General features: G+C 46.8%; 2 protein-coding genes across 6 annotated transcripts; one reads left to right on the plus strand and one right to left on the minus strand.

The window, feature by feature from the left end:
* Window positions 1-1,795: 1,795 nt before the first annotated feature.
* On the minus strand, window positions 1,796-9,910 carry LOC149335613 (uncharacterized). Of its 2 annotated transcripts, none has more exons than XM_089552191.1 (2): window positions 9,802-9,910; window positions 1,796-4,382 (listed from the first exon to the last, which is right to left on the minus strand). In XM_089552191.1, the coding sequence occupies exon 2, from the start codon at window positions 4,368-4,370 to the stop codon at window positions 2,313-2,315; it is 2,058 nt and encodes a 685-aa protein (XP_089408317.1). In that variant the 5' UTR covers window positions 4,371-4,382; window positions 9,802-9,910; the 3' UTR covers window positions 1,796-2,312. The 2 variants fall into 2 exon arrangements, with proteins under 2 accessions (XP_089408317.1, XP_089408318.1); XM_089552192.1 differs by lacking the exon at window positions 9,802-9,910 and adding an exon at window positions 4,482-9,791.
* Window positions 9,911-17,194: 7,284 nt separating this feature from the next.
* On the plus strand, window positions 17,195-43,697 carry LOC149335614 (uncharacterized). Of its 4 annotated transcripts, XM_089552194.1 has the most exons (9): window positions 17,195-17,368; window positions 18,788-18,931; window positions 20,349-20,579; window positions 38,005-38,223; window positions 38,645-38,707; window positions 38,768-38,830; window positions 38,891-38,953; window positions 39,014-43,527; window positions 43,588-43,697. In XM_089552194.1, exons 4-8 carry the CDS (start codon window positions 38,057-38,059, stop codon window positions 39,063-39,065), a joined length of 408 nt encoding a protein of 135 aa, XP_089408320.1. In that variant the 5' UTR covers window positions 17,195-17,368; window positions 18,788-18,931; window positions 20,349-20,579; window positions 38,005-38,056; the 3' UTR covers window positions 39,066-43,527; window positions 43,588-43,697. The 4 variants fall into 4 exon arrangements, with proteins under 4 accessions (XP_089408320.1, XP_089408322.1, XP_089408319.1 ...); XM_089552196.1 differs by lacking the exon at window positions 18,788-18,931; XM_089552193.1 differs by lacking the exons at window positions 17,195-17,368; window positions 18,788-18,931 and adding an exon at window positions 19,737-19,936.
* Window positions 43,698-71,795: the final 28,098 nt, after the last annotated feature.

Consider the following 71,795-nt stretch of genomic DNA (forward strand, 5'->3'; position numbering starts at 1 on the left):
GGTTAGAATTTGTCTTTGGAAATTTCATTTGGTTGCAAGTGAATTCTGAAAATTGGTTCCAATTGTGCCTTTAATCAGTTTACATATTATTAAGGTGCGAAAGGAAAACCGTTTTGTGAGGATTGCAGGGTGGTGCTCAGCCTGGTGCCAACATATAAACAGGAGAATTGACATATGCTGTCATGAAAATCGAGACACGCACACACGAAACACACAGTCGGACACTAATAATATTAGGTCAGTGTACTGTACGCATCCACAGAATGCACTGCTGCTATTACGTATGTACTCCACTTCCGAGACTTGTGCTGGGGTCAATGGTGCTTGCCCATTGAACACAGTTACTTCATAGAATTTAGACTGCAATGATTGTACAAATAATGAATATAATTTAGTAGGTTAAGCTGCCAACAGCTCTTTTCATAGGAATCTTATTAAATCTGACTTGCTTGTCGAATATTGAATTAATGTTCACATGGATCGCACCATGGTGAGCCACCACAATAAGTGAAAGCGAAAGTTCCTTCCCACAGACAAGCGCCTTTGCCGAATGCCGGACTGTTTCATTCGAACAAGAAAGCTGGGATGACGCGGAGACAACGCGGCAAACAGCAATAACTGGAAGCAACTGAGCATCTCGCACAAATAATTCCGAGGTCTCCTGTACATGAACAGCGGCCAGAAACCAAACGCCACTCGCACTGAAGGCTCTTTAGGACAGCTCCTTCAATGGGTTTGAAACGCGCGCGCAGAGAAAAGTAAACAAGAGCACGCCCGGACAACACGGCGCCGAGCTCGTTTACGGCTTCAAAAAATGTCTCGTGATGGCCTCCTCCCTAGCTCAATCTTGTCCGCAAAAAGTGTCCGCACGATGATGTCACTCCAGATTACTGAATGTGTAAAAGTTGAATGATAATGGAGAATAAATAAATGAAGAATGGCGTAATGTGCCATGATGAAGAATGACGATGTCGCACCATTAATTAGTAAATGTAGTCAGGTAAATTAGTGTAATTAAGAGAAAAGTTTATTAGTAAAGCTGAAAATTGCAAAATGAACAGTGATGATGTCATCACTAATTAGTGTGACTGTGAGTCACGTGACAAGATGAGTTGCAAAAAATGTCACGTGTCAGGTGATGTCATACAAATGTCACGTGACAAGATGATGCAAAAAAAATAAGTCGCGTGTCAAGGTAATGACGTCACAGCAAAGTCACATGACAGGATGGCTCAAAATTTAGACAGTGATGACATCACACCCGAGCCGAGACACAATTGCAGCCACGTGCAAACAGGAGAAATAGTGGAAAGAGACACGGCGCAAAACTGCATCCGCCGAAGCGACAATGTTGGTTTCAGCAACAGATATTGTAGGTGCAGACGAAATCGCAGAGATGTTATGACTGGTTGACCTCAATGTGGCAGCAGTATTTTGGAAAAGCAAGCTAATGAGAGTAAAGAAGTTGGTTGGCATACTGAAAGCACACAGCTTACATCTTTACTGGGTGCTTGCAAGAGCGGCGACAGAAGACTGCTAGGTGACACAACTTTGCCACAAATATTCGACCTTAATTATCTAAGTATCCCCACGGTAGTGTTACGCAAGGCTGGTCTTGCTTTTACATTGCTACAATGTCAGCTACAATGTCAGTAGAAAATGCGATATAACTCCATGGGTCACAAGACAGTCCCCTTCTTGCGATAACTTTATTTATTTATACAATAGTTGAGACCTTGGTGTGGCCCAAGCAGGAGGGGCACACAAATATTAATACAGAATAATGAGAGTAGCATACACGAAAGATGGATTTATTAACAGTGCATAGAATGCCAACGCAGTCCACTAGCTGCGAGAACAAAACAGGAAATATTCTCTCTGGTAATGATGCAATGCCCAAAACAATGAAAGCACAGCGAAATCGCAGAGAGCACTTCTCACTGCTCTCAAAAACACTTTTCTTTCTTTATCATTTAGCTTTGTCAAGCTATGCGTCTCTGTGGTGGGCTCTAAATTTGATCAAATTTTGCTTTGTCAGCCAAATGAAGAGAAGGGAGTTGTATTATATCCTTTTCCAACCCATACACATAAAGTGCCCGTGAGCCCCCATGCCAGATGTCAAGACGACCATTAACTATATTTCTCGCCAATTTTTACTATAAGCTAGGATGCTAAGTTTTGGTAGCAGGACCTCGGAAGTCCATGTTGGAGCTGTAAGCGTAACCTTTCCACTACTCCTGGTACTCAAGCCTTATTAAAATCTCTCATATATTTTTACTTCCAGAGGTGTACTTAAATATACAGTATGGCTTTCACATGTCTGTCCTTGAATCGAAGCGCCGCAGCGATTCTCGTACTAGGAGTTCACACTCTTTACGTGACTTGCCCAAAACCATGGCGACTGAATCGACAAGCGAGTCGCATGTGGACAGACGTCTCAGAGCTTGCAGCGATTCGACGTCACTCAAGTCCTTTACCACACACTCTGTGGCGCGATTTAGAAGGGAATGGTTCCTGCTGACAGCGCTGAGAACGGGAGAAATGTCACCTCCGTAAGTGACAAAACAGAAGTCAAGAGCAAGAAGAACAAAGTTATCCTCAAGTGCCCGCGCCAGTGAACACAAAGCATTGTCCTCCAAGTAATATGTCCGGAACTTGAGACGCTGCAAAGTTCTGTTTTCACGCAGCAGAAAGGCTAGGGCCTTGACACATCCGTCGTTCCTAAGAGAGTACGCAAGCTGCGCCTCTCGAACAGTCTTGTTAAGGGCAAGGCCCCTTAAAACCTCGGTCACAAAAAGCGGCGACTTGTCGACGTCTTTGAGAACCAGCTTCCTCAATGTCGTCGTGGTCCGCAAAAACAAAGCAACCGCTTCGGCACAGGAAGGTCTAACATTACCGGGAAAGTCAATAGTGAGCTCTGTAATGGACGAGGGGTCCAACGCCGAGAAAAACCCCCCGACAGCAGAGGATGCCGCAGTTTTCATCCACGAAACCCACAACACATCAAAGGGGTGTTTTTCTTGTCGTAGACAGGCAGCCCACTCCTCCAATCCACGTGTGTTCCAGGTAACCTGCAAACGGGCACAAATGCCCATTGTCAGAGGCGAAGACAGTACCCAGTCCTCGGGAATGTCAATCACCCCTAGACGCACGCATTCAGCCGTGCTGTTCCGTGCAAGAGCTTTGGAAAATCTTGACAGGGAATCCGCAGACAGACCACAGCCAGAGAGGTCTAGATGGCGTAGGGAAAAATTGTGCGGCAGGGCTTCAGCCAAAGTACCCGCCCCTGTATCAGTGAAGTCATTTGCAGAAAGACACAACTCTTCGATTGACTGGTTTTTGAGTAAGACGTCCGCGATGAGTGTTGCAGCCCTGTCGGGTAACCACACTTTGGAAAGCGTCAAGCTCCTCAGTCGCTTATTTCTGTAAAGTGCTTCAATGCCGTTGCAGAGTAAAGAAAACGATGAAAAGCCTGCCTCACTCAGTGAAAGCACCTCGAGGCTGTCGTTGTAATCCAAGGCGCCCAGGATGACTCCAACCACATCTTCTTCCAAACAATCTATGCTGAGTTTCCGAAGCGTTTTGCTGTATATCAAAGCATCGGCTAAATAAAATGCGTGGCACATGGAGAACTCCTCGAGGCCACCAAACTGGAGAGAGGTCAGGTTAGAGGAAGCGCTAATGGCAATGAACAATTTTAGCACAAGCTTTGTTGACATGCCATTGTAGAGGAAGAGGTGACGCAGCTTCCCTCCGTGTACTGCTTTGGCAATGCTGGTCGTGGCCTCTTTATCTAAGATAAGGTTAGTTGCATCCAATGACTCAAGCCGAAGAGAAAGCTTCGCGACAGCTTTCGACACGAGGGTAGAAATGTGTGGGGAGCGAAACACAACTTGCTCGTAACCATAGCCAATATGAGCCTCTGTCAGACCGGTGTTACCTTCCAGAGCTTTGCTCAGCAATGAGGGAAAGCTGAGGACCATCACTGCTTTAGTTCCAAGTTCAAGCCGCGTGATACAGCTGTGCCGCTTGAGCAGCAAGTATGCCAGAATAGCACCCTCCAGAAGCACATTGTCCGGGCGCAGCTGGTTTACTGTAATACCGCGGATGGCGCTCAGCGTGAAAGAGCCAGGAGTGTGTTCCGTGATGTGCATTCGGGCCTGCCACAGGACCTCGTTCATTTCGGGTAAGTGCCACGCTATCCAGCATGTCATTTTGGAGCCCGTAACGTGTCTGCATGGCGTGAGGAGGTCAGCACCACAGCCTTGAAACTTCTCCACCAAACTTCTGAGCCTAGTCAAAAGACACACACTGTTCACAGTACGAAGTTCTTTCTCAACGGCCTCCAACGTGCTGGATTTGGGCTTCATTTTCTTGCATTTCTGGAATAAAGAAGACAACAGCATTTCCGCATAAATTTCTACGCAGTCTCAGGTGAAAAAGAGGTGGATTAAACTGGACACCGCGCACTGCAACATTACCCTGAGCAAAAAGGAAATGAAATGAGGCGACTGCTGGCAGACGTAGTATTTGTGCACCTAGATCGCTTTGGAACGCATCTCTGAGGTTTTGTACCTTGATGGCTAGTCTGGAATAAAGAATGAGAGCAAGTATTTATGCAATGCATGTCTCTGACTTTGTGTGAATGCTGCGCTTACAAATGGCTTACGGTACCGTTTAGGACAAGTGAACAGTCCACATTGCCACAACAGCGGCTCAATCGAAACAGTGCACGAGTGCACTTACTGTATTCACATGGTATGAAGTAGCTTACCGAAGTGCATCCGACAGTAGACTGAGTATCAGGTCTCTTAGCCTGCCTTACACAGCAAAAACATGCAATGAACTTTTTATGCACCTATTTACACGAGGTTGGTCAACTACACAAACTCTAAAACCTCCTTGTATCCCGTCATTACGTGCACTTAACGCAGTGCACTTTGTCAGCCCATTTGTTGGACAATGCACTTCCTCATTTGCTATCTTCTAGCATTACTCTTTGATGCATTGGAGCCCAAATTCAATGCCTAGTACTTTCATTTAAATCACTACTGCTTCGACATTTTTTGCACCCCTCTTCCGTCTTTCCCAAATTTTTTTCCCCACGCAGAGTAACAGGTCAGCGATTTTTAAACGCCAGCTAAATTACCTGCTTTCCATTAAAAGGCTCCCTCTCTCTCTCGGACCGACCATATTAACCGAAATTCATGGCATTTAATCTCATTTTATTCATGGATTTTACAGCGAAAAGCTATTATAGGGAGCTCGTCAGCAATGGTCTTCATGCACTATAAACAAGGATATACCTATATGGGAGTCGAAAAGGGAGTAAGCTGTTCTCTAGTTTTGCTCCCTTTTTAGTCCTTTAGTGTTCAGAGTGTAAGCTCTCCCCAGCACAGCTGACAGCATCTGCAGGGGGTCAGCACAAGTTCTTGACCTTGGGCTTTAAAGGTATCTTGCACTGTTCGACTTAGTCAATAATTTTATACAATGTCTTGAATACAGCGTCACCAAATGCTGTCCATGCACCCTTTCAGTTACAGGGAGCTCATCCGCGACAATCTCCAGTAAGCAGTCACAACTCACAGCTGGCATGCCATCAGAGCAAAGCGTAGCTAGGTTAGAGCCAAGGAACAGCAGGTGGTAATACCCAGTGAGAAAAAGTAGATAAAGAATAACGTGGAAATAAAAGGAAGATAAATTAAAACGTATAAAAATTAAAAAGAAGTAAACAGAAATAATGACAAAAACCAGAGCCAAGGATGGCAGCAGCATGGTTTTTTCGCTGGAAATACTGTGTTAAGCAGCAGCCGTAGACAAAATTTTTTTTAAGTTTTCAAGATGCTGTTGAACTTGTGGGAGCGGTCTTGCTGAGAATAACACGAGAAAGAAGCTTGCACAAGCAATGGGATAAGTCTTCTCCTTGCACTGAGAAGGCATAACAGCATCATACAAGTTCAAGTAACAAATGAGACACGGTGACCGAGATACGTATCATGCGATCACTAATATGCCTGTTGTCCCCAGGGCAGTATCAGATATTATTTTACTCATGAGAATAATTAAAGTGTTCATACTGCAGTGCTTGCAAATGACAGGAGGGTTATGGCATCCATGTGCATTCCATTTACTTCAGCTAAATCTTTTGCTATCAGTATTCACAGGTCGTCGCTGCACATTACTCCCGCTGCTGTTTATCCGCCCATAAAGCTGGATGGTAAAGCTGGATTCTTGCAGAAAAACTAAATGATTTTTGTTTTCCTGAGGGCTCTATATGATCACTGGATATGTGAACATTCTCCTACTGAGGAATGAAAGGCAATGTTGTAAATATTTCAGTGAAATAGCTACTATTTGCATTGAGGCAATGATAAACCTTCCATTTCATGCACTGGGCTGTCAAGGAATAGTAGACCACACTAATGCTGAGATGATGATAATAATAATCCAGCAAAAAATGCATGGTCAAATTTTTGTTGCCCATTTTACACTACTTAAATGATTAGGAAGAAAAACAAAAAGGAGAAAAGACGCTCCAGTAACATTTAAATAATTCTTGAAGTAGCCATGAAAAATTATGCCTGGAACTTGCTGCCGGTAAGGCATTCAAGCATATTGCCTGTACGATCATTTTGTTTCTAAGTTTGCATGCAGCTTGATATTTTGCTTGAAATAAAAAAGAACACTGGGGGAACATGGACCGATGAAACAGAACTGGCATGGGCACAATGTTAGCGCTCACCCAAGAACAGCCCCTTACGGACACTTTACAGAACACCTTGCAAAAGGGTCAATGCTCTACTTTGAGCCAAAAAAATGAAAATATTTCTGTAACAAATTTCTGCAGGGAAAGCAAATCTACCCACCACAATAACGTTTGTAAATCAATCAAGAGGCAGCACTTTTAAAGGCACAGTGAGATAGCTGCTAAAATTTTTGTGCCGCATTTTTTTAAAAACTCTTCCTTTTCTGCTTCAGTTCAGCAGGGTCCGCATACATTCTGTTTGCAATTGCTGTTCGTACCACCTCACATTGATGATGCCATCCATTGTATCCTTTCAAGTTTGAAATGGAAAAGGGGACCCAGTTTCAATGGCCTGTCTATTCAGATTCTTTGGACACACTTTAAGATACTAAAAGTTGTTTTCCTCATTGATGTTGACAGCATAGTTGTCACACAAACTGTAGATGCTGGGCTAAAAACAAAGGTGATATAATCAGTCTAAAAAAGTGGGTAAAGAAAATAAGGTTAAGAATTACCGAGCAATATTGTTGCTCCAAACTCTAGCCATATTCAAAAAAATATATATATCATGGCATGACCTCCTAACTGGTTAGTTCTCATAGCATAAGGTCGGCCAATCAGTTTAGATTTATCAGTGGTCGAGGAATATTAAAGGCACGTGAGGAATTATTATACTAATCATCCAGAATTCACCTGTGCCCTTGGTACTTCTTATGCTTTTCATTGTGTTAATTATGCTGTTCTGCATAACAGGTTACACACACACTAATTTTGTGGGCTGTATCTGGATCTAATTATCTAACTAACAGCTGCCGTGATGACCCAAAATAAAAAAAGTGCACCGATTATGTTAACATAAATGGCGTTGCACAGGGTTCTATCTTAGCGACTCCTCTGTTAGAATAATGGGAGCAAATGAAGTTGCTATATAGATCAGTGAATTACAACCTTCCAAAGACAAAAACATTAGTTTCACTAAAATTGCTGTGTTTCTAAGCTATAAAAGAACAAAAAATGAAATAGGCATTGGCACCTAATATTGTGATCTGCTGCTTTATGTTCTAGTAGTCTTGTATTATTCTCATATATTTCCTAATCATTCTTTATATCGAGTTTTTATGCCAGTATTAGCACTATTTCTTCTGGCGACGAAAATGATTAATTTTTATGGCTAGTCAAAGAGCGCCATAGCAAAAGGTGTTTTTGTCTTTACAAGTTGGGGTCAAAGACCCATTTTCCAAGCATTTCACCACAGATAAGCTGAGCAACGGACCTGGGGAAAGCTTGTACTCGTATCATCCTGCGTATACTGCACGGCTTGTATTCATTCTTTTCCCTTCCAAAGTGTGCCAACACGAAGGTTTTTGTATATTACTATTACAAAATAGGCACTGCAAATTTCCTTACTGAACTCCCTCGTAACTAAGAATGGCGCTAGAATTTAAGCAGCAGGCCACAATAAAGTGAAACACTGTGGGCTTGATAAATCAGCACATCCTTTTCGCCACTTGCGTTCCCTTTGAAAATGCCTCTACAAGCGAAATCATGACTCCTATATTTCTTCTTTGCAGAAGAGAGCCTCAAATCGTCCTACTGAGTTCTGGCGTTCCAATACGGTCACAAGATAGATACAAAGAGGGGGGGAAAGGCAAGGATGTTAACCAGAAAGGTTTCCGGTTGGTCACAAGCGTTCCAATAAAGGCGATGGGCGTGTTCGCTTATAGAGTCTCACGGAATTTAAATTTGGGAGACTGCTGACAGTTTTACCCACCACTTTTCCTCTGTGTACAAGCCTGCACATTGTGATTCAGTTGGTGCACCCAATTCCCTTCTTTTTACAGGATGATAACAGAGAGTCTTAAGCATCTGAAACCACCTCTGTCCACTTGCCCTGATGGGATTCCAGCTGCCATAAAAAAAAAAAACTTTTAGTAGTACCTGTCTTAGCCACAATATTTAGCAACTGCTTGTAAAGCCTTGCCTTTTAATGCATGTAGAAAAATGACACTTGTTTTCTCTGTGGTCAAATTTGGCAACATATCTGAAGTTTCCAGCTAGTATTCCAGTTCTCTTGCGTCTATACCCTCTAAGATTTTGAATTAGCTTAGCGCAAGGCACAGTGTTCTTTCCTTCCATCATAAACATGCCATTATACTTAATCAGCATGGCTTCATATTGTGTCGTTCTGCTACAACCAACCTAGTAGTTAAATACTGACTGATTACTAATATCATTATTATTGCACACGTGCTTCATGTGCGGGTACAAACACAAATCAAAAATAAGTCGCATGAGCGACTATTACAAAATGATAACATCGTAGCAATTGTGAAAGAAAGAAAGCCCACAATCAAAACAGCCGTATTGGTGGCAATATGTGCGGAAAGATCACTGATACTGAAGCATACATTGCGTACGAGCAATTTACAGAAAATTATTCGCATGAGATGGTTTTTCTTTGGTTTTTATATTATTAATTAAGTTTACAACAGAAGTTTGTTATGAGGAATGGTTTGACTGCAATTCGACAGGACAATCTGCTGAAGGCCCGTAATTTTTATCACCGCCTTCCTTTGAATTGCTACCGTTCCCGCGCAAACTCCGTTTCATCAAAGGAGCAAGAGAAACTAAAATCCCTCAACGATTGCATGGAACTAGTTGAAATTTTACGCCAAATATAATTCACTACATTCGGTTCATGCGCTTGTCTGTAGGCGCCAGACTTGTCATCCGGAACCCGACGCGGCGGCCGCGTTTCGATGGGGGCGGAACGCAAAAGGCGCGTTTGCTACGCGATGTCAGCGCAACGATAAAGATCCCCAGGTGGTCGAAATTATTCCGCAGCCCTCCACTACGGCACCTCTTTCTCTTTCACTCCCATTCCTCCCTTCCCGAAGATACTCCGAATACGCACTAGGTGTCCAAAAGCAAGGACCCGAAGCGTACAATTCGAGTGTAGGCGCTCAGCTCTGCAACTAACACAAGATAAGCACCACAAACTCGTGACACACTCAACACGTGCGAACCCACGTTAGCAGCCATACCCACGTGCTCACCTCAAACACGCCTTCTCGCAACTGTTTATCATGCTTGCACAGGCACGCACCACCGCTACCGCCGCTGCACTCAATCCGAGCGTGAGGACGCTTGTTCTTGTTGTGCTTGTTGACAAGCGGAGCTCTGATAATACCAGTCGTGACACTTCGCCCATTCCGCTTCCAAATGTGGCTAGTGCAACTGATCTCCACTAGGGGGCTGAATGGCGCATTGAGCGCCCGAAAGTGAAGCCACCGAAAGTAAGCGGCCTTGTCGCTGAAGTCAGCCTTTGGCTGCGCACGAAATCGGACCTCAGCATGGTTTTTCAGTTCCAGTTTTGTTTTCCCACTTAGCATTTCGTCTTTTCGCCGTTCTCGTCTTTTTACATGACAGTGCCTACCTGTTGGGCCGTCAACTGAGCGAGGAGACCAGCGAAACGTCTCAAAAATAAGGGTCCATTGCATCGCAATGGGACGACACTAGTAGACGACAGGACGTCGCTAAACACAGCAAGTATGGAACCTCGTCTGCTCAGCTCTGTGTCGTCCCGTTGCGCTAGCGTCTCCAACTCTTCTCTTTACTGTGATGCACGTTCCAGCGCTCAAGCCCAAGTTATGCTATAAATGTGGGATAAATATAAGAAAGAATAGGTGGAAACCTTCACCAGGTCGCTGACCTTGCAGTGACCATTTTACCGAATTATATGTTCAGACCGAACCGGAGCGAGGGCTAGGCTACTGTCTGGTGAGGTTTCGACGGTGTTCGGTTGGCTCGCATTAGCGCCTCCAAAAAGTATGGTACTGCTTTTACGACGCAGCGTGTCATTTACTGTTTCGTATTGTAGCAAGTTCAGCCTGAATGGGCTTTTTATTCGTGGTGCTTGGTGCAGTTGACTTCTAACAGCGCATCTCACGCGCACTGCAGCATTCGTCTTTCGGTCGTTCCTCTCGCGCTGTGCCTTTTTTTTTTATGCGAAGTATACTACTTTAGCTACCACTTCAGCCCTTCACCGTGGTTATGCGCATCCAAATCAAGTGATACATGACGTCACACCACGTGACACGATGACGTCACGACAGTGGAGAAACGGGGGCCCACCTCGCGCCGTCGCTGTGGTTGTGCGCCTCCAAATCACGTGATACATGACGTCACACCACGTGACACGATGACGTCACGACAGTGGAGAAACGGGGGCCCACCTCGCGCCGTCGCTGTGGTTGTGCGCCTCCAAATCACGTGATACATGACGTCACACCACGTGACACGATGACGTCACGACAGTGGAGAAACGGGGGCCCACCTCGCGCCTTCGCTGTGGTTGTGCGCCTCCAAATTACGCGACACGATGATGCTTCGCATTCTCCAGGCTTAACCAAGTTAAGCCTCAGCCATTTTTTTTGCTACACGAAAATTCGGTTTTAAGATGACCTAGCCTCATCGTCATTCCGCTACTTCTCCTTCACGCTCGGAAGACAAGAACACGACAAAAACATAGTGTTTAGTGCACGTACTCCTTTGCCGCGGCATGGTGAGACCTGCATGCCTGTTTTCTTCGGTTTCTCAGAAATTACAGGGTTCTGCACACAATGCTCACATTTCTCGCGTTCAGCTTGCTTGTTCCTTTTATATAACAGCAGACGTTAAACGAGAACAACGCAATAAACTGAGAACGAATGGGCGAAAGACGCGACTTTTTGCATTGAAATACACAGCAGACACTCGACTTCCGGGACAAGTTGTCCAACTTCCGGTGGCCTCACTCGCGCTCGTCTCGGAAAGCGGAAATGCGGCATCCAGCCACATGAAAAAAAAAATTTTTTTTTGATGTTCAGTTACCTAGTGGAGATCAGTGCATTTTACAAGTGATGTAGTGACGCTGGTGGCGCTGCCTTTTTATGCGAAGCATATTACTAGAGCTACACTACAGCCCGTCGAGCGCGGAGGGTGGAGCTACCATTGACGACGTGACGTTTAGCGTGACCACGTGACACCACGTGACAACATGACGTCACAGCAGAGGAGAGATGGGCTGACGGCTCGCGCGGTCGGCCGCGGCGGTGGAGACTCCACATCAGAGGCGCTGCAGCTGACCACGTGACGCTACAGCAGCGGCATAAAGCTGAGCTTGCCTCGCTCTCCGGGCACTTACGAGGCGGCCAGGTGTTGGGATGCCGCCTAGAAGCAGGGCTGATTTGAACGAGAAGCGAAAGCTTCAGCGTGCCACAGAGACCGATGAAGAGCGGGATGAACATCTGGCTAAGCGGCGTGCTCAATATGCGGCTCGGCGACAACGTTCTACAACAACTGAAGAACAAAGCGAGGAACTTTATCAAGCCTAGCCATCAATATGCTTCGCATCTGACTAGGCTTAACCTTAGCTAAGCCTCAGCCATTTTTTCCTTCCTCCATGCGAGCAGCTCAGATATTCTACAACTGGCACCCCGGAACAAAACCAAGCTCATCAACCATGGAGGAGAGGCCGTCACATGACACTAGGGTCCCTAGAAATCAACGTTACTAGAACCAACGAGTTTGTTCTAGTAACGTTGCTAGAAATACCAGAAGTCTATCTAGGGACCCTAATGACACATTTTTTGAAGATGGAAACGAGCTCGGCGCCATGTTGTTCGGGCGCGCTCTTGTTCATTTCTGCGCGCATTTCAAACCCAGCGAAGGAGCTGGCCCAAAGAGACTCCAGTGCGATAGAGTCTAAGTGCGAGTGGCGCTTGGTTTCTGACTGTTGTTCGTGAACTGGAGACATCGGAAATATTCGTACAAGACATTCGGCTACTTCCAGGTATTGCTCTTTGCCGCGTCGTCTCCGCGTCATTGCTGCTCTCTTGTTCGAACGAAACAGTCCTGTGCATGATCATAATCGAGTAGCATTCGGCGAACGCGCTTATCGCGACAGCGGTAAGCCCGGGAAGGAAATTTCGCTTATTAGGGTGGCCCACGTTGGTACGCAGTGTCTTTCGCCGCTTTTGCCTGCGTCGTTTTGCCACGGCGGAGATACGTGCCACTGGGTTCCTTGCAAGCTGCACTTGGCAAAATACAGGGTGTTTCACGCAATTTGAACCAAGGATTAAAAAAAAAAGCGGTAAACCGCAGCCCACTGAAACCAACGGCACATTGTTTGCCATCATGCGGCGCTCCTCAAGAATATTTCTTTTATTGCGCTTAATTAACTAAGATGAATTATACAAATTTTCACGTATTCATTTTAGTGCCAAGACCGTTAGTTAGGCTGTAGAGCAGGTTTATAAAAAACCGATCCAGTTTATTGTAGCATCGTATCTCCTACGGGGTCCTTTTTCCGGCACCTAAAGAAAGCCCGCGAAATATGAAAAAATACCACGTGACTACGCTCGTGCGCTGGTCAGCACTTTTCGCAGCGGCGCGGCGACCGTTCACTTCGTCACGGTCAGCGGGCTCGCTCCGTTTGCTCGAAACGCCGCTGAGAGCGCTGAAATTTGGTAGCGCACGAGCGTAGTCACGTGGTATTTTTTCATATTTCGGGGGTTTTCTTTAGATGCCGGAAAAAAGGACCCCGTAGGAGATACGATGCTACAATAAACTGGCATGGCATGGCACAGAAACACGTGGCCAGTCACTTCGTCATCTGATAAACAATAACATTAAACACAAAAGAGTGCACGGAACATAGGTGTCAGTACACAAGTATTCTATGAATTGACACTTGTTGTACTCGAGTCATTCACCTTCGAGATGGAAAAGGAGAAAAACAAGCCTGCTGAAACACACTAAACAGTACTGCATGAATAGCGCAGAAAGGCACAACAAACGACAACCATCAACACGTGTTGCGTTCGTCGTGTCGCTATACAATGTAGTTGTTTGATGTTAGTCACACCGGTTGTCGAAAAAGTGCTCTGCGTTAAATGCAAGAGCAAGCTTTAAAGACGATCATTTCTGTGAACAGAATAGAGGGTTTACAAAAGTAGGTCTGGCAACAGTGACAGGCACGCTGACCTCGCCTGACCCCGAGGTGGCGGCCATCTTTGGATCGCTTCGTCCGTCCGCTCCGTGTCCGGCCGTCAGTGCCTGCCGTTGTGTCCGTGCTTGTAGCGTTGTCGCCAAGTGCACTGTGCGTGGAACGGGTTTTCAATGTCAAGCGAAGTCCTTTCCTGGTCTAGGGACCTCTCTTTTGTCCCTGACGGTTTCTGCCAGCGACGGCTAGAGGCATATTTTGAGAGCCGAGGCGTGGTGTGATGCGTTATAGTGAAGTCTTTCCCCACATCTCTGCGTATTGCAATAATCCACTTCTTTCTCAAAGCCGGGTTGCTTGGGAAACCATGGAAGGAGACCTGCACAAATAATAAACAGGTTTTGTCAACAAGCACCACATTATAGCTGTGGATGCTATACTTTATAGCAATACTGGAAAATCTGATCACACGAACTCTTGCGCGAAGCAGGCATGGCGCGGTGATAGCTGATTTTTAAAATTCCTTATCATTTCAGCACAGTTCCCTTTTCCCGAGGCCGCCCATTTCAGCTCTTGCATATGAGGTTGAAGCTTGAAATGTCTACTAAAAGAGGAAATAAACAAGAAATCGTCATCTTTACAAAACCAACACTTTTCGGGTGGCTGTCAACTAAGAAACCATCATGGGATTCGAAAAAACCCACTAGAGTGAAACGCAAGCTTCGTTATTTTGTGGATCGCGCTGGCAAGTATTCATAGGCACAGACTACAAACCTGAGCTGCGCGCTCTGGACGCGTACCGGACTTCGCACGCGTCATCAGGCGATAACATCTTTTGAAACGGGCTGGATGTGAGCATGACGCTACACGTGTGATGCCTCATCTTTTCCTGCTTTACAGGACGCCGCGGCTTTGGCAGGCGCTTTGTAGCGTGAAACAGGCAGCTTGGGCGCCCTAGGCAACCTTTTTGCCATCTGCACAATGCACGGCCATTTCACACAATGGTTTGAAAACTAGCTTCGGTAATAATGCCCTTGTAATAAGTCAAATAGAGAATGGCTAATGCAATCCACGTACAAAGGGCTCCAACGGATCTATTCGAGCTTTAGCGTTCGTTACACATGTATTGCTCCTTCTCAAGTGTCATTTTCCATCTCAGCACAAGCTTTCGTGAAGTTCACAAGGCTCCATTGCACGCAAAACAACCTCGCTGTTTCAGGTGATCGCGATCGCGTTCTATGAGCTATCTGCCAGTCAGAGGTACATGCCGTAATGCCTGACATGCTGCAAGTGACACTTGTAAAGCCGATCAAGAATGCAAACGAACGGTCGTATACACACCTTGTTTCCGTGCGCGTCTACGACGCTGCGCTGGCTGCAGAAAGGCACGCAGCAACATGCTGGCATTCCGAATAGAGCTTGGTGCTAGCACCGACTGTTATGATGCCAACAAATGACGCAAGCACTTGCGGGAATTCCAATGAAGCTCGCTGTGCGTGCACGAGTTCCACGAGGGCTCACGTTGGCGCGTACTCTCCGGGTACAGTGAACTGTCCTCCGAGTACTCCGGGCGGCGCGGACGGACTGAACCAAACATGGCCGCCGTGCGCTGTTCATGTTTTTCTCACTAGATGGCGCTAACTTTTGTAAAGGGTCTATTATCGCTAATTTCTGGACTTTCCCAGTCTGGATTTGAAAATCTACAGACGGTCTCCAGACACTGCACGAATCGTCTCGCTGCCCCATGGTAAAACTAAGGGCAGCAGTGAAACAAAGTGGGCCATTGAAACGCAGAATTTTACATTGTACAGCAACATGGGGAAAGTTTCCCTGATGTGATTATATATTTTCAGTGTCAAAAATATCATGAAATAAGCTATCACCCAGTTAACCACAAACCTCCATCCGACCTACCAGATAGATCCAAATGTCTATGTCTAAATATAACGTCCACTGAACGTTACCAGTATGTGTCACTTCATGGCAGACATCCATGGTATGTAGCATATGCCATGATGTTGTACATCTTCCGCACATGCACGAACCACGAGCATGGGATGTGCAATGTCTGGCTACTCGTGGCCGACCAAACTTGCCACACAACGCACGATATATGCCTCCTCAATATCACACATATATATACATCTCTGCTCAGCTCAGCGCTACGCATTATCCAGATAACAACCGAACCCGACTGGAACCACAGACTGATTACAAAGCCGACGCTTTTGGATACCTTCTTCACGGTAGATCGAGTTTGGGCAAGAAACGCGCTTTTGAACCTTCTTGCGAGCCACTTTTCGCAGATCGCCATCGTATGAGTCATTTCATGTCTACATGAAAAAAAAAAATCTTCTTTAATGGAGAAATCATATCACTGTCTGCGGAAACCTTGGAGGCACAAAGCACTAAGAGCACATTGCACTACGCTAGTTCACTGTAACGCTGTCCACGCAAAAGGGGGAAAGGGGCAACGCCCTGCATGCATGCATGCATGCACGCAACTGAGAATTATTAAATTGGTTTCAGTTACGTTTTTTTATTGGTCATGCTTTTATTTTTGCATTTGCTTTTTTGTTGTTTTTGTAATTAAAGTTTTCATTGAGAAAATTTTCGTTAATTTGTTCTTTTATACCTTGAATTTTTTTGTATACTAAAGCTTTGCGCCTATGTACTGTGCGATGTCCATGCACCTTAATGAACTCTGGCCGGATGTTCGAAATCATCAGGAGCCATCCACAGCGGCGGCCTCATATTAACTCTATGGCCTCATAGCCAATTAGTAGCCGACCCTGTAAAACCAAAAATGTCCGTGCAGCGCCTCGAGCGCCTCCGCCAACTTTCTCGTAAGCTTTCCAGTTTAAAAACACGTCAGTGTAAGTGAAACAAAGTGCGGGTTTTACTGAATGTCGTGCCACCTTTGGTCAATATTGTGAACTGTATTCAAGTTTCAAGCACGGTTGCAAGTGCGGGAGAAAAACCGTGGTTGCGAGACTGAGATTTTTGATAGCGCTCCCGCCTTTTTCATTTAATTTTAAATACTAAGAAGTATTAGAAAGTAAGGTACTTGAGAAAATTTTTGTGTACGTGACGCATTGCGGCCGCGCCTCCCGCGCCGCCGCGCTATGGTTCATAGCCGCGCTGGCGCCGCAGCAGACGACAACCGCGGCCGCGCAAGCGAAAGAGAAACGGGAACTACGTGCGTAAAAGTCGTGACGGGCCACAGGCTTGGCTGGGCTTGGCCTTGGCTATGTTGTCAGTCAAACAACGTGCTCTGCGTGGCTACTTGAACCAACGTTACTAGGTTCTAGTAACGTTGACTTGAACTACAGCCACTGTACTTGAACTGTCGCTTAAGCAGCTGCAAGGTAAGTCATAGAGAAAGATAATGGTAAAGAGCGGACACTCGGCGAAACCTGGCTCCAGGAAATGACGCACAATCCTCCTCCTCCAATAGATACTCTGCCGCCTTGGGGATGGCGCCACCAGTCTTTAAACGCGTGGCCATCCGAACAGCAGACGACGGAGCATCGTGGGGGCAGTTTTGCGCGCGTGGAAGCGTGCGGCGTATTTGTTCGTGCGGGCAGACCGCAATTTTTTTCGTCTCTCTTGCCCTTCGACGCAGAACTGACGGCGGCAAGGTGAGAAATGTTTATTTGTGGAAGTACGCTGCATTGCAAGCAATTTAGGCGGCCGCGCCGGCCGCCGGTGCCTGTCTGCAGTTCGTGAAGCGGCGCGCTCGCTCTGTGGCCAGCCGGCTGTTGTTCACGGCATTCTTACAGCTTGTGACAACGTCAAGGAAGGAATGTTTTGTTTTTGCAAAAGTGCGCTACATTTCAAGCACTTTATGCAAAATTACGCTGCATTTCAAGCACTCTAGCTTAGTACGCCGGCGCAGGTGTGAAGGGCGCGCGCACGCTGTGTCATGCTACGCCGTGGGCGGGAGCGCCGGGAGGAATGATGCTGCATGATGCAGCCTCGCCGGTCGGTGCGTAGAAAAAAACCTGCCCACGGCCTGTGGCCCGACGCGCTGTGCCTAGCGGTTAGTTTTGCTTGCACTGAGTTTCTCGGGACGCGACGTTTTTGTATGGCCCCCGACAATATGTAACTTCTTTTGGGTACCATTTGTCGGTGTAAGGTTAAAATGTACTTTTTTGAAAGTGGGCGAACGGCGAAGACGACCGTTCCCGCGCAGCAAGTACGGGACCGTAGTTTTCAAGACTGGTGGAAAAGAAAAAAGAACACACGAAAAGCTCAAAAACCTTACTCTTGTACAGTACGGTCCATTGTTAAAGGGAACATGCGATCGCGTGGCCTCCGCGCTTCGCGATGCCCTGTTGCCTAGATGCGGCGAGAATGGGCGGCATCAGGCGGATGCGCGGTAAGACCAGCCGCCATGCTTACTGTGCATGCATCTTGTGCCGTTCTGGGCGGCAGCGCTTCGCAAAGCGCGGAAGCCACACGATTGCATGTTCCCTTTAACAGTGGACCGTACTGTACGTATGCATGTATACGTGTGAAAGACTTCGTTATCTGCGCTCCTGGAAACTCACATTTCACCCGTGCGTCGACAACACAGGAAAGCGCTTTTGAAAACCGGCAAAAAAAGGCAACGCGTCCGCCTTTCTAAACTCTAAAGAGCTTGAAAACCAAGAACTGTGCCGATAGTTTAATTTTCTATGCTTCTTAAAACATACGTTGCACCCGTGTATTTCTCACTGCTCCTAACATTGTGTACTTCTGGTTCGTAGTCCGTGTTGTGGCCGTGTGTACGAAATATTTTTCTCGAACGAAACGCGTACTCTGCTGTCCACCTAGGCTTTAGAAGGTAGACAAAAATGTCGAGGAATGTAGAAATGCTTGCAAAAAGTTGATTGGTATCTGCCGTGCAGTAGGGTATGTGTATTGTACTTCGCGCAACGACGTTCAGCACGCGAGGTTCGCAAAAACATGTTGACTCCGTTCGTAATTTCAATCCCTCGCCGCTTTCGCACCTTTTCACTGTTTACAGAGTTACGATATAAGGAAACTGAGAATGACCATACTTGCGAAATTTTCAGGTGATGCCACCCGTCGGCAACGCCTGCTGTGTTGTTTTACCCGCCCCGTCAACAAAATGTGTACGGAGAACGGCGGCATCGTCAAAAAGCGCGGCTGCTGCCCATGACAAAGCAAAACGGCATGCCAGCTTCCGTGTGTAAAAGGTGTCAGTGAAATTCAATTTCATTTAATCTTTTAAATCATAAATTTACAAGTGGACTGTTGTTCGCATGTTCCGATTTCTATGTTTCTTTATTGCACTGACCTCTTGAAGACATGAACTGTTTGAACCAGAGTATAATGGCAGTGAAAACAACGCCGCAGCCAGGAAGCAACCGCGACTGCGCCGTGAAAGGCTATCTCATTTGACAAGTTTAGGCAAACCACTTCTTAATTATCACCGCGACTCTACTAAACTGCTGAAGCGCGTCAAACGTCATGAGTACGAAGGAAGACTGGCAGTTTTCTAATTTCCAAAATTTACTGCCTTGACGGCCATAATTCCAGGTTTCGTCGCCGCCGAAAACACGCTCTTATGAAAAAGATCGCCGCACGTGGCGAAACTTGCGCGTCTGAAGAAACATCTTGGCATCGCTTCATCGCGAGCATTTCGCACCAGACCAGAGACAGACGGTCGCCTAACAAAAAACAAAAACAAAAAAAAATCAGGCCGTTGGAAAAGCGGCGAGCATGGCCCGCATGCATCCAAGAAGCGGCACCGGTGCATCGTCATGGCTGCTGCCTGTGCACGTGTGGACCTCTTATCGAAGATCGCCCGGGCTTTAATTGAAGCGCGGAAAAAAGGGAGGGGGGGGGGGGGGGTCGTGGAAAAAGAAAGATAAGAACAAAACGCGTTCGGTGTCTGATCGCAGATAACTCCAACCTTCGAGAAGGTTCTGCAAGCGTCAGCAGCGCATGCGCGGCGGGGCAGCCAGGCTCAGACGAAGCTATTTTGCCTTCCTAGCTGTCAGTGCTGAAAGAGAACCCGCGGGGAGCCGGTGAGGACGCTTCGCAGGGTGGCACGTGCTTCTTGTCGTGACTTTGTGCCCGTAGGCAGCTTGTTGCTGTGGTCTTCGCTATTCCCCGGAGGCGCCCGAAAGCCCTTACGCTCGTGACCAGCCGAGGAGTGCAGGCAGAATTTCCTTCGAGCCAGGCGTCCGGCAACGAAGGTGAGAGCAGGCTAAGCCTCGCGGCAGGGGTGTCCTGTGTTCGGGAAACGAGCTATCGGCTATTGGCATACGAATACTCGCATTTCCGTTACCAGCAGGTCGAATAACTGTGTAGTACAATTAATACGAGGCTTGTAAAGTGGTTTCACAAACCGCCGCCATCGAGTCTTTTTCCGTGACGGAAGCGCAGCGGGCTAGTATTCACGGCGCACATGGTAGCTAGGCTTAGCTGACACTAGGCAGGGCAGCTAGCTGCAGGCATTGAGTCAGCGAGGCATTGTGATGTATGCCTCGCGTTGCTCGCTGCCTCTGCATGCGCTTCTCCACACGGCACTTGTATCTGTTCGAACGCTCCAAGAGTGAACTCCCGACTTCTCTATGCCTGCACTTACAGCTGTTTTTATTTCCGCAGGTGCACAGACTTTGGCACTGCCTTTCTGCCTTCCTGGCTGTCAGCGCTGATGGAGCAGCGATGAGGACGCTTCGCAGGGTGGCACGTGCTTCTTGCCGCGACTTTGTGCCCGTTGCCAGCTTGTTGCTGTGGTCTTCGCCATTCCCCGGAGGCGCCCGGAAGCCCTTACGCTCGTGACCTGCCGAGGAGTGCAGGCAGAATTTCCTTCGAGCCAGGCGTCCGGCAACGAAGGTGAGAGCGGGCTAAGTCTCGTGGCGGGGGTGGCCTGTGTTCGGGAAACGAGCTATCGGCTATTGGCATATGAATACTCGCATTTCATTACCAGCAGGTCTGGATATCTTGTAAAGTGGTTTCACGAACCGCCGCCGTCGAGTCTTTTTCCGTGACGGAAGCGCAACGGGCTAGTATTCGCGGCGCACATTGTAGGCTTAGCTGACACTACTGTAAAAAATATTCATTGAAAAAAAAATTTTCTGGCAGCTGCCCCATAAAGATATTGGTAAAGAGCGGACACTCCCATAGGGCCCAGAGGCCTATTTGACTGCAGCGCACCAAGCGGGTGGAGTCTCATAACGTCCGGTTTCGGTTTCAGGCTCGCGCAGTTTGAATGCCTGCATGCGCTGCGCCTCGCTGCCTGGGGTAACTTCCGGTTCCGGTTTCAGGGGCGCGCGGTTTGAATGTTAGCATACGCCGCACCCAGCTGCGCCGTTGGCAGCGTATAATTAGATTTCGAGTGCTTTTGGCCAGCCATGAACGCAACTGCATCACAGCCTTTGCCAAATATTAGCACTCCACAAAAGACACCAGGTGTTGTGTGAAATGAGAACATTTATTTTGTGCAACATAAACAAAGCCAATACAATGAATTTTACCATTTGGTGCATCATGTGGAGACTCCTGTTGCGGCACCATTGTAACTATGTAAACAGTGAAAAGGTGCGAAAGCGGCGAGGGAATGAAATTACGAGCGCAGTCATGTTTTTGCGAACCTCGCGTGCTGAACGTCGTTGCGCAAAGTACAATACACATACCCTACTACACGGCAGATACCAATCAACTTTTTACAAGCATTTCTGCATTCCCCGATGTTATTGTCTACATTCTAAAACCTAGGTGGACAGCAGAGTACGCGTTTTGTTCGAGAAAAATATTTCGTACACAGACGGCCACAACACGGACTACGAACCAGAAGTACACAATGTTAGGAGCACTGAGAAATACACGGGTGCAACATGTTTTAAGAAGCATAGAAAATTAAACTATCGGCGCAACAGTTCTTGGTTTTCAAGCTCTTTATAGTTTAGAAAGGCTGACGCGTTGCCTTTTTCTGCTGGTTTTCAAAAGCTCATTCCCGTGTTGTCAATGCACGGCTGAAATGTGCGTTTCCACGAGCGCAGATAACGGAGTCTTTCACACGTACTACATACATACATACAAGAGTAAGGTTTTTGAGCTTTTCGTGCATCATCTTTTTTTTTTTTTCACCAGTCTTGAAAACTACGGTCCCGTAATGGCTGCGCGGGAACGGTCGTCTTCGCCGTTCGCCGACTTTCAAAAAAGTACATTTTAACCGTACACCGACAGATGTCACCCAAAAGAAGTTCCATATTGTCGGGGGCCATACAAAAACGTCACATCCCGAGAAACTCAACGCGAAACCAAGGAAAACTAACTGCTAGGCACAGCGCGTCGGGCTACTGGCCGTGGGCAGGTTTTTTTCTACGCACCGACCGGCGAGGCTGCATCATGCAGCATCATTCCTCCCGCCGCTCCCGCCCACGGCGTAGCATGACACAGCGTGCGCGCGCCCTTCACAACTGCGCTGGCGTACTAAGCTATAGTGCTTGAAATGCAGCGTAATTTTGCATAAATTGCTTGAAATGTAGTGTACTTTTGCAAAAACGAAACATTCCTTCCTTGACTTTGTCACAAACTGCAAGAATGCCATGAACCATCGGGGACAAAATTTTGCGGGACGTCGGAGCGGCGTTTTCATGCTGCCTCTGCGCCACTAGGCGGCGCAGTGGCCGCGTCGAGGCTGTGATTGCCGATGATTAGGCGCATGCGCGTCCTATATTCTTCCGCTTGCCTGTCTGATAGCTCGTTTCGCGTGAGTAGCTGGTTTTTCTGAGCTTGGCCGCGGGCGGCCGCTTTTCGCCGCTTGCGCTCGTCAGCCGCCACATGGCCGCCGTACTCGGCGCGCTTCCCGGCGACAGCGGTTACGGTGCGCATTCACGGCGCCCGTCGCATTAATGTAACTTTTTTCTTATGGAGAGAAATAAAGCGCTGTTTTTTCCTTCATTTAAGGAATCGTTTGTAACTTCGTGCCTACGTTGGCGGACGGGTTTGTTCTGCTGCGTGTTAGAACCACTTTCTGACGCACCTTAACGGCGAGCGTGCATCGTAACCACTTCATAAATATTCTGCCCCTGTAAAGTGCAAAGGTGAGAATTCTTTCACAACAAATTTATTGCCACAAATGAAAAAAATTTGACTCAAACAAAACCGCAATCCAGGAGTCCATCGCAGAAGTCACGCTTATGAAACGCCGCAGCATCTATTTGTATAAAGATCTGTAAAGCACGAAGCCTTTCCTACTGTCTTGATGGCCGCCTGTTAATTATCCGCGTTGGTTGGCATTCCCAAAGTGCGACCCCAAATGGTAAGCTTTTATTAAGCCCCATGCATTTTCTATGGTGTCCGTCTGGCCTTCCGGTGACCCCCCCCCCCCCCCCCCCCCTCCCGATGCTCCGTCGTCTGCTGTTCGGATGGCCACGCGTTTAAAGACTGGTGGCGTCGTCCCCTAGGTGGCAGATTATCTATTGGAGGAGGAGGAGGATTGCGCGTCATTTCCTGGGGCCAGATTTCGCCGAGTGTCCGCTCTTTGCCAATATCTTTCTCTATGGCTGCCCTGCCAGAAATTTTTGGTTTGTACTTTTTCTGTCATTTTACAGATGTTTTGTTTTAGATGAACAGGATTTCTGTTAAGACAATAGACGTTTTCTGTTATTGTATGTTTTGTTTTTACTTTTTCTGCCATTTCACCGTGTTTTTGTTTGCAGTTAACAGAAAATGTCTGAGGATGACAAAAATTTTGTTTTTACTTTTTTCTGTCATTTCACAGGCATTTTTCGGTTTGCTGCTAACAGATAAATTCTGTTATGTTCCATTTTCTCTTTCTGTCATTTTCTGTCATTTAACAGCTTTTTTTTTTCATGACTCACAGAAATTTTCTGTGAAGCTCCATGTTCTGTCATTTCACATACTTTATTCTTTCACATCATCTTTTAATGACTGACATAAGATACAGAACATTAGGACTGCTGCCACATTTCAATAGAATAAAATATTTCACCGCTTTTAAACAATCACAAGCAAAGGCAAGTTAGTATTCAAGAATATTGTAGAATATGCAGTGTTAAACAATGAAATCATGGCTGGTATTTTACTATACAGTAATATCTTTCAGCATCACTGTATTAAGGTAAACTGTAGGTGGGTGGCCGAAGAAAAAAAAACTTGCATTGCCCTGCCTGCACCACAGGCATACAGTAAAAGCATGCAAAATATGCAGTAATGGCAAGTAAAGTAGAAACGAAACCTGTGTCTTTCTGTCATAAAGAATGGCATGATTCACTCTAAAATAGTAATACAGTACAATGAATACGATACAAAGTAATACCTGAACAATGAACACAACCAGTCACTAAACTAATGGCAAGCATACGCAAAAGGAGAGTATTGGAAAAATATGCTTTGCTCATGATGAAAGCAACAGGACATAAGGCATGTCACGGGCTGTTTGCCTTATCACAGTGACTGCAACATTTTTTCACTCCAGTTAGTATCTTGAGATTACAATAACTTTAAAATGAAAAAATTACCGACGATTACGTTACTTCCTAATGCGAAATTTGAGCGCAGCAAATAAGCTGTTTCACCTTTTCGATAGATTGAGGCAAAGAAATCGAGCAACACATGTATGCGCTATCACAGAATTTTTTTTTAGCAGACGGAGGACTTCCATCGGTTGTCTCGCTCATGGCTCAGAAAGAACTGGCAGATAATTTCGCAGTGGCGAACGGCAGCGGCAATTTCGGCTCGGGCGGTGCACATATACAGATCCGCCGCCACCGATCTGGCTCTCTGATTGCCACCGCACAGGGGTTGCATTGGAGGAGGAGCGAAGAAAGGAATTAAGTTCGAGCCGGCGCTTTGACAACCGGAGACTCGTAGGAAGAGGGGGGAGGGGGGCGGCGTGTACACCCAGCGGCAAACGATGGGGGCAGAAGCGCGCGCAGCAAGCGGACAACACGATAAAGGGAGGAGGGAAGAGATAGCAGCGACTGACTGATGCCGCTGACGCCGATAGTGAGTCAACCCCAGCTGCGGATGAAAGGGGGGCGGAGCTGGTTACGAGGCCGACGCCGACGACAACGCCGCCGACGACGACGCGAAACCCAGGAACGGACGCCAAAGAGCTGCGCTCTAAAAAGTAACAGACAAGATAGCAAGTAGTGCTACAATTCATACAACCAGCCACTGAAGTGTAACAGCAAGTATAAGCATAAATAAGGCATGTTAAGCAAATTGTGTCTTGCCTGACACTAGTACGAAATGAAGTGAGATACAAGCAACAGGACATAAAGCATGCCACAAGCTGTTTTACTTATCAGTCTAACCATATAACATTGATTATCTATACATAGTACATCCACTCTTGTGACTACTCATGATAAGGCATGCCACAGGCTGTTTGGTTTATCAGTGTACCCATAAAATATTTATTTAAAAAGTTGTCAAATTTCAGAACAGTTAAAAGTCAGTCTTGCATGATGAGGGAAGCAACTTTTGAAGAGGGGTAGTGCTGCTGCTTTTTCGAGTGCTCTGCCTTCGTTCCCTGGACAGGATTCACAGCTGCAATGGTCCTGAAACAAGGACAGAGAGCATTGTTACTCCTCGGACAGTGAGCATATCTATATTGTCTTCAAAAATGATAAACATAAGACTGTGCCCCTCCTGCTACCCCAAAATTTAATTCCTTTGTAGCCCACATTTCAGTTTCATTGTGTGCACTAGTGAATATATATCCAGTAATCTTTAGTACTCAGTACAAAACCAGACTTCAAGCCAAAATAAACTTTTGCTAAATGTTTTTAACAACCATATTGTTTTGTTACTTGTGTGAAAGCTGCTCACTGGACTCCAACAATAGGTTTTAAAGGGATGCAAAAACAACTCCATGCAACCTGTTGTTCTTGGGGAAAATTCGTTCTCTCTGCACTCTCCCAATTTGTTGCCCGCCACGGGGGCTCAGTGGTTACGGCGCTCGACTGCTGACCCGAAAGACTCGGGTTCAATACCGGCCGCGGCAGCCGAATTTCGATAAATGCGAAATTCTAGAGGCCCGTGTACTGTGCAATGTCAGTGCACGTTAATGAACCCCAGGTGGTCTAAATTTCCGGAGCCCTTCACTACGGCGTCCCTCATAGCACTTTGGGACGTTAACCCCCAATAAATCGAATCAAACCAATTTGTTGATGTCTGTGTGGCAGCAAGAAAGTGCATTTATTGCTGAGAAAACTAAATTTAAAAATTTGCCGGCCACTCAATTCAAATTCTGACGTATACGCCGAAAGGACTTCATGACCACATTTTGAAGTTAGTTGCGGGGCTGCTTAGGGCCTTGTGATCTGCACCCAGAAATCTGACGTGTCAGTAGACTGCAGTCTACTTAGAAAATGAGGCAATGATGAGAACACCTGTACATTGTGTCTTCATTTTATGTAGCTTATAAAGGCACCATTTCAGTCTCCTTGCAATCAGACGGTAGCCTCTCGACAAAGGCCAACTTCAGTTTGCATTCAATGTTCCTTCAAAGCGCTCTGACACCAGAGTAGCAATGTCTGTATACACAGGCCGAATCATTAGCATGCCTATTTTGTGTCACCCGAAAGTACAGCCGTAAAAAAAATATTTGACAGGTAATAAGTAAGTTTGCAGCGCATATTTACGTGCTTTGTCTTTACAAAGATTTAGATGCATGACGAGGGATATGCACATTTTAGTGAAGCTGGAATTAACAGAGCTGAGCAGAGGCTTGTTTGTATTACTAATGCCCCACTAGTGATACGCAAGTCTAACGTGTCTAGTGCTGCAGAGCAAGCTGTTACGTGAATGTGACGTTACCCTCTCACATCTGCACACAGCTTCCACTGTCCCAGAATAGTGCAAAGTGCCCGCTGCCCTGAGTGAAAAACTTTTCTGACCACAACCTCAAGCAATAACCCAACAAAAGGTTCATGCAGAATGCACACAAAATATTCTCTGTAGGCAGAATCAAAACAAAATTAAGCAATAGCTTCGAATAAAACTTTTGGTTGAGCATTGGAAATCGCATATTTTCAGTGCTGTAGCATTTTCCCCAGACGCCGCTAGTATGGCTCACGTGCAGGCCTCAATAATGAAAGTATTAACAGCCTTTTTCAGTATCCTGGCTTATGCTTAGTTTGAACTGGGCTGCAAGGAAAAGGTACTTTCACTCACACTTAGCTGTCCTCGATGCTAGTCAACGCAGCTGAGCGTGTCTGTACAACATCCTGGGCTCCTCACTCCTTCCACATATAAATTCCCCCCTACAGATGCACTTTGGAAGAAATATGTGTGGCTTACAGCACACCCATCAAGAAAGCTTCATGTCAAATGCAGCAGTAACAATGCTGTATTTCCCATCGGCAATCCTCACATAATTGACTGAGGAGACAATTTATTGAGGTACACATAGCGAGGTATGTGCCACCACAATACGCAGTGCTGTATGCATGGGTTATCTTGCATAGTATACAACTTGAGTGTAGGCTCAAATACCGCAAAAAGGAAGTCGTCCAGTCGACGGCACCAACCAACCGTTACGATGTTGTGGTTATTTTGGCTAATTTGTGGTTTATCCTTTCCCTTTGCCAGCTGGTGCGATGGATTAGCAAGTGCGTGGGAATTAACCATGAAGTCGTCAGAATCATTCGACACCATAGGGGCATTTGCCACTGCATTCTTCAGTTGTATCCAGCTATAGTCACAGTATGAAGCATTGCCTAACAGTTCATGCTGAAATGAATGCAGATCAAAATACAGAAGAGAAAAAACCCAAACTTCCCATTAGAAGTGAACCTCTCTCCGACAAGTGGGAGCAATGCCAGCCTTAGGGGAGGGTGACCGGTGCAATCGCACAAGACGTCACCAAGATGGGGATGCTGAGTTGCCCTGTGGGTGTCATGCTACATCCTCCCATCCTCTACCCGCCCTCCCTCTGTCCCTTGACCTTCAAAAGAGACATTTCCAGAGCTCTTCAAAATGAGGGAGACAATATGTATGCCTGAAGCATGCCAAAATGAGTGCATAACTCACTGCTGTAGAAGGTTGCAAAGGGTGCATGCACCTTACAGACGCGGCATAGTTTCAGGCGTCGTTTGTTGCGGGCAGGACCATCTAAATGACATTCTTTCCACCTGTAAGCTCTGCTGCGGCAGAAGGAAAAAAGGGGTAGGGGAGGGCAGTTGTGCTTAGAGCTTTGTCAGTTCACTGCTTAGCCTTTGTCCAGTTTTAGTTGTGCAGGTTCTTTCCATCTTTGAGCTTAAAACTGCCTTCAGCACGCCCTGTGCATTATCTAAATCGGAACACATCTGTGTCAAGCTGTATTGCCTTTAATGGTGGTAGGAAATAATGTGTGCACCATTTCTCTCCCTTTTGCATGCTCTGCTTTGTGAGAATTTCATTATAGCTAGTTCCTCTTTTAGGCACCCAGCAGTTGCCACTGCTGAGCTGCACTGCTTGATTTTAGGCATCAATTACAGACCTAAATGTAGACCAGGCTTTTTGCTAATCATCATCTTTGAGACTCACAGGATTTTGGGCTGTGAGCCCATAGTCACTCGTTCATAAGTAATACTTGTCTTGGACAAAAAAATGTTTTCAATTCTGAATGCCAAGAGAAAATAGGCACAGAAAATTTGAATGATTTTGTAGAGAATGGTTGTAGTGCTACTATTGTTGCTATGTGCATAGATGTAGACAAAAATTGTGCAGCGTTCTGGCAACTTAGAAACAAAGATTTGATTTCCTGTGTCTAGCATTATGTCGGCAAGGTTTGTTTTTATTTTGAAATTCATTAGCTTCCACTCAATCATCTGTCCTGCCTCTTGCATTGTAGCCATGGACTGTGCAAATGAACTCTCCTAACAAGCTGTCTTGCTTATGCGTAGTTCTAAGCAAGAAAATTTATGAAAAAAGAATGCCGAAGTGCTAAAATTGCTGGTGCATTGTGACAGTTTTCAAGGAAAAGCAGAGACGATAGAAAAAGCCCTTTTTAAAGTACAGGAACAAGATGAATTATCGTAGTAAGGTTAAAACTAACCTGATCTAGCCTGGTTAACTTTGCACGGCCTGCTGTTTAACCTGAGTAAGTTCAGCTCATGTCGACAATAGCTGTTTTGCCCCACTCAACTTTTACCCATGTGTATGCAGAAAAATGGTACGCCAGACCTTCCTCACACCAGTCTGCAGCCAAGGCACTGTTGTTAGGAACAGAAGGAATCCGTGATGATAAATATAATGCTTGTACCATTTTCTACATATCCAACTGGAAAAAGGTTTCAATTCTCCTGTCACCCAATTTAACGCTATCAAAATTTTGTTATGCTGGCTTTTTGTAGGCACTATTAAGAGTGGAGCAGGGAAGACTAAAACATCAGCTTCATGAGCTAAATAATGGTTTCAAAAGAAGTGGGAATGCCCTGCGAAAGCCAGTATCGTCAAACACAGCGGCCCAGAGAAGAGACTGCATGAAAAGTGGGACAGGTAGAGTGTACTTATGGTTCTAGGAAACTAACGCACAACTCAAAAATCTGGATACCACTTCTCTGCTGCTTCACAGATATGTACACCAATGTAACACATGTTGACTGTGAACACGAACACTACGATAACACCAAAGTAAATCCGGACGGTCCCGTCCGTGACCCAATATTACAACCATTCAAGACATTTTAGTGATGTTGTTGCAGGGGCAGATTCATGGCTGCAACTGGAAGGGGGGGGGGGGGATTTGAAGGAGGGGGTGGGGTACATTAGAACCATGTATTCCTTGGACATTTTTCATGTAAGAAATGAGGTTCAACATGGCTGTTACTTAATATTTTCCAGCTGGAATCCTTTCCTTTTAATAAATTTCTCCTAATTTCTCCTAGGTGAGCATTACCATATATCCTAAATGAGGTTTCTCAAAGGCACCTCAAAAACAAGTCTTCAGTGGACGCTGGATATTTAACATATTAAGACAGAGTATTCTGTTTCTGCTGCAAGCTCTTTGACGGGGATCCCATGTAATCACCAGCGGAAACTGGATAAAATGACTGGAGGCACATGGCACAGATTCTTAGAAGCCTCGAATATTTGACCAATCACTTCGCACCATATCAAGCTTGCACAGAGGCAAGTCTAAGAATGAAGCATAGCAAATGCATTGACATGGAGCATGAACTCATCATGGCACAAGCGAAGAAACTCTTCAAGAATGTCTTAGAGCACCTGATCAAGATAAAAAGCATATATGGTATTTCATGGCTGTTCAGACTGGCTTTTTGCAATATGTAAGGAACCAGGACAAAAAAAAATAAGACTACACAGAAGGAGGACCACATGGACTGAAGCACTGAATGATCAACTTTTGTACAGTTTCCTGTCAGCACACATGGTAAACAAAGATGAAACCATATCAGGAGATACCCCGAAACAATGTGACAAGTGGTTTTTTTTAATCTGCAAAAACTGAGGGAATAAGCCAGTAAGGATCTGCACAGCTCTTTCTAGGACACAGCAGAAAAGCAAAGTTAGTGAAGAATGGCCAACAAGGAACATGGAAGAAACCAGGGTGGAAACAAGTGTACAAGACATGGTCTTGAAAGCTAAAACCAATAAACGAGATAAAAACGTCAGTCCAATGAATAACAGGGCAAAAGGCTAAAAAGATTAAAGTCGCAAAAGTGACAATGAGGTCAAAGACCAAATGTAAAACCAGACGCAAGTGGTGAAGGCAAAAAATAAAAAACACGACTGAAGGCCGAGGGTGCACATGGTGAGACAAGTGTCGGATATCTAAAATCTGGTATTGCATGACAAATAGGCTAGTACTTTTTCAAATAATGAAACTGAAGGTTTCCTTATGCACTGGTCCTTCATTGCCAGTATCTTGCCTGCGTTGATGATTTCACAAGCCAGTGAGTTTTTGTTATTCGCTATTACTTCCATTCTTTGAAATTCGGATAAACACCGTTTCTAAAATTTTACAGTTCCGACAGTGAATGCCAAGATGGCAGCATTACTCATTATCAGAAAAAGAACTAGCCTACCTGCCATGCAATGCCTGGTTTTAGCTACTCAACACTTGTCTCATCATGTGTATCCTGGGCCTTCAGCAGTATTTTATTTTTTGCCTTCACCACTTGCTCCTGATATACACTTCTTTTCCCTCATTGTCAACTTTTATCATTTTTAACTTTCTAGCTTTTTGGCCTGTTACTTGCGGCCCTCTGAGCTCTTTATCTCTTCTATCGCTTGTAAACTCCAAGAACATGATTTATTTTTTCACTTGTTTTCATCGTGGTTTTTGGCATGTTTCTTGTTGAGCATTCTTCGCAAGCTTTGGTTTTTTGCTGCTTCATAGATACAGCTGCGCAAATTCTTGCTGGCCCATTCCCTGTCTTTCCCGCCTAAAAAAAATCTGCTTCTCGTATGTTGTCTTATTTTGGTGTTCCGTGATACAAGCTTTCATATCAAATGGACCTTGCTTAATCCGACAGCTAGGAAGGTGTACAAATAGTTGTCCCCGTTTCTTCTGATATAAAAGTTGGCAGTTCAGCATCCATGTTGCCGCCTTCTGTGCAGCTCTTTGCCCAACAGAAAGTGTTGCTCTAGCTTTTCATTGTAAACAATGAAAACTTTATGCGATTACCTGAGCTTCTTGGTTAATACGACAGTCATGAAAGAGCATTCAGGTGTGTGCCAGATGTGGCAGATCACTACTGCAGCAAAACAAATTAGAATGAAATGACTGAAGGGAGTGCTTTTTTGCCTCTGATGCCTCCCTTCTGGCTAGCAATTTCATGAGTACTGGAAAAGGAATGTGTACTATGGTGGCAAAGATACCTTGATGAAAAGTCCATCATGCTGCGCCATCTAATAAGTATTGTTTAATTTTTTCCCCGTAACGCAAGTGCAAGTGCTTCTGGGGCACTGCAACAGCAACAACTGACTCTCTTGGATAAGTCGGGAGCTCACTCTATGCGACTGTTTCTTGCCAAATAAGCACTTTATCGGTCCCTTCATTACTGGGATCTTGTTGCTGCCACTTCACTTTGAATAACTATACTACTTGTGTCACTTTGATGCCCATTCTATTTATGCCCCTTGGACTGGTTGATTTATTAAAGATTTTAATCAGACATATAATATCTATGCTTTGCTTATGCATGCACTTTTAGAAGAGGAGCTGAAGGTGTCAGCATTTTCAGTTCATGTAACTAAACTCATCTTTCAGAGGCAGACCTCTTTGCTTTTCTATATTTTAAACCGTACTATCTGCTTGCAAAGTTGGTGGTCCGTGACCTTCGGTGGCATTGTGGTGGCGACTTCCGGTTGCCGTTATTGGTTTGCAGTATCCCTTCAGGCTATAGCCATCTAAGGGCACAGCTTGCAGTAATGTACTGTAAAGCACAATTTTGTTTTACAATTGGGCTTCCCTCTGAAAAATACCGAAAAAAATTGAAATGTAAAAAAAGGTAATATAAACAAAAGGAAATATAGAGCCTTTGCAAGTATGGGCATCAGCAAGGGCTCACACAAGGTGTGGTAAGGTTGTCCCTGAGGCAACATGATACTGCCAAAATTACCTGGCAATGTTGCAATGTTACAGGGGTTACACTTATTGAAAGGAGAAAATTTAGAAAGTACGGAGGCTGGGACACATCTTGAAGTGGTACTGGTGAATCACTGTGCATTTTGAGGGACTGTTCTGCTACCGTATACGCCTGTGCACACAGACAGGGAAGCTACTGGCAAAGCGCTGTTTGGTAACTGTCATCACTGATTACTTAGTTAAATATGGGGTCCTTCACTCCATGCAAGGACACTGGCATGAAAGCTACAAACTGCTGGAAATGAAAAGTTGCATGTCATTCAGAGATCTGCCCTCGGCCATTGATTGAGACATTGGATACATACCTAGCACACTTCCGTCTTTTCTGCATCTCTGGAGGCATCTGCATATATCATATAGTGTAAAAATAATTTTTTCCATCTTTTTCTTCTTTCGTCCTTCCCACAGCACAATGTATCCAATAAAAGCCTAGCTAAACTCTCCGCTTTTCTAATTTCCGCTTTTCTTTCGCTGAAGTGTCTAAAGATACACCTGACAGACTGTTCATTCTCACGAGCGTACTGTGGATGTAGCTGCCGGCCCATGGCTAAATCTCGTCCAACATGATAGTGGATGCTGCCAGCCAGTGCACTACTGCTGCGTGCAACACTCTTCTCTGTGAAACATTTGCAAGTTGCATGCCACATATTGTGACCTTCGAGGAGCTTCAAAGGGAAGTTTTCCCATTCTTATATCACTGGCTGTCATTCAGATGAAGTAAAACAAGCCCAGCTCTCCCAAAAAACTCTCAAGATATGTTTTCACACCCGGTTGCACGTGCATATAGCACTACCATCGCTCGCACCAGTTCACATATGTAAGCAGCAAGCTACGCGGCGTGCACCAGCAGCTTGGTGCTTTCGCACTGGTCTTGTAATCTGTCACCTCTGCTCATAATTTAAGCAAGTTATCACCAGCACTGAAGCGCAGCAGAATGCTTGCTAGATCGAGCGCCTATGCTCTGCACAGCCAGGAATAATTTTGCAGTTCACACACCCTAACCAAACGACATGTGGCGAACGGTGCAAACGGAGAACATGGTGTTTGTCATGCGATCAAGCAGTTCATTGCATGGAGCTCTCAGAGTATGTGCGCCAAACACCAATTGGCCCATTCCGGACAGTGAGTAAACATTCTTGAGCCCAAGGTATGGCTAATCCTGATTGCATTCAAAGAAGCACTATGAGAGTAAATCGTGCAGACTGCCGGGCAAGAATCAAATGGCTGGACTTTGAAAAACACTGTCAATTTGTCCGATGTATTTGGAAAACAAAATGCTCCAGGTCTATCCAACGTACTAAGGGGAGGAAATGCACCGGGTCCATCCGGCGTACCTTTAGCCACAGCCTTCTCTCGCAGTCAGTAGCGAGAGCAAACCATACAAAAATTTCACTGCTCTATTTAATAACCCCATTGTGAGTTATATAGACAAAAGACTTAGCAGATGAATGCAATTTCAAAAAATGTTGGAGCTAAAGATTATTTTTTGTCAGAACTCACAAAATGACTGCTAACGTGAACAAGGAAGCCTCATTGACTTAGTGTGCTCAAAACTTTGGCTGCAAGAATGAAGCACTGTGGTTGCAAAGGCTTGTACAGTGGTGAGCAGCCTTGTCTAGAGCGCTCGGGCGGTGCACTTCCTTGCAAACAAATCCAGATTTTGTGGCAGCCTCTAGGATCCAGATAGCCTCGTAAACAAAGCAGGCACGAAAACTTTGCCCTGTAATGAGGGGCTGCTCTCTAATTTCGGTTTTTGTTACCAAGTGCGCACTGCTCAAGCGCTCTAGACAAGGCTGCTCACCACTGTACACTTACACCATGATTCCAGTCATGTTGACTGACACGATAAGAACAAACACCATGCATGACCCGCCACTAAACCAGGGTGTCAAGCAAGCTACTTTCTTCCAGTTCCCTGACTTTTCCATGGTTTCCCCGACTATTTAAGTCAAAATCCTCTGACCACTGAATAGGCGGGAAAACACAGTGGCCAATGGTAATGGATAGTATACATGATCTGTTCACAGCAAAAAACTATATACTGAAACTTCAAACGCTGCAATCAAAATAGATTTGCTCTTATTTGAGGCGGATGATTTCTTCTTGAAGAAAGTCCAGCTTCAATGCAACTTATGAAGCTATCTTTGCTTTTTCTGTTTCATTTCTCTAACACTGGTGGTTAACATAGCCTTTATTCTTCTGAGCATACGTTGTCTCCACTAAGTGTGTTCATATTTCAAATTTTTATTGTACAGCACAGAGTATTAAAAACTGGCTTAGATTACAACACAAATGTGTTTCCACATAATACAACAATGAAAAGAACCAGACATTGTATGAATATTTAAATCCTCATAATTTATCCTATCCGAACACCGATTAAGCACCACAAAATACAAAAAAACAAAATAAAAAATATAGCATACCCTCCAAATAATGCCAGAACCACATCAGCTGCCAGAGCTCAAGATCAAAGAAGCTCCAGCAGCCATAGTGTAAATGCGATCAAACTATCACAAAGTTCATCGCACAGTTACATAAACACAAGTCCTCATACTTACTAATAGCGAAAGAATGCTGACAATTTCTGCAAAGTACAAGGCAGAATAGCACAAGCTACACACGGACAAGTAGACGAACACACACAGCGCTGACTTACAATTGAAGGTTTATTTTTCCAGACACTTCGGTAAATACACACCAGCATCAAGAAAATAAAAGCAACAGAGTCTGATAAACAGTCATCGCCACCAGAAATCACACAGGAGAACTCCTATCATCCAGCTACAGATAAGAACTGCAATTCCTTATCTATAAGGGCTATGGAGGGGGTGCAGACACAACTTTCTTTAAGATGCGCGATTTTCATGGCTTCAGTGATTTCACGAGTGGTTTTGTCATCGCACCTGCGCAGCACGCTCCTGTTACCTAGCTTAGGGGCACATTTACGATCTCGGCAGTGAATGCCCAGATGGCCTGAGATTCGTTGCGTCACATTGTAATTATGCTTGGGCAATCTCTTATTAAGGCATCTGCCAATTTGGCCTACGTATGCATGGCCGCAAGACAAGGGGATAGAATACACAACACCCTGAGCACAGGAGCCCTTGTCTTGCGGCCATGCATACGTAGGCCAAACCGGCAGATGCCTTAATAAGAGCCGCCGTGGTGGCTCAGTGGTTATGGTGCTCGGCTGCTGACCCGAAAGACGCGGGTTCGATCCCGGCCGCGGTGGCCGAATTTCTTTGGAGGAGAAATTTAGAGGCCCATGTACTGTGCGATGGCAGTGCACGTTAAAGAACCCCAGGTGGTCGAAATTTCCGGAGCCCTCCACTACGGCGTCCGTCATAGCCTTAGTCGCTTTGGGACGTTAAACCCCATAAAACTAAAACCAAACCTTAAGAGATTGTCCGAGCACAAATACAATGTGACGTAACGACTCTCAGGCCATCTGGGCATTCACTGCAGAGATTGTAAATGCGCCCCTGAGCTGGGCAACACGAGCGTGCTGCGCAGGTGCGATGACAAAACCACTCGTGAAACCATTGAAGCCGTGAAAATCGCGCATCTTAAAGTTGTGTCAGCACCCCCTCCATAGCCCTTATAAAGAATTGCAGTTCTTATCGGTAGCTGGATGATCGGAGTTCTCCTGTGTGATTTCTGGTGGCGATGACTGTTTATCAGACTCTGTTGCTTTTATTTTCTTGATGCTAGTGTGTATTTACCGAAGTGTCTGGAAAAATAAACCTTCAGTTGTAAGTCAGTGCTGTGTGTGTTCGTCTACTTTCTTGTCCGTGTGTAGCTTGTGCTGTTCAGCCTTGTGATGAACCAACTAGCCCGCGATGTGTTATTCTGCGAAGTTCCATCTACGACGTCAAATCCATCAAATCTGCATGGCGATGCATTCAAATCTATCCATAAACAATGGATGGTTGCATGGCCACAAAAGGGTTACTGGCGTTGCATGCACATAAGCACTCTTCAGTAAACCCCCTCCCCCAGGTGCTGTGCTCCTCTGGGCAAATATCTATGACCCCTATGAGCAAGCAATGTGTATGACTTGCACCAAAATAGCCATACACTGCTACATAATCTCAGAAGCAATATAGTACCATGTACCCTTTCCAACCCTTTCATATTAGTGACTGGGCACCATGCAATGCAGGTAGTACAGCCATAATCTGTGAAGAAGTGGTTGAAGATCAACTCCACAAAAAATAGTTTTGTCTTTCCTTTCTGCAGATTTTTTCAGAGTGCTATTTTACCGGCTGCATTAACCAAACAGCAGCAGCAGCAAAATTTCATTCCATAGCTGATCAGTTGCCTGGGTTCAGCAAACATTTTCTTACTTTTTTAAAAATTGCTTTTGCACTTTGTTAGCATTTTCATAAAAAGGTCTTATGATAAAGTGGTATATGCCTATAACTGTGATCATCACTGCCTATGTGAGAATTGCCATAAGCAAAACAAGAAAGGTTATCACAACTCAGTTAACAAGTGAGATCAGTACTTACCACTGTGTAAACTCCAAGCAGAGGCTTGTTTCCTTGGGAACATTCAAAACAAAGTGCACCAAAAACATGAGATTGAAGCCTGGCATGGGTTGGCTGTGTGCATCACTTGCAGGGTGTTGATGCATATGGTGAAGCTCTTTGCAGTAAGGAAACTGCCTCCTGCACAAAACAAGTTTTAAATCAGAAATGCTCGCCCGAGTGTGGTACCACAGGGAATTATACCTTTTGCAATGATAAAAGGAGAACACGGTATGTCCCCGATGTTGTCATCACTGGCAGATTCCTGGCATAAGAGGGAGTTAAATGCGTATAAGAATTGTCTACTAAAGTAGCACCATGTGAAAGCTGCAACTTTAAACCAGTTACAAATAAGCATGCAGCAGAGCATAAGCATAATTAAATCATTTCTGTGCTAGCTCAGACTCTTATTTTTCCCAGCAATGCGTGGTGAAATGCTTTGGATTGTATACAAATAAGTGTCAACCACATATAAAGGCCCTAAAAATCAGCAGAGGCATTTACACGCGCTGGATTGTGTACAATACATAAACATTGCATCATTTTAGTCAAATACAGCTCCAGAACAAAGTGTAAATGCCTCTCAAGAGCAAAAGAGTCCCTCCATAGAGTGGTGTCGAGAGACTGTCCTAGCACTGAAGTTAATCTGGCTAGCGGGTAGTGAATAACCTTGCACCTGCCAGCCTCCTCAAATGTCACACTACTAGGTCACAGGGGATTATTTAACATATGCAGAGCGCAGCTTGCGTTTTATCTCAAGCAAGCGAGCAAACTGTTTGTAAATGGCTGTTTTCAGTAGCATAGTACGAGGTACTAAGGTGCGCAGTTGTTGTGATCGGCGCAGTGGTGTGGAAAGTTCGAGCTCGCGTAGTGAATGGTGAATGGTGTACTGTTATCTCGAGGCGCCCATTTAGTGAGTACACAAACTATTTGCTAAAGAAGCACCAGAAAAACGCAAGCAGCAGATATTGTATTCAACAGCCACAGAGCCCAAGCATCTGCAGGCATTGAGTCAGCGAGGCATTGTAATGTATGTCTCACATTGCTCGCTGCCTCTGCGCTTCTCCACACGGCGCTTGTATCTGTTCGAACGCTCCAAGAGTGAACTCTCAACTTCTATATACCTGTACTTACAGCTCTGTTTTTATTTTCGCAGGTGCACAGACTTTGGCACTGCCTTCCTGGCTGTCAGCGCTGATGGAGCAGCGATGAGGGCACTTAGCAGTGCTGTGCTCCTTGCCGTGACTTTGTGCCCGTTGCCAGCTTGTTGCTGTGGTCTTCGCTATTCCCCGGAGGCGCCCGAAAGCCCTTACGCTCATGACCTGCCGAGAAGTGCAGGCAGAATTTCCTTCGAGCCAGGCGTCCGGCAATGGAGGTGAGAGCGGGCTAAGCCTCGCGGCGGGGTTGGCCTGTGTTCGGGGAACGAGCTATCGGCTATTGGCATACGAATACTCGCATTTTCATTACCAGCAGGTTTGGATATCTGTATAGTACAATTATTACGAGTCTTGTAAAGTGGTTTCACGAACCGCCACCGTCGGGTCTCTTTTTCCATGACGGAAGCGCGGTGGATTAGCACTCGCGGCTCACATGTGTAGGCTTAGCTGGCACTGGGCAGGGCAGCTAGCTGCAGGCATTGAATCAGCGAGGAATTGTCATGTATGCCTCACATTGCTGTCTCTGCGCTTCTCCACACGGCACTTGTACTGTACAGTACCTGTTCAGGTGCTCCAAGAGCAAACTCCCGAATTCTGTATGCTTGCACCCTTGTTACAGCTCTGTTTTTATTTTCGCAGATGCACGAACTTTGGCACTGCACTTCTCCACACGGCACTTGAATCTGTCTGTACGCTTCAAGAGTAAGCTCCCGTATTCTATATGCTTTCACCCTTGTTACAGCTCTGTTTTTATTTTCGCAGATGCACGAACTTTGGCACTGCGCTTCTCCACACGGCACTTGAATCTGTCCAGACGCTTCAAGAGTAAGCTCCCGTATTCTATATGCTTTCACCCTTGTTACAGCTCTGTTTTTATTTTCGCAGATGCACGGACTTTGGCACTGCGCTTCTCCACACGGCACCTGAATCTGTCCGGGCGCTTCAAGAGTAAGCTCCCGTATTCTATATGCTTGCACCCTTGTTACAGCTCTGTTTTTATTTTTGCAGATTCACGGACTTTGGCACTGCCTTTCTGCCTTCCTATAGCTGTCGGTGCTGAGGGAGAAGCGATGAGGACTGTCAGCCTTGGTTCATATGCTGGACATGACCAATTCTGCAAACATTTAATGAAGGATTAACTGGATTACACGACCGTCTCGACGAGCAAGTCGTCACGGCTTGATGATGATGATGAAGAAACTTCCACCAGAAGAAGACCTGTGCCCCTCTGGGTCCGCACGCAGGCGTCCGCGGAGGGGCAGCGTCGCAGCTGGAAGACTAGCAACGATATAGTCACACAGCTTCTGCTGCCAGGCAGGCAGCGTATCGTTGTATGCTAAGGTCGGCATTTCTGAGTATGGTCTCCCATTCCTCTGCATTATTAATTCTGCCATATCCTGGGGCACTGGGGTATCTCCATAGTATGTGTTCGAGTGTAGCGGTATGCCCGCAGAACTCGCACACCTCCGCATCCTCCCTCGTGTCACCCCCTGTCCAGCTCCTCCAGAGCGGGGATGCGAAGCTTCTAGCTTGGAGTCTTCTCCTTGGAGGGTCCTTCGTACATTGGGCCTAATTTTGTTTGTCGTGAACCTTTGACACAAAACTTCATCTCCCACGTTGAAGGATGGCGGGCTATGTTTGGCATCGTACTTGCGTTTGATACCGTGTAAGTAGTCGGTAAGCGTAGCGCGTGCTTCCTCACGTTTAGCTTCTGCTTGGGCTTGTGGCGTTGTTGGTGCCGATAGCTCGTTGTCGATGGATTGGCGAGGCACGTAATTATACAGCAGTTCGAATGGTGAAATCTGCAAACCCACGTGCGGCTGGTTGTTTACCTGGAACGTTGTTTCTTTTAGGTACTCGCTCCAGTTATCAATGTTTCCGTTGAGGTTCTTCCTAAGCGCTGATACGATTTTCACATTTGCACGCTCAACTAGACCGTTTGTCTCGGGTGCATAAGGTACTGTCAACCTATGATGGATGCTCTTCTCGGCGAAGTAGCGTGTTGCCGATCTCGATGTAAACACTCGGTCGTTGTCCGTCACCACCGTTTTTGGTGTCCCAAAAGTGAATAGAATGTCCTCGTCAAGGAAACGTAGCACGTGTTCAGTTGACTTGTCTGGTACAGCACGTGTGATTATGAATCTCGTCGCAACGTCAACTGCCGTTATGAAGTACTTGTTGGTGTCCTTGGTGTAGATTGGTCCAACGTGGTCTATGGCAATAGTATCGAATCGTGCTTGTTTTGCCATGCGTGGGTTGAGCGAACCGTGTTGCACGCCTGTACTCGCGTTGTACCGTTGACACGCTTGACATCCGCATACGTAGTTATCCACATCTCAGCTCATGTTCTTCCAGAAGTACCTTTGCCGGATTTTCGCAAGCGTCCTGGTACCATCGCCGTGCCCGTCTTCGTCGTGGTATGACATGAGAACAGACTGCTTCAGGCCTTCTGGTACCACAATACGCTGTTTCTCTCGTTCTCCGTTGATAGACACATGTACAAGCCTGTCGTGCACGAGCCTGTACGGTGTTGCTTCCGTTCCGTTTTTCTGTGCTTGGTCAATGACCGGCGCAAGTGAAGGGTCCTCTCTTTGCGCTTTGCAAAGTTGGTTGTCTTCAGCTCTGAGGATGAAAACGTTGTCTTTTCTGGGACTCTTGACAGTGCATCAGCGAAGACGTTTGTGTTGCCCGATGTATGCCGGATCGTGAATTTGTACGACATCAAGTCGAGCACGATGCGGGCGAATCACCGCTGTGGATTTTTCTTGGACATGATGTGCGCCACTGCCCAGTTGTCGGTGTAGACTTCGAAGTGTTGCAAGTCTTGCAGGTAGGGGTGGAACCTGTCTTTCACAGCCCAGTGCACCGCGATTGCCTCCAAATCTGTTGAGTGCTTGTGCCTGTCCGAGTCGGGCACTTTCTTACTTGCGTATTCCACTACGCGTACTTTGTCCCCGTGTTTCTGTGAAAGGACGGCGCCAAACGCAGTGTATGAGGCATCAACATGAACTTGCGTTGGAAGTGCTGGGTCGAAGTTGGCTAATATCGGTGCCTCTGTCAATGTGTCAGCGTATCCATGGCTGTTTGGCATTCAGCAGTCCACGTCAGTAGTGCATCCTTCTTCGTAAGCTGGGTCAATGGTTGAGCTATTTTTGCATAATCTTTGATGTACTTCCTGTAGTGAGACGTCAGGCCTAGGAATGATCGCACTTCCGTCTTCGAATGCGGTTGCCCAAAATCCTTTATGGCACTTGTGCGTCGTGGGTCTAGAGCTACTCCGTTTCCAGAAATGACGTAGCCCAGGAAGCTAACAGTCGGCTGCGAAAGTACTTTCTAAATTCCACTCGTAGGTTGAGGTCTCTGAGTCTCTTAAAAACATGGTTCACTGTTTGGATGTGCTCTTTGACTTTGACGTCGTTAGTGAAGATGCATATGTTGTCCATATACACAATGATGTGTCCGCTGTCGATGAGCGGTTGAAGCCCTTCGTCCATGATGCTTTGCATAATTGCCGCTGCTGTGCATAAGCCGAAAATCATGCGTGTTGGCTCATAGTGTCCATCTTCGGTCACGAAGGCCGCTTTCTCGATGTCCTCTTCGTGTATTGGGACGTTCAGGAACGCGTTCTTCACGTCAAGTTTCGAAAAGTCTCGATCCTGACACCTTGTGGAGTAGTGTGTCGATTCTTGGCATGGGGTAAGCCCATTTGATAGTCTTCGCATTGAGGAAGCGGTAGTCAACGCACATTCTTTTTGGTGTCGATTCGTGCAGTGGCTGGTCGACAACAATCACAGGCGAGGCATATGCGGACTTGGACTTGCGGATGATGCCCTTTTTCAGCCAGTTCTCAGTTTCTTGCATTATGAATTTTCTGTTTACGTCGTTCGTCATATAAGGCTGCATACGGACTGGTTTCTCATCGATGAGGTCAATTGTGTGCTCTGTGTGCATGCACAGATCCAATTCGTTGCCAGGGTTTGTAAAGACTTCAACGTTCTTGATAAGCACTGACTTCAGCTGTTCTGTTTCTCGGCGGTAAAGTCTGTCGGTTGCATTTGAGAGATCTCTCCTGCTGTACTTCATCCAGTGAAGGAAGTTTGGGACTCACTTGCCTGTCGAAGTTGTTCTTGGTGGCAGTTCCACACACTGCTTTTGTGGTTGCTCTGTTGTGATCGCTGCACTTCGGTTGTTGCAGAACGTGTTGTCGGTAGACTTCTGATCGTCGTTTTTGTTGTGTGCCATTCTTCGCTATCCACTCGATCGTATGAGTTCCATCTGTGTATCATTGTATGTAGTCAAACATGATGTACTCTCGCCAGTCTGTACCTATGACGGCTTCATATGGCAAGTCTTTGACCACTTTCACATCCACGGTAGCGCTTGCATCCCTGATAGTGATATGTCCTTGTGTAGCTCCAACAGGTGCCACTGAATCACCGAACGGGCCTTTCAGTGCACAGTCGGTGTCTGGCACGATATCGAAGTTGTGTTCCTGTGCGGACGTGAGTGAAACCAGTGAAGCAGTCGATCCCGTGTCCCATACGGCCAACACAAGCTTCGCAGTGCGGTGCTTCTTGCTGTGACTTTGTGCCCGGAAGTGCCTTGTGCTCGTGACCTACCGAGGAGTACAGGCGGAATTTTCTTCGAGCCAGGCCTTCGGCAACGAAGGTGAGAGCGGGGCTAAGTCTCGCGGCGAGGGCGGCTGTGTTCGTGAAACAAGCTCTTCGTTATTGGCTTACGAATACTCTCATTTTTGCTACCAGCAGAATTGTATGTCATGGAGAACTGGATAACTTGCCTGATTGATAAGTGTAGTACGATTGGCTTGGTTTATTGGGGTTTAACGACCTAAAGTGACTCAGGCTATGAGAGACGTCGTAGTGAAGGGCTCTGGAAATTGAAACAATTTGGAGTAGAATTAACACGAGGCTTGTAAAGCGGTTTCACGAACCGCCGTTGTCGGGTCTCTCTTCCATGACAAAAGCGCAGCGGGCTAGTTTTCGCGGTGCGCATATGTGTGGGCTTAGCTGACACTAGGCAGGGCAGCTAGCTGCAGGGATTGAGTCAGCGAGGAATTGTATGCCTCGCATTGCTCGCTGCCTCAAGGAGCTCAGCTCATCGCGCCCGCTGTCGTTTGTGTCACGGAACGGGCATCCGTTCTGAACGCCTTTGTAGCCCGGCCACCATGTCGTCTCAAGGAAGAAATTGGTCTAATCCCCTTGTGTGGTCGCCCGTTTGATCACTCGTTCAAAATGGTACGGCATTATCGCCATTGCGCACGTGTGCGCGCAAGTGCTCTTGAGCGACATGTGGTTTGTGGCAGTACAAGGCGCTCAGAATTCCTCGCCAGCCTCATCCAGCAACTCCGAAGAACGGACGCTGCCTGCGGTCTGCGGCACACCTCACCTTGGCTGCAGCCAAGGTGAGTGGCCAGTGTTCATAATCTTCTGGCTCCGGTGTGGGGCCACTGGGGCTCGATTTCTTCGAGAAGCGGCCGCACCCTTCGCTACACGCCTGCCATGGTCCGTATACCAGGTTCGTCCCCAAATTTTTTCGCTGCAAGCGCTTTTTTTTTTTTTCAGATTTGGGTGCGTGCTCCAGGAAATGGGCCCCCGTGCATACCAACATACACAGCACCTTTCTGCCGGTCGCTTCTGGTTCGTTGGCTTCTGCGCATCGTGCCATTCCTCCCAAGCTCCCTGATTGTGAGTGCTTCTTTCGCCTCCCGTAACACGAGCTGCAATACTAAGCATGGGCGTCCAGAAGGGGGGGGGGGGGCAAGGGGGGTGGTTGTCCCCCCCCCTCCCCTTTAATTACGGATATTATTTATGCACTAGTAGAAAACAACTACACAGGTTGATTAGCACGCTTAGGTGATATTAAGTTATCGGATTTTGCTTATTGAGTTACATTCTTTGTTCATTAATAAATTGTAATGTTTGTTCTCCAAGCCTACCACTAATTTGCTGCTTCTAATTTTTGTTTCATGAGCAGTTTAGACCACTTCCTTTTTGGTGCTAACCTACTGCCTGCCCCATATCCGGCCATTGGGTGCACCCCCCTGGAAAAAGTTCTGCGGACGCCCTTGATTCTAAGGCAAAAGCCTTTATGCGCTCGGACTCGCGGCCATGACTGTCTGTTCGTCTCTCCGTTACATCTGAAGTGAGTCATAGTCATTACTAGTCAGAAGTCATCACTATAGCTAGTAATTAATGAGTCATGACTGGTTAGGCATTAACGAGTCATGACTAACTAGCCATTAGCCAATCGCATCTAGTTAGTCATGGGTCATGACAAGTTAGACGGGTTGCTGTTGTCTTTGCCATTCCCATGGCACTTCATGACTAATTAGTCATGACTAGCCAATCCAAGTTGCCCCATGGCTGCCTCGTGGGTGCCTACGGCCGTTTTCTCGTTGGTAGCATGGCTTTTGCCTCCCGCACTTTAGATCGACGTGCCCAGATTTGTGTTCGTGTCCGTTGTAGCACAGCGCCTATTGTCAGCTTTTCTTTTGTTCGTGCTCTGCTACGCTGCTTTGACTGATGCTAATTAAACAACTAAATCGAGTCGTCACTCTACACTGTTGGACGCTTCTGACTGCGTACGACTTCCATGCTTCATTTTATCGTTCACCGCAGATCTCCCTTCTGCCCCGACATCCGTCGACCTCTGCTCCCCCTGGTTCCGTGCGGTCAACGACTTTGCAAGCTATCTTCTGAAGACAATGCATAACAGCAGCACGTCTAGCACGATATTGTAAGTGCCACACCATGTTGTTCAGACGTACGTTCGCGCCCACAGTGAGCGCCAGAATTCTATATGCATGCACCCGTGTTGCAGCTCTGTTTTTGTTTTCACAGACACACGGACTTTGGCTCCACCTTCCTCCACACGGCACTTGGTGGAGATGCTCAGATGCTCCAAGAGTAAGCTCCTGAATCCTGTATGCTTGCGCCCTTGTTACAGCTGTTTTATTAATGCGTAAGCATTCTGCGGCTGTTTGCAGAGCTTGTCCACATGATTACGTCCAAACAAATAGGTTTATGCGACTATCGGATAGAGCATAAGAAAATCTCGTAGAGGAGATCGTTAGGGGTTGAGGTGGGTTAATTAATTACAGCCAGAAATGTCTAAAAAGTGGGCAATTTCTTGTAATCACGAGCTTGTCTACATGATTACATCCGAAGATGGGTTTATGCGGAAAAAATTGTACATTGGATAGAGCATGAAACAATCTCCTACGGGAAATTGGGGGTTTAGGTGGGTTAATTAGTTAATTAGAGCCAGAAATGTCCAAAAAGTGGGCGGGGCTGGAGCAAATGGGACTCCAAATTCGAAAACACCGGAAGTGTGGCACCACATTATAGGAACTGAGAGTGTAAGACGTGGCGCCAAATTTGAAAACAAAACGTGGCGCAAAGTTGAACTCATGCTTACGCATTTCTCTAGTGCGGGTGCCGCAGTGATCTCTATTTTCACAAATGCGCGGACTTTGGATCTGCATTTCTCCACATGGCACTTAATTTCAGTTCAGACGCTAAAAGAGTAAGCTCCCGAATTCTGTATGCTTGCACCCTTGTTACAGCTGTTTTTATTTTCACAGATGCGCGGACTTTAGCTGCGCCTTTCTCCACACGGCACTCGTATCTGTTCAGACTCTCGAAGAGTAAGACCCCTATTTCTACATGCTTGCAACCTTGCTACAGCTGTTTTTATTTTTGCAGATGCGCGGACTTTGGCTGCGCCTTTCTCCACACGGCACTCGTATCTGTTCAGACTTTCGAAGAGTAAGACCCCTATTTCTACATGCTTGCAACCTTGCTACAGCTGTTTTTATTTTTGCAGATGCGCGGACTTTGGCTGCGCCTTTCTCCACACGGCACTCGTATCTGTTCAGACTCTCGAAGAGTAAGACCCCTATTTCTACATGCTTGCAACCTTGCTACAGCTGTTTTTATTTTCACAGATGCGCGGACTTTGGCTGCGCCTTTCTCCACACGGCACTCGTATCTGTTCACTCTCGAAGAGTAAGACCCCTATTTCTACATGCTTGCAACCTTGCTACAGCTGTTTTTATTTTTGCAGATGTGCGGACTTTGGCTGCGCCTTTCTCCACACGGCACTCGTATCTGTTCAGACTCTCGAAGAGTAAGACCCCTATTTCTACATGCTTGCAACCTTGCTACAGCTGTTTTTATTTTTGCAGATGCATGGACTTTCGCTCTACCGTACTCCATGCGGCCCTTGTACCTGTCAGAGTGCTCCAAGAGTAAGCTCCCGACTTCTATATGCTTTTTCCTTTGCTACAGCTCTGCTTTTATTATCGCAGATGAGCGGACTATCACTTTACTATACTCCACACGGCACTTGGATCTGTTAGGATGCTCCCACTTGAGTTCTGTTTGAGCCTGTAGATGCTTCGATGGTGAGTATGCCAGGTCCATGCTTGTGTTTCTTTGCTACTAGCAGCCTGTCTTTTTAGATTTATGCACATTTTGCAGTCCAGAACCCTTGAGCATAACAGCGAGAAGGCTATAAAGCATTTCTTGAGTAGCGCATTTTCCTATTCCTTCCATGCTCCCTGTCTCTTCCACTTACAGTACCCATGCAGGGATGCTTTAGTGCTCATCGAAAGCTTTTACAATGCGTGCATACCCTCCATGCTTTTCCCACAGGTTCCCCTTTAGTATCCAAAAGAACGAGCTCACATCGGCTATCCCATGCTGTCAGCAGAGGGGACTTCGAGGTGCCATACCATTGTCATGCAGGAAACCCCTGTTCTGCTACTGCTGTCACAAACGCTGAATGTCTGTGCAGTAAGTGCCCGTATCTTTTATATGCTTGCATCTGTTGCAGTTCCAATTTGTCTCGCAGGTGCGGACTCCAGTTCTGCCGTATACTCCACAGACCACTTCATCGTGCATGGTCGGGCATACACAGTGCACTCATTCGGGACCTCGTGTGACCCTGCCTTGACGTCCAGTGTGATGCCAGCTCTCAGCACATGGGTTGATGCTAGTGAAGGCCAGCTGACAGGCTGAGTTGACAAGGACAACGAGGTGGACATCCAAGGCTGGAAGTCTTTGGATTGAGGCAATCCAGGCTGGAGGCTTCCTGTAGGCTATCATGAACATTAGACTGTGCTTTCCGGTGGCCTGCTGTGCCCCTTATGTGCGGTCTCTTTCGGCGCATAACACTGTCACCTATATGGGCTTTGTAGGACCTGTGGGAACTCTGCCGCACCCGGCCAGCGCCTCCTCCGCCACACCGGGTGACCGGACCTGGGCAGCCAGCTCCTTCATGGCGCAACTAGGCTTGGGAAATGCCTTAACCGCCACTGTGGTGACTCCGCACCCCGCATCTTGACTTTGGTGGCAAGGTCAGGCCTGCGGCGGTGCTTGGCCTTGCCGTGCCTACATCATCGGACAGCAGCTAGTGGCGAGTGGGCTACACATCGGTTATTTACTGCGCTGTCCGCTCTGATCCCTCAACTGCACCTCGCTCCCACTGCTGGACTGACTGCCACAAACTGGTCAGCTTTCCTCATGCTAACTAATTTCTAGTGTGTTCCGTTTTCCCTCTTCCTAGTGTTCCTACGGGCATCATTTTCATTGTAACCGTATTTTTTTCTCTCGCTATGTGGCTCGGTCTGGTATGGTTTACTTGATCCTCCGGGGTCACAATTCGGAGGAATTCCTGAACCTGTCCTTGGGGGTTTTTCCCCTTACAGCCTGCCACCGCACTGCTCAGTCACTATTTCTTTCCCAAGTGACTCATGGGCTTTGCTGGACTGTCATTTATGGTCCTTCCGCTAAAGGTGGCAGATACTTTGCTCGTTAGTCATGGTAGAACACCATCATTTACATATTTTTCTTCCTACTGCTTGTCGACGTTGATTGACTTTGGCTGCAACAGTTATGTTGCGAGTGTAGTCCATGTGCACCTGCCCATGACGAGCTGGACAAGACTTGCTTTTGAATGATGTAGCAATGCCATCTGTGGATCACTTGCTCACAAGTGCCTTCTGTGGTTGCATGTAGCCTTTCTCTTGCCACAATGTGACCTACAAATGTAATGCTTTAGCAGTGGAGTTGAGTTTTCTCTGTTGAGATGCACACTAATCTGCAGACATCTCTGTAGCACGTTCTTTACCTTCTCAACATGGTCACACTGAGCTTCTTGATCTGCCTTTCCAACACCGAAAACCAACCCATAGCACACCGTCCAGGTCATAAAGTGCTCACTGTAGATTTCACTTGAAAATTTCGCTCTCGGGCACACATCTGGCTGCTTCAAAATGTGATCCATGTCTCCAGCACTCGATTCATTAATGTAGAACAGCCAACAATTCAGCTGTGCATCGCCCCTTCAGAGGTGCAAGATCATCCGGAAGAACATGCTTGCATCTATCGGCCACTGTGGAGTTCACTCTTGCCTTGCCAAGTGTGACAACAATGCAGCCCTTCCACATGCGGAAGGTGGTTGTAGTCAGCTTGATATGTCCTCACATCACAAGCTTCTTCGGAATCACATTCATGGCACCACGAGTACCTCAAGAATGTTGTCTTCACGCTAGACGTTTGCGATGGTTTCGCTGCTTTCGCACATTGTTGCAAAACAGTTCCACTTGCGATTTTTGCATGTTTGATTCCAGGCAGGGTGGGCATTTATTGCATACTCATAATTGCCTGCACAGTACCTACAGCTCCGAACTGCTTGCATCATGGTCTTGTACTTTGACATCACTGCAACACACAATGTGTGACGGCAACAGTTGCGTTTCATTGCATGGACATCTTGGGTTGCTCTTGAAAAATTGTTTCCATTCCTGCTTTGTAGATTCAGGCTCCAGGCATACCCTCACTACCTTTTCGAACATCAACATGGTTGTGTCCATTGGTGACTGTTGCGTTCACTGTTGCCTAACGAAGTGGGACAAAAAAGAAGCCATTCCACATGGGCGGTGTCGTCTACTCCTGTCCTGACTTAATCTGTCCTGACGTAACAAAATTATTCGAAATCACATTCACAGCAGCACTACTGTGAAGCTGCAATTTCAGTTTTTTTCCGTTGACATACAATAATGCGAACGAGTTTGCTTTGCACTCCCTTACGAAGATTACCTGAAGAAAGCTTTCAGGCTTGACGCTTGTAATGGGGCCGTTGCGTTTGAACACTACTGCAACTTCTTGCACTTATTGCATGCTCGACTTCAGGTTTATACATTTTTTGCAATGTCATGGTTGCCTCCACTGTACCTCAACTCTGTGTTGCTGGCTTCAAGGCCTTGTGCCTTGCCTTCTCAGCATCACTGGATGGGTGATGGTGGCGTTTGCCTTTCATAGCGTGAACATCTTTAGTCGCTGCTGAGCATTTTTTCAATGCTTTCATGCTGCTTTGTAGGTTCATGCTTCAGGCACTCTGAACTTTTGAAGAATCAGCAACGTGTTTGTGTTGATTGGCCACTGTTGCATTCATTCATGCCTTGCATCGTGGGACATCAATGCAGCCATCTCATGTGCAACGGCTCATTGTTGCCTCGATCAGACCTGATGCTGCAAACTTTTTTGGAATCGAATTCACAGCTGCACCACCGTCAACTTTGCATTTAAATTTTCTCTCGTTGACATGCAAGGCTGTGAAGGAGTTTGCTTTGCTCGATGCTTTGGATGGCTTTGCACATAGTTGCAAACTGCTTCCACTTATACCACATTGTATTCAAGGCAATACAGGCATTTCTCAGGCCTTTGCAAAGCTTGCATCACTACCATTATCACTTCCTGTTCTTGCACTTTTCATTCTGTGTGCCTTAGAACTGGTGGCGCCGTCAATTGTCTTTCCTTTCCCGCTTTGTGGAATTGTGCACCAAGCAGTCTGACGAACTTTTCAAGAATTGGCAACAAGCTTTTCTCGCTTGGCCACTTTTGCATTCATCTATTCATTCATTCATGCCTTGCCAAGTGGGACATCAGTGCAGCATTCCATATCCACAGTCTCATCGTTGCCTAAATCAGACATGATGCCACAAACTTCTTTGGAATCACATCCACGGCTGCAACGAGTTTGCTTTGCTTGACACTTCGTACGACTTCGACACTTTTGCAACACGGTTCCACTGATACCACATTGTATTCCAGGCAAGACAGGTGTTTCTCGAACGATCATGACTACCATTGCAGTGCTTGCGTCTCGGGCATGATCACTTCATGTTCTTGCGCTTTTCCTTCTCTGCGCCTTTGAACTGATGTCGGCAATTGCCTTTTATTTGCCACTTTTTGGAATCATGCACCGAGCACTCTGATGACCTTTTCAAGAATCATCGTGCTTGTCTTGAGTGGCCATCTGTTCCTTTCTTTCATTCATGACTTGCCAAGTGGGACATCAAATCAGCCATTCCATATACACAGGCTCATTGTTGCCTCAATCAGACCTGACGCCTAAAACTTGTTTTGGAATTGCATTCACGACTGCACCACTGTCAACTTTGAATATCACTTTTCTTCCATTGACATGCAAGGTTGTGAACGAGTTTGCTTTGCTCGACGCTTCGTACTACTTTGACACTGTTGCAACACGGTTCCACTGATACCACATTGTATTCCAGGCAAGACAGGTGTTTCTCGAACGATCATGACTACCATTGCAGTGCTTGCGTCTCTGGCATGATCACTTCATGTTCTTGCGCTTTTCCTTCTCTGCGCCTTTGAACTGATGTCGGCAATTTCCTTTTATTTGCCACTTTTTGGAATCATGCACCGAGCACTCTGATGACCTTCTCAAGAATCATCGTGCTTGTCTTGAGTGGCCATCTGTTCCTTTCTTTCATTCATGACTTGCCAAGTGGGACATCAAATCAGCCATTCCATATACACAGGCTCGTTGTTGCCTCAATCAGACCTGACGCCTAAAACTTGTTTTGGAATTGCATTCACGACTGCACCACTGTCAACTTTGAATATCACTTTTCTTCCATTGACATGCAAGGTTGTGAACGAGTTTGCTTTGCTCGACGCTTCGTACTACTTTGACACTGTTGCAACACGGTTCCACTGATACCACATTGTATTCCAGGCAAGACAGGTGTTTCTCGAACGATCATGACTACCATTGCAGTGCTTGCGTCTCTGGCATGATCACTTCATGTTTTTGCGCTTTTCCTTCTCTGCGCCTTTGAACTGATGTCGGCAATTGCCTTTTATTTGCCACTTTTTAGAATCATGCACCGAGCACTCTGATGACCTTTTCAAGAATCATCGTGCTTGTCTTGAGTGGCCATCTGTTCCTTTCTTTCATTCATGACTTGCCAAGTGGGACATCAAATCAGCCATTCCATATACACAGGCTCATTGTTGCCTCAATCAGACCTGACGCCTAGAACTTGTTTTGGAATTGCATTCACGGCTGCACCACTGTCAACTTTGAATATCACTTTTCTTCCATTGACATGCAAGGTTGCGAACGAGTTTGCTTTGCTCGACGCTTCGTACGACTTTGACACTGTTGCAACACGGTTCCACTGATACCACATTGTATTCCAGGCAAGATAGGTGTTTCTCGAACGATCATGACTACCATTGCAGTGCTTGCGTCTCTGGCATGATCACTTCATGTTCTTGCGCTTTTCCTTGTCTGCGCCTTTGAACTGATGTCGGCAATTTCCTTTTATTTGCCACTTTTTGGAATCATGCACCGAGCACTCTGATGACCTTTTCAAGAATCATCGTGCTTGTCTTGAGTGGCCATCTGTTCCTTTCTTTCATTCATGACTTGCCAAGTGGGACATCAAATCAGCCATTCCATATACACAGGCTCGTTGTTGCCTCAATCAGACCTGACGCCTAAAACTTGTTTTGGAATTGCATTCACGACTGCACCACTGTCAACTTTGAATATCACTTTTCTTCCATTGACATGCAAGGTTGTGAACGAGTTTGCTTTGCTCGACGCTTCGTACTACTTTGACACTGTTGCAACACGGTTCCACTGATACCACATTGTATTCCAGGCAAGACAGGTGTTTCTCGAACGATCATGACTACCATTGCAGTGCTTGCGTCTCTGGCATGATCACTTCATGTTCTTGCGCTTTTCCTTCTCTGCGCCTTTGAACTGATGTCGGCAATTTCCTTTTATTTGCCACTTTTTGGAATCATGCACCGAGCACTCTGATGACCTTCTCAAGAATCATCGTGCTTGTCTTGAGTGGCCATCTGTTCCTTTCTTTCATTCATGACTTGCCAAGTGGGACATCAAATCAGCCATTCCATATACACAGGCTCGTTGTTGCCTCAATCAGACCTGACGCCTAAAACTTGTTTTGGAATTGCATTCACGACTGCACCACTGTCAACTTTGAATATCACTTTTCTTCCATTGACATGCAAGGTTGTGAACGAGTTTGCTTTGCTCGACGCTTCGTACTACTTTGACACTGTTGCAACACGGTTCCACTGATACCACATTGTATTCCAGGCAAGACAGGTGTTTCTCGAACGATCATGACTACCATTGCAGTGCTTGCGTCTCTGGCATGATCACTTCATGTTTTTGCGCTTTTCCTTCTCTGCGCCTTTGAACTGATGTCGGCAATTGCCTTTTATTTGCCACTTTTTAGAATCATGCACCGAGCACTCTGATGACCTTTTCAAGAATCATCGTGCTTGTCTTGAGTGGCCATCTGTTCCTTTCTTTCATTCATGACTTGCCAAGTGGGACATCAAATCAGCCATTCCATATACACAGGCTCATTGTTGCCTCAATCAGACCTGACGCCTAGAACTTGTTTTGGAATTGCATTCACGGCTGCACCACTGTCAACTTTGAATATCACTTTTCTTCCATTGACATGCAAGGTTGCGAACGAGTTTGCTTTGCTCGACGCTTCGTACGACTTTGACACTGTTGCAACACGGTTCCACTGATACCACATTGTATTCCAGGCAAGATAGGTGTTTCTCGAACGATCATGACTACCATTGCAGTGCTTGCGTCTCTGGCATGATCACTTCATGTTCTTGCGCTTTTCCTTGTCTGCGCCTTTGAACTGATGTCGGCAATTTCCTTTTATTTGCCACTTTTTGGAATCATGCACCGAGCACTCTGATGACCTTTTCAAGAATCATCGTGCTTGTCTTGAGTGGCCATCTGTTCCTTTCTTTCATTCATGACTTGCCAAGTGGGACATCAAATCAGCCATTCCATATACACAGGCTCGTTGTTGCCTCAATCAGACCTGACGCCTAAAACTTGTTTTGGAATTGCATTCATGGCTGCACCACTGTCAACTTTGAATATCACTTTTCTTCCATTGACATGCAAGGTTGTGAACGAGTTTGCTTTGCTCGACGCTTCTTACGACTTTAACACTGTTGCAACACGGTTCCACTGATACCCCATTGTATTCCAGGCAAGACAGGTGTTTCTCGAACGATCATGACTTCCATTGCAGTGCTTGCGTCTCTGGCATGATCACTTCATGTTCTTGCGCTTTTCCTTCTCTGCGCCTTTGAACTGGTGACAGCGACGATTGTGTTTCATTTACCGCTTTGTGATATCATGCAGCAGGCACTGTGACGAACTTTTCAAGAATCAGCAAAGTGCTTGCCTCGAGTGGCCACTGCTGCATTCATTCATGCCTTGCCACGTGGAATATCAATGTAGCCATTGCATGTGCACAGGCTCATCGTTGGTTTGATCAGGACTGACGTCGCAAGCTACTTTGGAATCACATTCATGGCTGCACCACTGTCAACTTCGAATTTCACTTTTCTTTCTTTGACATGTAAGGTTGTGATCGAGTTTGCCAAGCTCTATGCTTCATATGGTTTTGCACACTGTTGAAAATGCTTCCACTGATACCACATTGTATTTCAGGCAATACACGTGTTTTTCGGACACTCATGACTGCCTTTGCAGAGCTTGCGTCTCTGCAGTGATCATTTCATGTTGTTGCGCTTTTCCTTCTTTGCACCTTTGAACTGGTGATGGTGGCGATTGCCTTTCATTTCCTGCTTTGTGGAAACATGCACCAGCCACTCTGCGGTGGTTGCCTTTCAATTGCCGCTTTGTGGAAATGTGCACCAGGCACTCTGATGAACTTTTGAAGAACCACCAGCGTACTTGACTTAGTTTGCCACTCTTGCATTCATTCATCCATTCATTCATTCCTTGCAAAGTGAGACATCAATGCAGCTGTTCGATATGCACCAGATCATCGTTGTCTCGATGAGTCTTGACGTCGCAAGCTTCTTTGGAATTGCATTCACCGCTGCACCACTGTCAATTTTGAGTTTCACTTTTCTTCCTTTGACATGTAAGGTTGTGAACGATTTTGCAAAGCTCGACGCTTCGTACGGCTTTGCACACTGCGGCAAAATGTTTCCACTGATACCACGTTGTGTTCCATGCAATACACGCGCTTTTCGGACCCTCACGACTGCTTTCTCAGTGCTTGCGTTATCATTTCATGTTCTTGCACTTTTCTTTCTCTGCGCCTTTGAGCTGGTGACAGTGGTGATTGGCTTTCATTTACTGCTTTGTGGAAGCATGCCACAGCCACACTGGCAAACTTTTCTAGAACTAGCAAAGTGCTCGTCTCGACTGGCCGCTGTTGCATTCATTCATGCCTTGCCAATGTGTGGACATCACTACAGCGATTGCATACTCACCGGCTCATCACTGCCTCAATCAGACCTGACTTCACGAACTCTATGGAATCACATTCATGGCAGCACCCCTGTCAGCTTTGAAATTCATTTTGGTTACGAACGGGTTTGCTTTGCTCGACGCTACCGACAGCTTTGTACACTGTTGCGAAATTGTTCCACTGATAGCACGTTGTATTCCAGGCAATACAGGTGTTTCTTGGACGCTCATGACCGCCATCGCAGTACTTGCGTCTCTGCAATGATCACTTCATGTTCTTGCACTTTTCTTTCTCTGCGCCTTTGAGCTGGTGACAGCGGTGATTGGCTTTCATTTTGTGGAGGCATGCACCAGCCACTCTGACGAACTTTTCTGGAACCAGCAGAGTGCTTGTCTCTATTTGCTACTGTTCCATTCATTTATGCCTTGCCAATGCAGACATTAATGCAGCCATCCCATATTCACCGGCTCGTCATTGCCTCGATCAGATCTGACGCCGCAAACTTTTATGGAATAACATTTGTGGAAGCACCACTGACAGCTCTAAAATTCATTTTGGATTTGAACGGGGTTGCTTTGCTCGATGCTTCAGACACCTGTGCACACTACTGCGAAATTGTTCCACTGATACCACGCTGTATTTCACGCAATACAGGTTTTTCTTGGACGCTTATGACCGCCATCGCACTGAATGCGTCGTTGCACTGATCACCTCATGTTCTGGAACTTTTCCTTCTCTACGCTCTTGAACTGGTGATGGCGGCGATTGCCTTTCATTTGCCACCTTGTGGAGTCATGCACCAGGAATTCTGATGAACTTTTCAAGAATCAGCAACGTGCTTGTCTCGACTGGCCACTGTTGCATTCATTTGTGCCTTGTCAAGTCGGACATCAATGCAGCCATTCCTTATGCACCGGCTCATCGTTGGCTTGATGAGACCTGACGTCGCAAACTTTGGAATCGCATTCACGGCAGTACCACTGTCAGCTTTGAATTTCATTTTGGTTGTTAGAGTTTGTTTCGCTCGAAGCTTTGTGCAGCTTTTCGCACCATTGCAAAATGGTTCCGCTGATACAACATTGGATTCCAGGCAATACAGGCGTTTCTCGGATGCTCATGGCTGCTTTCACAGTGCTTGCGTCTGTGCAATTATCACTTCATGTTCTTGCACTTTTCCTTTTCTGCACTTTTGAACTGGTGACAGCGGCGGTTGCCTTTCATTTGCCACTTTGTGGAAGTGTGCACCAGGCACTCTGATGAACTTTTCAAGAACCACCAGCGTACTTGACTTGGTTTGCCACTGTTGCACTCATTCATCCATTCATTCATTCCTTGCGAAGTGAGACATCAATGCAGCTGTTCCATATGCACCAGGCCATCGTTGCCTCGATAAGACCTGATGTCTCAAACTTCTTTGGAATCACATTCAACTTTAAATTTCACCTTTCTTCCGTTGATATGCAAGGTTATGAACGAGTTTGCTTTGCACGACGCTTCATACGGTTTCGCACACTGTTGAAAATGCTTCCGCTGATACCACGTTGTATTTCAGGCAATACACGTTGCTCGGACGCTCATGACTGCCTTCGCAGTGCTTGCATCTCTGCAATGATCATTTCATGTTCTTTGTGCTTTCCCTTCTCTGTGCCTTTGAAATGGTGACAGCAGTGATTGCGTTTCATTTGCTGCTGTGTGGAAGCATGCACCAAGCATTCTGACGAACTTTTCAAGAATCAGCAATGTGCCTGTCTCGATTGGCCGCTGTTGCATTCATTCGTACCTTGTCATGTGGCACGTCAGTTCAGCCATTCTTTATGCATTGGCTCATCATTGGCTCAATCGGACGTGTCGCAAACTTTGGAATCACATTCATGGCAGCACCACTGTCTGTTTCGAATTTCATTTTAGTTGGGAAGGAGTCCACTTTGCTAGACGCTTTGGATGGCTTTCCACACGGGTGCAAAATGGTTCCACTGGTACCATGTTGTATTCTAGGCAACACAGGCGTTTCTTGCATGCTCATGACTGCCTTCACAGTGCCTGTGTCTCTGTCTCTCCACGACTATGCCCACGCAAAGCTTCGCGTCATCGAGAAATGTCCAGTGCCGCTGACAGAGTCCCAAAAAATTGAAGATCTCTTGCAAGGCACTTTGTGCCCAGGCACATCAACAAGCATAGCAGCGCAACGTCAGTCATCAGTATCGAACTTCATTGAGATATGCACCCAGCTTGACCGGGCAGTACAACATGTGGGGATTGCAAGCAACCCAGCCGATCATCCCGAGCAGTCCCTTCACGGTCACAGTAATGAGAGTCCGCATTCCAGACAAGTCTCCTTGGCTCCGTGTATATCTGAAGTGGCACCTCCGGCGGTGTCCAAGCCCAACCGTGCGCCTCCATCCCGCGCTTCGAGCCCTCCACATCATCCTCGCATAGCGGATCTGTCGCCTTCTGAAAATGAAGCTCTGTACTCAGCGCTGTCAGTGTTATGGTATTCCTGCCTTTCATCCAGGACAGTCAATGAGTGAAGCTGTTTGCTTCAAGTGTCGCAAAAAGGGAAAATGCCCAACAAAACAGAAGACTGTCGCACAACAGCCAGCCACAGATGCCACATCATTTCATGCAGCAGCTCTTGCGTAGCAAGCTAGCCCTTCCGAAGGCATCAATGGCTCCCATCTGGAGTATTCATTCTTCACAGCTAGCATCGCACTCTTGTGCTCCTACGATGCATTTCCCGATGCAGGGTCCAATATAACTATAGTTACCAAGTCTGCAATCAAAGATCTTCCACTGATCCCTTGGACACACAAGCCCTTAGCAGTTGTTGGTGGATCAAGTGTGTATCCCGAAGGCAGTCTGCCTGAAGATTACAGTGGGCCCCATCACAGCTCTAATGGAAGCTGCTGTCATCAGTAATAACGTCACCTGTGATACTGGGTGAAGATTGGTTTCGTACCAGCAACACAAGACTGGTGTTTGAGCCTCCCAATCCAGCTGAACTTCATCATCCTGCCTCTGGTACTGTCATACAAGTGCAGCAGAAGCTCTGTCTGCATGCCTCAGGTGCAGTAATTCAACAGACCTTCCTGGCTCATTGCATTGAACTGGTATCATCTCTGGCTCTCCAGGACGTGCCTCTCCCAGGAATGAACCCCTTCGGAAACCTTTGTGCAAAAACCCTTCCAGAAGAAGCCACTGCTCGCATTTGTTCGTGATGAGGATGACGTTCGCCATTTCCAAGGGGTGGAACATTGCATCGACCCAATGCCCAACGCTGTGCCATACAGCAGAAGCCCATATTTATACTGTGCAGACAACCGCAAGTTCTTACATAAACAAAGAACCAAGCTCTTGCATAAAGGCATCATCCTACTTCTGTTCCTGTACCTGGCGCCTGTTGCTGTTTGCTCCACATATTCAAAAGAAGTTATTGAACATCTACATTCAGTCTTTTATCGCTTTGGCTCACCTGTCCACTGCTTTTCAGACCATGGTGTTGCCTTTGAATCTGCTCAGTTCGTCCGCTTCATGCACCTCCATGGGGTTGAAATACACTACTCTGCAGCGTACCGAGCAGAAGGCAATGGACTGGTCGAACGCAGTAATGGCTCATTATTATCAGTCCTCCGAAAGGCCACCCCAGAAAGTAAGCCATCATGGGTGACTATATTAGAGGAAGCAGCCTTCGCTTTAAATGCTACATTCAATGCCAGCACTGTCTTCAGCCCATTTTAATCACTCCTTGGGTACGTCCCAAGGCTGCCAGCCAAACACCACCGAGTAAGCAACTCTTCCCTCACGGATTGTCTTCTGGATGTCCAAGCACTTCGTGCTGAAGTCATGGCTAACTCTGACGAAGCTCAACATCTCTGAAAGAGCATTTATGATTGAACGCTCCGCCCATATACATTCAGTGTTCGTGATTTCGTGTGGATCAGCCGTCAACAACCTGTGCTTCAGAGACTTGAGAAACTGTCTCCTCACTTCAAAAGCATCTACCGCCTAGTAGAACGTCTTATGCCTACCACATTTAGAGCCATCCATGCTTCAAGCCCAACCACCAAGCACTTGGCTCAGCAAAGAACAGCGCACGTTTTGCAACTGAAACGTTATGTACCACCTCTGCCGAAAAGGTGCCTAGAAGACACATTGCCAGCTTTGCCTCCATCCACTGAACAAGATACGCTTGCATGCCCTCAGCAGTGCGAATCGCTCAACCTGCAGCAGTAAGCAGTTTGACACTTAACTGGGAAGCTGAAACTACTTCACTGCTCAACGGTCAGCGCCACATCAGACAGTGCCAATGGCCCACCTATCTTCAGGACTACGGAGTGGACCTGTGAAAGTGCTGTGCTTGTGCCTTTTTCACTTTGTCTAGAGTTTGTTCATGCATGACTTTGACTTCAATTCATGTAGTGCTTTTATGAATCTGCCAAGCATGTTGCTACTACCATTGTCATTTGCCATCTTGCCTATTGTTCATGTCTAGCGCTTCCTTCCCTTTTGCAATAGTGATCACATGGGACTTTGATCAAAAAAGTGGAGCCTGATGGGAGGCGTCAGCACCTCCCAAAGGCCCAGTTCCATTTCACCAGCTGCACGACATATGGTGACGCCTTCCCAGCATCGCCTCCCTCTTGGTTCCCTCCGTTCCCGCTTTGAGCGAATGGGTTGACGAAACAGTTGTCAACCTGTCCGCCGTGCTGTGAACATGTGAAATCTCTTTTAAGCAGCGCTTTCGTGCTCTAGCCTCGTGTTTTTATGTGTCGACAGCAATAAAAGCTGCCATTATACTCTTCAAGGCTCCACTTCAGTCATCTCACCCCAGCAATGCCCTCAGATTTGTTGCAGTCGACCAAAGAACCTAGCCTTTCTGTTCGAACTCTCTGTGCTGCTGCTCCCGCCATGCCCGCCGTGCGTGTCTAGCTGCCGCCTTTGTCTACTTCATTGCTCCTACCAAGTGCCATGCCGGTAATCAATCGGGGTGATGTCGACGCCGCGACCGTCGCGTGCTTCAGCTCAGAGTTCATTCAGGCAGAGCTCATTTGCTGCAGAATCGACGCTACCGGGTCTAGAGACAAATTAATTCAGTGCTTCACAGCGTGCTTGGAAGACGCCTGCGCAACCTTGCCTATACAAGCACCCAGACCTGCCTCGATGCCAGTTTCTTCGAAAAGTTTGACTTCTGAAAATTTCATATACGCTTCGACTGAAGTGCAGTTCTGTGCCTGTCCTCCTACTGCGGAGTTCCAAGCAGCCTTAGATGGAACCTCGTGCGTCCTACCTTCGCCATTGCTCTTTACCGCGCAGCCGCTCGTTGGCGACGACTGAGCCATACCAGCGCATGAACTTTTTCCGCCACCACGGCAACCGCAGCCTTTTGTAACCACACCTGTCCTTGTTAAAGAGCCACAGTACTACCACATGTCATTTGGAGTGCCATTGTCTCCAACGTCGTCACCGCAGTGCCAAGTGCCTTACATGCCGTAGATACACGTGACAACCATGCCTGACTTATCGTCTACCTTGCCATTGTTCAAGAACTGTCACAAGCAAAATGCATGTATGTGGATTGAAGAAACTCAACGAGCCCAGCAGCTAGCTTCATGGTTGCCAGAAAACCCGCCTGATCGCCGCAAGTAAGCTGAAAGGGACTGCAAAAAACTGGCACCTGGGTTTTGGCGTGCATTTCCCCGGCTTTGGATACGTGGCGTAAAGCTTTTCTTGACGCATTTGCCGATGAGCTGACACTACTAGAATGGCAGCAACGAGTTCTGTCCCTGGTGCAGACAAGCCCTCAGTCTCTCCGCGACTATGCCTACGCGAACCTTCGTGTCATTGAGAAATGTCCAGCACCGCTGACTGAGTCCCAAAAAAAATTGAAGATCTCTTGCAAGGCACTTTGTGCCCAGGCACATCAACAAGCATAGCAGTGCAACGTCAGTCATCAGTATCAAACTTCATTGAGATATGCACCCAGCTTGACCGGGCAGTACAACATAAGGGGATTGCAAGCAGCCCAGACAATCATCCCGAGCAGTCCCTTCACGGTCACAGTAATGATTCCGCATTCCAGACAAGTCTCCTTGGCTCCACGTATATCTGAAGTGGCACCTCCGGCTGTGTCCAAGCCCAACCGTGCGCCTCCATCCCGCGCTTCGAGCCCTCCACATCATCCTCGCATAGCGGATCTGTCGCCTTCTGAAAATGAAGCTCTGTACTCAGCGCTGTCGCAGCATTATGGTGTTCCTGCCTTTCATCCAGGACAGTCAATGAGTGAAGCTGTTTCCTTCAAGTGTCGCAAAAAGGGCCACCTAGCATCAGTGCCCAACAAAACAGAAGACTGTCACACAACAGCCAGCCACAGATGCCACATCATTTCATGCAGCAGCTCCTGCGTAGCACACTAGCCCTTCTGAAGGCACCAATGGCTCCCATCTGGAGTATTCATTCTTCACAGCTAGCATCGCACTCTTGGGCTCCTATGATGCATTTCCCAATACAGGGTCCAATATAACTATAGTTACCAAGACTGCAATCAAAGATCTTCCACTGATGCCTTGGACACACAAGCTCTTAGCAGTTGTTGGTAGATCAAGTGTGTATCCCGAAGGCAGTCTGCCTGAAGATTACAGTGGGCCCCATCACAGCTCTAATGGAAGCTGCTGTCATCAGTAATAACGTCACCTGTGATACTGGGTGAAGATTGGTTTAGTACCAGCAACACAAGACTGGTGTTCGAGCCTCCCAATCCAGCCGAACTTCATCATCCTGCCTCTGGTACTGTCATACAAGTGCAGCAGAAGCTCTGTCCGCACGCCTCAGGTGCAGTAATTCTTCGACAGACCTTCCTGGCTCATTGCATTGAACTGGTATCATCTCTGGCTCTCCAGGACGCGCCTCTCCCAGGAATGAACCCCTTCAGAAACCTTTGTGCAAAAACCCTTCCAGAAGAAGCCACTGCTCGCATTTGTTCGTGATGAGGATGACGTTGGCCATTTCCAAGGGGTGGAACATTGCATCGACCCAATGCCCAACGCTGTGCCATACAGCAGAAGCCCATACTTATACTGTGCAGACAACCGCAAGTTCTTACATAAACAAAGAACCAAGCTCTTGCATAAAGGCATCATCCTAATTCTGTTCCTGTACCTGGTGCCTGCTGCTGTTTGCTCCACATATGCAAAAGAAGTTATTGAACATCTACATTCCGTATTTTATCGCTTTGGCTCACCTGACCACTGCCTTTCAGACCATGGTGTTGCCTTTGAATCTGCTCAGTTCGTCCGCTTCATGCACCTCCATGGGGTTGAAATACACTACTCTGCAGCGTACCGAGCAGAAGGCAATGGACTGGTCGAACGCAGTAATGGCTCATTATTATCAGTCCTCCGAAAGGCCACCCCAGAAAGTAAGCCATCATGGGTGACTATATTAGAGGAAGCAGCATTCGCTTTAAATGCTACATTCAATGCCAGCACTGTCTTCAGCCCATTTTAATTACTTTTTGCGTACGTCCCAAGGCTGCCAGCCGAATTCAAAAGCAGGGAAGAAGTGCCAGCCTTCGTTGCGCATGTCGGGAAGGAGGTGCGAAGATGTTACAGGTGTGACTGCTAGGGGCATAAACTGTTGAAATGCAAGTTTCTCACGTGTTTGTCACAAGTGCTATAAAGTTGGCCACATAAATACCACGTTTAAAAGCAAGTCAAGTGACGCCAATAGAGCACCATGCCGGTCAAGCCTTACTTACAAGAATAGGCAGCCTTCGAAAAGTCAAGTGCGTGCCATTGAACAAGACAGTGATGCATTTGAACTGCTGGCACATGTCGACGATGGAAACAAAAGCAATCCGATCTGGCTGAAGCCACAGATTGAAGGGCACACATGCGAAATGGAGATGGACACTGGATCCAAGTATCCTCTTGTGCCAAGGACCACAAATGAAGGATACCTCTCTCATCTGCCTCTAGAGGGAACTTAAGTACGGTTCAAGATGCTGACAGGTCAAGCCTTCAGCCCTAATAGAGTGGCAACAGTCAACATCACGTTTGGAAAGTCAACGCAGCGTGCAGTTCTTTGTAGTCGACACTCCAGGACCTCCACTGTTTCGATGAGACTGGATTAATCGTTTCAACCTTCTCTAGCTGAGCAGTGTATTGAGGATTGACAACCAACTGGGGCCACGTGCAGATCAACTGAACAAGATCCTCGCAGAGAATAGGGACGTCTTCGATGACAGCATTGGAAAACTCAAGCACTTCAAACTGAAACTGCATCTTCAAAGTGGTGCTCAACCAAAGTTCTGCAGGCCACAACAAGTGCCCTATGCCTTGAAGGAGAAAGTGAACACCGAGCTTGAACGGTTGGAAGCAGTCGGCATCCTGATGAAAGTGAATCAGTGATTGGGCCATGCCCACAGTGCCCGTAGTGAAAGCAAATAGAACTGTCCACATATGTGGAGACTTCAAAACCACAATCAACCCTCACTTGGTGGTGCATCAGTATCCCTTGCCCCGCACTAAGGACATCTTTGCGAAGTTAGCAGGAGGACAGAAGTTTTCGAAGACAGATCTGAGACAAGCCTACCTACAAATGGAAGTAGATGAGTCCAAGCCGCTCTTGACCATCAACACAGAGAAAGGGCTGTATCAGTACAACGATTTTTGGCATCTCTCCTGCACCAGCTGTGTGGCAGAGAACAATAGATCAAATTCTGCAGGGAATCCCAATGTGCCATGCTACTCATGATGGTATTCTTGTCTCTGGAGAGTCAGAAGATTCTCATCTCAAGAGCTTAGCACAGGTGCTCAGGAGACTGCAAGAGTATGGGCTCAGAGCTAACCTCCAGAAATGTTCGTTCTCTGAAGACTCTAACAAACTGTGGTTACAAGCTTGATGGAACCGAGTTACACAAGACAGAGGACAAAATCCAGGCAGTGATGGGCACTCATACACCCAAGTCCACGCCTGAGCTGAGGTCGTTCCTTGGCCTTGTGAATTATTACGGGAAGTTCATTCCAGACAGTGCCAATCTTCAGACCACTGCATGCACTTCTGCAGAAATCATCACCATGGAAGTGGACAAAAGAGTGTGGGGTGGCATTTCAGCGAGCAAAGAAGATTATAGCCTCAGAAACTGTCCTTGTGTACTACAACCCAAGCCTGGAAGTACGTCTAGCATGTGATGCTTGCCCTGATGGACTCGCAGTCCTTTCGCACAGAATGCCTAATGGGAGTGAAAGTTCCATTGCATATGCATCCCGAACCTTGAAGGCTTCGGAAAGGCAGTACTCTCAGATAAATACGGAAACACTAGCCATTGTCTGGGGTATACAAAAGTTCTAGGCATACTTGTATGGAAGACACTTCAAGCGGATCACATCAGCCTCTGACACGTATCTTTGGCCCAACCAGCAGTATTCCTGCAATGCAAGCAGCTCGCATTCAATGCTATGCCTTGTTTCTAGCTGGGCTCGACTACAAGATACAGTACCGCAAGTCATCAGATAATGCCAATGCAGATACATTGTCACGCCTTCCTCTTCCAGACAGTCCTGAAGACAAACCAGATGAAGCTGAACTTTTCTACCTGAACCAAATGGAGCAACTACCTGTAACAGCTCAAGTCAGACAAGCCACAGAGCGTGACCGCCTGCTATCGAGAGTCCGCTACCATGTTGTGAATGGGTGGGACTCGTGCAAACAAGAAAATGACATTCTTCCATTCTACAGGCGTAGGGATGAACTCTCTTTACACCATGGCATCATTGTTTGGGGCATAAGAACTGTCATGCCAGCTGTATTGCGAGAAGCAGTCCTCAATGACCTGCGCTCTGGACATCAAGGAACAGTGAAAATGAAGGCGCTTGCACGTTCGTTTGTGTGGTGGCCATCTGTTGACACTGATATTGAAGACATCACCAAGAAGTGTGCTGGGTGCTCCAGCGAGAGCAACATGCCACCAAAGGTATCTGCACCCGTGGGAAGCGCCGAGTGGACCATGGCGCAGAGTTCATTTGGACTTTACAGGGTCTTTCCTGGGCAAAATATTTCTTATTGCTGTTGACTCGTTCTCAAAATGGCCTGAAGTTCATGTGATGAGTTCAACTACGGCAGAGCACACTGTGGACTCACTGGGCATTATGTTTGCATGTCACGGCATTCCAGAACGCATCGTCACGGACAATGGTCCTCAATTCACATCTGAAGAACTTCTGACCTTTCTCATGCAGAATGGTGTGCGACACACATTTAGCGCGCCATATCACCTGGCAACAAACTGTCTTGCGGAAAAGTTTGTGCAGTCCTTCAAGCACAGTATGAAGGCCATGAAAGGAGAAGGATCCGTTATCAAGAAGTTGACAAATTTCCTTTTGGCGAACCGTACGACACCCCACTGTGCCACTGGCAAGACAGCAGCAAATGTTTTTCTTGGGCGCGAGCTACGCACTCGACTAGCACTTTTACGCCCGCAACCCAGTGGACGTACTACATATGAGAAACAAGGGTTATCTCAACCAAGCAAGCCACAGCGCTCCTTTTCTGAAGGGGAAGAAGTTTCTGTGCGCACCTATAGGGACAAGAGTAAATGGGTGCCCGGAACAGTCACAAACAGAACAGGACCTCTTTCGTATGAAGTGGAAGTTGGAGGAACAACATGGAGACGTCACATTGATCAGTTGTGCAAGGGTTACACCGACGACGAATGCTATCTGGATCCGGAAGCTGAATTCCAGACCGGTATACAAACCTCCCCGGACACTGAGATATCACCTGCTCGTGTTCCAGATGACGTCTGCATCACATCGTGATCAGTGTGTGAGTGCACCAGAGGACAAACTTAATACTCCTCGGGCAGTCGTCCCCGTGAGCCTCCCTGATCCTACCACTAGTCGCCCAGTGAGGGTACGTCGACCGCTGTCGAAACTGGACTTGTAAGAAGAAAATTACGAGGAAGTGTTGTGTGCCAAAAGAAGCGGCGTACTGTGAGTGTGTTGGAAACTGAGGGCACAAGCTGTGTGTGTGTGTATCGACGCCGCGAGTGTGTGGTGTGCGTTGTGGTGTGCAGCTGGCATGGCTCCGAAGTTGTGTATCAGTCTTGTATCGTGTTCTTAGTTGTGTCTGCACTTCTTTTATTACACAGCAGACACCTTCTCAGCATGGTTTTTTTTTGGTTCCCGCTGTTCCCGCTTTGAGCTAGTGGGTTGACGGAACAGTTGGCAACCTGTCTGCCATGCTGTGAACTTGTGAAACCTTTTTTGAGCAGCGCTCTTGTGCTCTAGCCTCATGTTTCTATGTGTAGATAGCAATAAAAGCTGTCATACTCCTCAAGCCTTCATTTCAGTCATCTCGCCCCAGCAACGCCCTCACAGTATGGCAGCACAACTGTCAGCTTTGAATTTCATTTTTCTTGCGTTGACATGCAAAGTTGTGAGCGAGTTTTCTCTGCAGTTTTGCACCACGAGTACTTCTTGAATGTTGTCTTCAAGCTCGATGCTTGTGATGGTTCGCTGCTTTTGCACAATGCACCAAAATAATTTCACTTCTTGCACTTTTTACATGTCTGGGTAATTCAGGCATTCCTGGAACGCTCATGACTGCCTCCATAGTACATACAGCTCTGTACTGCTTGCATCATTGTCTTTTGCTTTGTCTTCTCTGCGTCAGTGAACGGTGCCAGTTGCAAATGCCTTTCATCGCGTGAACGTGTTTGGGTGCTGTGGAATATTGTTTAAATTCTTTCATTTGCTGCTTTGTAGATGCAAGTGGTAAGCACACACTCAGAACATGCTTGAGCATCGGATCTTTGAGCTTGAAATTGTTTGCACTCGCTCGTTTGGCTTTGATACGACCTAGTCCCGGATAATCTTTTGGTTTTCGGTGCAATGCTGCAGTCTAACTTTTACCTTCACATCAGACAAGAGTGCATGGGACCTGTTGTCTTGGTGTTGTTTTTTGTGCGAAAAATGTAGCAAGAGACATCTTTTATTGCTTCGGCATTGTGTGCTTCAGACAGCTTTAACATGTGGCTGTAGTTAAATTCGTAATGTGGATTTGCAATCGGTTGCTTTCCGAAGTTGAACGTGCTATAGCTATCTTGAATGTTTAGTTTCCCGACCATTAGAGGAGCAACTTGCAATCCCGAAGATGAACCAGCAGCATGCATGGCCTCCATGCTGAGGTGGAGTGATTGTGGGACAGTGTTGTTCTAAAACTTCGGTGGTGGCAAAAACCTTTCCATTTCTTTGCCTCTGGTTGTTTTGTACTTGAGGTAGACATTTGCTTTTGTGATTTCACGTTTCAAATGCACCATGCCTGAAGAGTGTGTACAAGGCCAGCTTGCACTGGCGGGAAACGAAACCGGTGCCACCGCCAAAAAACCATATTTGGTTATCTGCACTCAATCTACCACATCGATCTTCAAGCATTGTGAATTGGACTCTGAAAATATTATTCTGCCTTTCTACTGCAGTCGCCTTTTTCTAAGGGAACTTCACAACCTAAACTGTGCCAATAAATATGCACTCCCAATCTCCCAGGCTTCGAGTTTTCTTGTCACCGCTTCTGTGCCCACTGGCATTAGCCAGTTTGAGCCCGACGTGGCTGACAAAACAGGTCGTGGTTTTGTACAGTAGCCGAATTGGTAAAGTGCTTTCACACTGATGATTTGGAGTGAAATTAGCAACCATTAATGAAAAGTGCACCTTGCCGTTGTGTAGCTTGAAACCTGTGTAAAAAAATTGGAAGGGCACTTAAGCTCCACTAAGCGGGTATGGTGTGATAGTGTATTGGGTTAATTTCCATACATACAGAAGGTCATTCGCTACTTTACGTTCATAGATCACTGGGAGTCCTCATAGCCCTCCTGTGCAGAGGTGCATTTAAGCAATGCGACACTGCTCTGCAATGGCAGCTGCTTCCAGCGGTGGGCCTTGTGTAGCCCAGGTTGCGATTTCAGAGAGACCAATCATTAATAAATAAAATAAATCAAAACCACCTAGTTTGCTCACTATCCGGTGGGCGCGTTGTGATGACGCCACAAGGTCAGGTGAAAAGCTTGTGGCCCACCTGAGCTTGCTCTCTGGGCATTGCCTGCCGGAGCCATGCTCGCGATGTGAGCATGCATTGTGTGCAGAACCCTGTAATTTCAGAGAAACCGAAGAAAGCAGGCATGCAAGGCTCACCCTGCCGCGGCAAGAAGTGCGTGCATTAAACCCTACGTTCTTGTCTGGTTCTTGTCTTCCGGGCGTGACGGAGAAGTAGTGGAATGACGATGAGGCTATCTTAAAACCGAATTTTCGTGCAGCAAAGAAAAGGCACAGCGCGAGAGAAACGACAAGAAAGACGAATGCTGCAGTGCGCGTGAGAAGCGCTGTTAGAAGTCAACTGCACCAAGCACCACGAATAAAAGCCCATTAATTGCTACAATACGAAACAGTACATGACACGCTCCGTCGACAAAGCAGTACCATACCTTTTGGAGGCGCTAATGCGAGCCAACCGAGCACTGTCGACACCTCACCAGACAGTAAGCTTCAGCGACCTGTTGAAGGGTTCCACCTATTCTTATATTTATCCCACATTGATAGCATAACTTGGGCTTGAGCGCTGGAACGTGCATCACAGTAAAGAGCAGAGTTGGAGACGCTCGCGCAACGGGACGACTCAGAGCTGAGCAGACGAGGCTCCATACTTGCTGCGTGTAGCGACGTCCTGTCGTCTGCTAGTGTCATCCCATTGCGATGCAATGGGCCTTTATTTTTGAAACGTCTTTCCCGAAGACTTCGCTGGTCTCTTTGCTCAGTTGACGACGCAACAGGTAGGCATTGTCATGTAAAAAGACGAGAACGGCGAAAAGACGAAATGCTAAGTGGGAAAACAAGACTGTAACTGAAAAACCGTGCTGAGGTCCGATTTAATGCACTGCCAAAGATTGACTTCCGGAACAAGGCCGCTTACTTCCGGTGGCTTCACTGGATGGATCATAAGAGTTTCTTACTATTACCTAGAGGGAAAGCTGGCAACCCGTCTATGGGAGTTTGCATGGCGACCCCTCGAGACCACTTCAGCCACCATGGCGCTCAAAGCATCATGGGGCGGTGAGCTACTTGTTGCGGAACTGCAACTTTTGGCCGAAAAATAATAGAAAAATAAAGCTCTTTGATAACTACAAACGTCCTAACATTCAATATCTTGTCTAATGATTGCAACAAACGAGCAGAAAAGGATTTAAGTGCAAAGTTTGCCCAAAATAAGAGACGACTCGCTCTCCTATTGGCCTAGTAAAGAACACTATAAAAACTAATATTTCGTACTTAACAGGCAAACTTTTAAAAGTAAATATGTTTTAAAAAAAAATGTTGTTGCTTAAACACTATAAGAGGTTTTTAATGGCATTTCAGAAAGATAAAACCTTTTATTGGCGTCGTGTGTCGTCGCGTTTTTACTACTGTGGGTTTTGCCCACTGCGTTCGCGCGAAAGTCGTCTGCGCACACACGAACAGCGTTTTCGGAATGAAACCTCTTAGTAGTGCCACTCCGTATTCCCGAAAAATTACGACTGTGCCGCAACAAGTAGCTCACCGCCCCATGATGCTTTGGGCGTCCATGGAGGCTGAAGTGCCGCGCCGCCAGCTTTCCCTCTAGGTAATAGTAAGAAACTCTATGGGATGGATAGATGGATAGGAGCGCCCCCTTTGAAACGGGGTGGTGGCAATGGCCACCATGCTCAGCTTTCCTCAGCTTTCCAGATTTCCTTAGAACCATGCTTGGCGCCTTAAGAGTACATCGGCAGCTCGGAGGAGCTTTCGCTGTAGTACTCAATCAGTTCATCGTTATCCCCTCTTCGGGATGGCGTTCAAGTGCTATGCAAGAATAAGCAACTGAAGTGTCTGAAGCCTTCTAATGTCAACTTGCCCAACTTTGCCGTAACAGCCATCGCGGATGTTTTGACCAAGAACAGCGCTATTGAAGAGCTGTTTCTCCCTATGAATGACTTCTGCGATAGTGGCGCTGGCGTTGGCTAAAGCCCTGCTGCGCAGATCTTCCCTTCGTCGTCTGGACTTCTCGGGCCACAGACTGGCTGCAGTGTCCGTATCACATTTTTTGATGATGATGAATTTTTATGGCGGAAGGGCGTCTGCGGCCACGTTTTCTGAAGGTGGGGTCAAAGACCGATTTCCCAAGCATTTCATCCTGAATGAGCTGAGCACCAGGACAGGGGAAGCTTGTACTCATTGTATAATCGGTGGGTACCCAGCGGCACTGGGGATCGAAGCCCGCACGTGCTGAATGCTAGGCGGATGCTCGAACACTAAGCCATCGCAGCGGTATATCACAATTTTTAGAACCCTCTCAAGAAACACCACGGCTGAGTGTGTGTGTCTCAAAAGGTTTACGGACTCGAAGACTGGACACACCCTCTTCGCCATTGACAGCGGAACTAAGCCGAGGAACACGCACTGGCTATAGAGCAGTGGGCTGCCGATCTAGTAGAAGAAAATCCGCACTTTCCCACGTTGTGCGTTTCATGAATGGAGACCGTGGCTCCCTCTTGTTTCGTGCAGTGTTTCAACGCGATGGCCTTCGCATCCGTTACGGAGCTGACCATTCACTTGGCACGTAATATTAGGCACATGTGCGCCGAAGCGGTCCCGTCGTTTCTGCAGCTAATGAATACTTTGAGGAGTCGTTAACGGCATCGACTGGAGGCATGATTTTGTATTTGAGGTTATTAAGGACCTCGCTGTTAACAAGAAAGTTTGCGAGGCGGAGATCAATTACGCTCTGAGCCAGAAAGGAGCCGTCAGAGCCCTGGCCTTTTTGCTGCGAGAAAACAGAACTTTGCAGCGTGTTCAGTTGAGCGCTCTTTACTTGGGGGACTTCGTTCTGCTGCGATTGTTGCGGCGTGCACTTGAGGAGACCTTTGTTGTGCTTACTTTGGGATTCTCTTACACCCTTTACGGAGGAAAACTGCGTCCCGTCCGGGACACTCTCTGCAGGAACCATTTCTTTCTAAATCGAGCCATGGAGTGCGTGTTGCAAGTGTCAAAGGACGCTGACTCTTTGCGAGCTCTGCGCCTTCTCTACGCGTCCGACTCGCTTGTCAATGTAGTCGCTGAGGTTTCAAGCAAGGCGCGCGTGAAGAGTCCGGACTTCTGGTGCAAGAATAATTGAAACATCTGGAGTGAAGTACAAATGCGTGGGAAGAGTGTCCGCGGGCCTGACTGTAGCCCTGTTTACATGAACCCGATAGCATCGAGTCGAGTCGGAGGTCGGGCTGAGCAAGGTCAACCCAACTCGACGACTGCGTGTTTACATGAACTTGATTTTAGCGATGGTTGGTCAAATGTTTAGGGGAATGTTTAGCGAGTCAAATGTTTAGCGAGTCGAGACCGGTTAAACTGCAGCGACACCTAGCGTCGAGCAGCACAGTGCGAGCGAGCCATTGCAGCCTCAGCTTCCAAGATTGCGGCATGCCATCAGTGTCTCGGAGGCGCGACCGGCACAAGCGAAAAACAGGTTCGCTTTTATCTTGCCCCCTCCCTCTTCCCAGACTCTCAAGTCGACAGCGTTTACTTGAACCCAGTAACCGGCTTTCGACCCGATAACTCGACTTAACCCGGCCCTGTCGGATTCATGTAAACGGTGCTCGTCTAGAAGGCTCGTGCGGTGCGCTAGGGGCAACGAAGCGAGATTTCCAAGCAGATAATGAGTTTCGCAGATATGTTTTGTCTCCCAGAGCAGCCGCATACACAAACGAGGGACAAATAAACAAGAGCTATGTTTCTTTGAGATAAGCAGTTCGTTTAGATATCGCTTTATTTGTTCCAGAGCTCACCGCTTCAGCGCTGTATACATAGACAAGCCTGCTGACCTCTGGAAACACTTATCGGCATGTGCAGATACGCGGAAGGTTTGAGTGCGGTCGTGAACATTGCAGCGGTAAAGCTATAGGATGATAAGCAGCGATTTGGAAAGGGGAAACGGACCATGTGGTCATAGCCTTCAGTAACAGAGCATCTTCCGCAAATGCAGCACGTAATGTGTTCGCTTTGTGTCCGTAATTTGGTATGGGAAATGGAAAAGCGCACTAGATGGCTCAGTGTCAGTGGACACAACACGATGTCAAGGTGCCACGGCTAC

This window comes from Amblyomma mixtum, chromosome 7 (genome assembly GCF_055824585.1).
Source record: "Amblyomma mixtum isolate Tamu chromosome 7, ASM5582458v1, whole genome shotgun sequence".
Taxonomy (NCBI): domain Eukaryota; kingdom Metazoa; phylum Arthropoda; class Arachnida; order Ixodida; family Ixodidae; genus Amblyomma; species Amblyomma mixtum.

Bases quoted from the DNA above. Each gene is read 5' to 3' on its own strand.
- LOC149335614 (XM_089552194.1), top strand. From the start codon at position 38,057: ATGAGGGCACTTAGCAGTGCTGTGCTCCTTGCCGTGACTTTGTGCCCG. The intron at 38,708-38,767 runs GTAAGCTCCCGT...TTATTTTCGCAG, and splicing joins TCTGTCTGTACGCTTCAAGA to ATGCACGAACTTTGGCACTG. The intron at 38,954-39,013 runs GTAAGCTCCCGT...TTATTTTTGCAG, and splicing joins TCTGTCCGGGCGCTTCAAGA to ATTCACGGACTTTGGCACTG.
- LOC149335613 (XM_089552191.1), bottom strand. From the start codon at position 4,370: ATGAAGCCCAAATCCAGCACGTTGGAGGCCGTTGAGAAAGAACTTCGT.